The sequence below is a fragment of the Vigna angularis genome, chromosome 11 (genome assembly GCF_016808095.1).
Source record: "Vigna angularis cultivar LongXiaoDou No.4 chromosome 11, ASM1680809v1, whole genome shotgun sequence".
NCBI lineage: Eukaryota > Viridiplantae > Streptophyta > Magnoliopsida > Fabales > Fabaceae > Vigna > Vigna angularis.
This window is the reverse complement of record NC_068980.1, coordinates 10,003,082-10,075,170: the sequence shown is the minus strand read 5'-3', so window position 1 is coordinate 10,075,170 and position 72,089 is coordinate 10,003,082. Positions and strand designations below refer to the sequence as shown.

Genomic DNA, 72,089 nt, shown 5'->3' with positions numbered 1-72,089 from the left:
AGTTGATTGCTTCAGCCTTTTGAACGTCCGTTCTGGAGGGGGCCGGACGTCTATAATATTATAGACGTCCGACCCCCTTCAGAACGGACGTTCAAAAGGCTGACGGGTTCAACTACCCTGTCAGCCTCTTGAACGTCCATTCTGGAGGGGCCGGACGTCTATAATATTGTAGACGTCCGGCCCCTCCAGAACGGACGTTCAAAAGGCTGACGGGGGGAGTTGAAGAGTTGATTGCTTCAGCCTTTTGAACATCCGTTCTGGAGGGGGCCGGACGTCTATAATATTATAGACGTCCGGCCCCCTCCAGAACGGACGTTTAAAAGATGTTTAAAAGAAAGACATATATACCAAAATGCGAACCCGCGTGGAGTTACGCGAACCCGTGAGAGTTCCCTTTGCGCCTCGCATTTTCGGGTTGGTTTTTATCTGTTTTGCACCATTTAATCTTACTTTTATTCCAATTATATTGTTCAGTGATGAAATATCTTTTGGACCGATTAAAAATCGTTCTCGGTGCGTTTTGGTGCAGTTTGTTGCGTGTTCTTCGGCGGAGTTTTTTGGCCTACGTTTTAGGTCGTGCACTCCTCCATTTCCCTCCATTTTCATTTCGAATCTGCTCTTCAAGTTAGTTTCTTCGTTAATAATTTTTTGATAGGGTTTTGTGTATGCATGTTTTTGACGTGTTATTATAATTTTCATTGAGTGACGTCTGGCAGTGCACAAACAGACGTCCAAACCCCGTAACCCTAAATAACCCGTTCAGCCATGTAGACGTCCGTTCCGACCCAAACTGACGTCTATATACACGTCTGATGTGTCGGAACAGACATCTATATAGATGTCTGTTTGTGCCAGAACAGACGTCTATATAGACGTTCGACCTGGCACACTTGGTTAACGTTACCCACAAAGACGTCGGGTGCATGTCGGATGTCAAAAGGCCAAAATAACATACGTCTAAAGCTCTTTCTGCACTAGTGATACGTACAGCAACACACAGCCCATGACAAAGAGAGCGTCGAGCATGACCCACAAGAAAAGAAGAACACGCTGTCCAGCGTTGGAAGAGGTGTGCACACAGAAGGAAGGCTGGAGCAGCTGCCACGCCCACAAGTCCAACAGCACACGGGTTACATCCACATTCCACGGTCCAGAGGATTCCAGGGTCCAGCAAGCAAGAGGGGGTGGCATCCAGCAGCTATGGAGGGTCACGGCCTGATTCTGGAAGCAAAGCAGCTACGGATGCGGGGCTTCACGCGAGAATGGGAAGCAGAGGGGGTGTGTCCAACAAGTAACCCAGCAGAGTAGATTATTGAATTTTTGGAGAAAGGGCTGCCACGGCCTGGTGCACGGGAAGCAGTGGATATCTTCACGCGGACAACAGCAGGCCTTCACACGTTCAACATGCCTTCACGGTCCAGCGTCCTTCAAGCAACAGCAACGGACATCCACGCGGGCTAGTAGAAAAGAACCTTCACACGGAGAAAGGGAGGACATTCATTTTTAGTTTCTAGAGAAGGAAGCAGCTTGGTCACTTCCAGAATGCAGCCGCCACACACTTTGGGAGGAGTTTTTTTTGGAGATTGGAATTTTAAGGAGAGAAGGGTATGCACGGTGACGTGCTGGAACGCTACACGCTGATTCATAGTGTGTGTGAACATGGGTGATTTATTTTGAAGGGAGGTTGACGTCCAGCAAAGGAGGGAGCTCTGGGTTTTATTTTAACTATTGCACGAGTACAGATGTTGTCATTTGGCCTTTTTGAGAATGAAGAGGTGATTAGATGGGAGTAGTTGTATTGCGCACGGTGATTGAGGAATGAAGAATAGAACCGTGATTCATATTGATGGAATGCACAAGCTCGGATTCACTTTTGCTTTTAGGAATCGTGACTCACTTTGCTGGAAGGAGAGGGCACGATGCATTTAATTTGGCTTTGAAAGAATGGCATAGGACGTGACGGCCTAGAGAGCACACACGCTCATTTGAATTTTTTTTAGAAAAGCATTTTCTTTGATTTGTCTTTTATTTTGCTTTAGCTCTAAAAAAGTCTATTTACATTGTGTTGATGCTTGAATCGGTGGTGATTTTGTTTTACAATTCCCAAGCTTTATTCCAATGTGCATTTAATTTGTTAGTTCAACATTGCAATTTAAGAGCATTGATGAGCATTGATGTGTTTTGTCATTTATTTCTTGCATGTTAATTAGTTCATACATCTTGCTCTAGGACCATTCAATTTACTGTTTTTATGTTGTCTGTTCTGTTCGACTTCTTTATCTTCTTGCATTTCCAATTTCCTCACTTGTTTTAGAAACTGTTCGGTCTCAATGTAGAACTGTTCGGTCATCTGTAGGACCGTTCGGTCGTCATGCTTTGTTCATTTATTTCAGTATTTTCAATTATGTTTGGTTGTATTTAATTTCCACTTTTAATTTACTTCATTTTGAATCACAAAAACACTTTCAAAACCCCTCACTACGTGTTTGACCTAAGCCATGAACCACATTTGGTCCTTGAGAGACGACCTAGGAGTCACTTCCTAGCACTATACTGCATTATTTAATGCACATCAAATTTGATGGGCCGCAACAGCCCCATCTAATTTTGGCGCCGTTGCCGGGGACCAACGGTTCGGTTTTAGGTCTTTTGTTGTGTTAGTGTGTGTTTTGTTTTTTCTTGTGTTGTAAGTGTGGTGTTCTGCTTTGTGTGTGCGTTATTGTGTGTGCATGTCGCATGTTTAATTGTGTTGTGTTTTGTTTGTTTCGTAATTTTTAGGATTTCCTTTCTACCTTCCCTTCTTTTTCCATGTTTACCTATTTTGTTTATGTGAATAGTGCTTATTCTGCCAGTGCCTCTGATTATGATTCTCCTTCTGCATTTTACTCTAATTGTAATTCATATTCTGCTGATTTTTATGCTGAGAACAATATGGCTCATCTTCCAACTTTTGAGAGTTCTCTTTGGGAGCCGGTTCCACCTACTGTATGTTCACTGCGTTCTTAACACGCTGCATTGGAGGAGTTACTGAGGCAGATGGCCATGCAGAACATTGAGTTCATGCAAGAGACCAGAGCATCCATTCAAAGCTTGAATGATCATATAGGGCAGATGGCTATTCAGCTTACTCAGGAATAGTCTCAACATTTTGAGGAATTATCATTTCAGACTATTCAGCTTCCAGATGATGTTAGTGCCATCAACATAGGAGATGGGGAGCAGAGTCATGAGTTTACTACTACGTCACCTACTCTCCCACCTTCAGATGTCCCTACTCTTACGCTTGAGGAGATAGATCCTGATAAAGATTTTGAGGACCAGGCAGGTATGAGCAACACCTTTGAGCCAGGTAGACCACTTTCATATTCCACCACTTTACCAATCTTCAGGGAAGTGGAGGTAAACATACCTCAATTTGATTATGTTGATGATTATGCTGTTGAGGGGTATGTTCATGATGATATTGTTGATGAAAATGCTTTTTATTTCCACTCATTGCATGATGAGAAACAACTTTTGCCATCCTATCTGAATACTTCTTATCCATGCACTGAACATGAATCTGAGCCTGTTGTTGATATTGTTTCTAAATTTGAAAGTGATTCATGTTCTGAGAGTATATTTGGGGTTCAGCCTGTTACATTGGGATTGGGTGTTATACCTCTGCATGTCATTTCTTTGGAGCCACATTGCACTAACCATGTTATAGGAGGTACACATGAATTTAACCAACAAACGCCCACGGTGGAAGACAAAGGTGCCAACATACACAACAGTTTGAAGATCAATAGGCACCGGCTGAACCCGCTCATCAACAATCCTTCCTTCTTAGGTATAGTTGTGGAAGACATTTCCCTGCTAGATCAAATCTGGAGGATGAAGAAAATCTTCCTAAAAACTTCCTTGCTGGATCCAATGGTGGAAGACATCTCCCTACAAGTCCAAAATTGGCAACTGTCACCATGATCAGGGGAGTTTTCCTTTTCTCTTCTCCTCCTTTTCCTACTTTTATTGCACTTGTCCATGATTTGTTGATTGTTCTGATTTATGATATTATGCTTATGACACATTGAGGACACTGTGTAGTTTAAGTGTGGTCTATTGGGGGAGATTATGATTTTTCTTTCTTAGTTTTTGTTTTCCGTGTTAAATTTTTCTTTTCTAGGTAGTTTTTGTTTTGTTTTGTGTACAGTTTTACATGTTTCTCTTGATTTCTGGACTTTGTTTGGGTTGTAAATATGTCTTTCACTTCAGTGATACTTGGTTGGAAATCCTTGCTTTTCTTTGCTAGGGAAGATGATTATGATGTTTGAGAGGTTAAATTGATTGTGACACAAATGCCCTGTGTGAGATTTGAGCCACTTTATGTTCTTTCTTGTGTGTGATATGTCTCTTGATTGCTTGCGCATATTCCTTGGCTTGACTCTTGTTGATAGTTCCTGATTGATATGCATGTTTGGAAGTGATAAAGGCAATTTTGTTCTTGAGCCTCTCTAGCCAAATAAGCCTACCTTGTTCTAATCCTTTGATAACCCCTATTGAGCCTATATTTTCCCCATTTCCTTGTTTTGAAGCTCATACACTAGCCCTAAGTGAAAAACCATGATTACCTTAATCTTAGGGAATTTTGGAGCTTTGGAAGTGTTTTGGGAACAAGTGTGGTCTCCTGGGGGTTTCTGATGAATTGGCTGGTTGGTTCCTCTTCTTGTTTTGTGTTCAGAAATATGCTTTATATCTTGTATCTTAGAGTTGTGTGCTAAAGAGAGAAAATAAAAGAGACAGGATGAGGAAAAAAAGTGAGAAAAATGAGAAAAATAAAAAATTTGTGAATAATGGAGTCAAGAAGAGGATTGAGTTAGAGGTTTGGGTGTGATTTATTTATGTTTACACTTGTTCCCCATTCATCCTCTATTTCTTTTGGTTTATAGCTTCTCATCCATATTTATCCTCCCTTGTCCTTGGCCCCATTACATCCATAAAAGACCTTTTGATTTGAACATGCATATGTTTTGAGTGTTGATATTAGAGGCTTGCCAAGTCTGTTGTTGCTTGCTGATGGAAACCCATTTAGGGCAGTCCATTCAAAGGAGTATCAACTTAAGCTAAGGTTAAGAAAGGGAAGTGAAGAAGGACTGTTAAAGACTCTTTCTTAATTTTCTTTCTCTAAGTCTTAGTAGGATTCTCTTTAATATGTTTATATGTGTTTTGTAGGGTCTAATAAAGCTAGGAGATCATGGATCAACTAGCCAAGAAACTTGATAAATCAAGAAGCAAGGAAACATCAAGAATGAAGAAGCAAGCCAAATCTTCACTTAGAGGAATGTTGGAATCTTCACTTGGATCCATAGTAAGCTGATTTAGAAGCCCACATGAGTCACATTCCAACCAGCAGCTTGGTTGAAGTTGAAGAAAGCCTAGTGCTCAGCACATGAGGGTTTGCGCCCAGCGTCAACAAATGCACTAGTTGCCACTCATGTTTTTTCACCAGCATCTTGTTTGATAGGCCATGTAGCCACTCACGTTTTCTTTCCACTTGCACAGCTGGCCCTTGCATCATAGCTAACGTAGCTAAGTGTAGGCGTGAACCAAGAGCTTTGTTTCTCCTTTAAATACCTTGCTCCATTGCTTGTAACCGGACCTTTGATTTGAATGAAGAATTGTTTTCTGTTGATGTTGTCCAGAACTTTCTTCTTATTGAAGGTCACCGAGAGAGAGAGCCTGAGAGTTTCCTCTAGCCTCTCTCCCTAGTTAGGCTTCCATTCCTAGCATTCCTCTACACATTCCGTATCATATTTCAGCACCTAAACCACTTCCTTCATTCCATTTTCTCCATCCCTGATTCATCTATTTTCTTCACTGCATCACTGTTTGATTCAATCCTCCTTTGCCTCAAACTTATCTTCATCACTGAATCATCTACTCTCCTTCAATCCAGTCACCGAACACTGCTTCAAGAGTGGGTTCCAGAGTTTATGCTTCCTCCGGTCATAATCATCATAATTCATCTTCTTCCGCTGCAACAAAATGATGTTCATCCTACTTTCTAGTTCAGATTCCAGAAGTTCCTAGGAGAAGTTCCGTTGATTCCATCTTGCACCAGAATCAGCTGGATCCTTCTTCCATCACTTGTTTTCTTGAGTGCATTGAGTTGAAATTTTTTACCTTAGACACTTGAGAGAAACACTTATAGTGCATATGTGAGGTTCTGTTGCTTTTTATTCACCTCTTGAACTGATTGATTATTTTGCCATGCATGGAAGTGCTTAGATAATTTCATGAGTATATTCTTTCTTTGATTTTTTGTTGGATATTTTCTACTTCCTTTCTTGGTCCAGATTCCTGGAGAACTGTGTAATTTTGTTTCTGTCCTTGTTAGTCTTTGTTTTCTGTGTGCTGAGTTTGTGCCACTTCCCTGATGTCCTTTGAACTATTCCTTGATCTGCGTCTTGATTTTGCCCAGAAGTGCAAAAGACTAAGTGTGGTCTATTTTGATGAGTCAATATTTTCTTGATTTCACTTAATTTATTGTGCTAGATTTAATCAGAGAATTGTACTTGAATGTCCAGTATTTTCACATTTTTACTAATTATGCTTAATTTGACTAGAAATTCTTATTTTAATTAATTTGAATTATCTATGACTAATTATTTGCATTATTAATTGTAGGGAAATTATTGGATAAAATTTAGGGATTAATTTCTTTTGGAGGTACACACAGCAGCACGCTAATTTTATGACCCACAAATTGAAAGATTTTTGGCTTCTTTATTGGCTGCAAGGAGGTGCATCCCATGAGCACAAAAGGAGAGTCTAGCTGGCTGGGAAAAAGAAGCACACGGCCCACAAAGCAAAGGGAGGTGTCACGGCCTTGGTCCAGCTTGCTGCATCTAGTATGCACACGTTGAGGGGATTCATACGTCCAGCAGCACATGGCCCATGACAAAGAGAGCATCCAGCACGACCCACAAGAAAAGGAGAACACGCTGTCCAGCGTTGGAAGAGGTGTGCACACAGAAGGAAGCCTAGAGCAGCTGCCACGTCCACAAGTCCAACAGCACACGGGTTACATCCACATTCCACCGTCCAGAGAATTCCACGGTCCAGCAAGCAAGAGGGTGTGGCATCCAGCAGCTATGGAGTGTCACGGCCTGATTCTGGAAGCAAAGCAGCTACGAATGGGGGGCTTCACACGAGAATGGGAAGCAGAGGGGGTGTGTTCAGTAAGCACCCTAGCAGAGGAGATTATTAAATTTTTGGAGAAAGGGCTGCCACGGCCTGGTGCACGAGAAGCAGCAAGATCTGGATCTTCTAAAAACAATAGCACCCATATATCTTCACGCGGACAACAGCAGGCCTTCACACGTCCAACAGGCCTTCACGGTCCAGCATCCTTCAAGCAACAGCAACGGACATCCATGCGGGCTAGTAGAAAAGGACCTTCACGCAGAGAAAGGGAGGACATTCATTTTTAGTTTCTAGAGAAGGCAGCAGCTTGGTCACTTCCAGAATGCAGCCGCCACACACTTTGGGAGGAGTTTTTTTAGAAGATTGGAATTTTAAGGAGAGAAGGGTGTGCACGGTGACGTGCTGGAACGCTACACGCTGATTCATAGTGTGTGTGAACATGGGTGATTTATTTTGAAGGGAGGTTGGCGTCCAGCAAAGGGGGGAGCTCTCGGTTTTATTTTAACTATTGCACGAGTACAGATGTTGTCATTTGGCCTTTTTGAGAATGAAGAGGTGATTAGATGGGAGTAGTTGTATTGCGAACGGTGATTGAGGAATGAAGAATAGAACCGTGATTCATATTGCTGGAATGCACAAGCTCGGATTCACTTTTGCTTTTAGGAAGCGTGACTCACTTTGTTGGAAGGAGAGGGCACGATGCATTTAGTTTGGCTTTGAAAGAATGGCACAGGACGTGAAGGCCTGGAGAGAGCACACACGCTCATTTGCATTTTTTTAGAAAAGCATTTTCTTTGATTTGTCTTTTATTTTGCTTTAACTCTAAAAAAGTCTCTTTACATTGTGTTGATGCTTCAATCAATGGTGATTTTGTTTTACAATTTTCAGCTTTATTCTAATGTGCATTTAATTTGTTAGTTCAACATTGCAATTTAAGAGCATTAATGAGCATTGATGTGTTTTGTCATTTATTTCTTGCATGTTAATTAGTTCATACATCTTGCTCTAGGACCATTCAATTTACTGTTTTCATGCTGTCTATTCTGTTCGACTTCTTTATCTTCTTGCATTTCCAATTTCCTCACTTGTTTTAGAAACCGTTCGGTCTCAATGTAGAACCGTTCGATCATCTGTAGGACCGTTCGGTCTTCATGCTTTGTTCATTTATTTCAGTATTTTCAATTATGTTTGGTTGTATTTAATTTCCACTTTTAATTTAGTTCATTTTGAATCACAAAAACACTTTCAAAACCCCCCAGTACGTGTTTGACCTAAGCCATGAACCACATTTGGTCCTTGAGAAACGACCTAGGAGTCACTTCCTAGTACTATACTGCATTCTTTAATGCACATCAAATTTGATGGGCCGCGACAGCCCCATCAGCGAAGTGAGGGCCTTAGAAGTTCTATTTGAACTTATACTCTAGGTCGAGCGGCGGAGCGAGGGAACCAGAAGTTCTATTTGAACTTATACTCTAGGCCAAGCAGCGACTGATAAGGTTAAACGTTGGGGGTCCAATCTACCAAGCGGTAAGGGATTGAACCTTCCTGTGCAGGATATTTTCACTCACAAAAATATGCGTTAAATAAAATATTCAACATTTTATTTTTATAATGAGATGGCATTAGAACCTGATAAGGTTGAACATTGGTGGTTCAATTGACCAAGTGGTAAGGGATTGAACCTTCTTAACAAGGTTGAACTTTGGTGGTCCAATTGACCAAGTGGTAAGGGATTGAACCTTCCTAGTGAGGCTGAACGTTGGTGGTCTAATTGACCAAGCGGTAAGGGATTGAACTTTCCTGTGCAGGATATTTTTATTCACAAAATTATGCGTTAAATAAAATATTCAACATTTTATTTTTATAATGAGATGGCATTGAAACCTGATAAGGTTGAACGTTGGTGGTCTAATCTACCAAGCGGTTAGGGATTGAACCTTCTTATACAAAATATTTTTACTCACAAAAATAACATTTTGTTTTTATAATGAGATGCCATTAGAACCTCATAAGGTTGAACATTGGTGATTTAATCGACCAATCGGTAAGGGATTGAACCTTCCTCAAAGTTCTCAAAACAAAAGACATGCCTTTAGAAATTCTTATGAAATTTTGTGCTCTTGTTGCAAAACCTGGTATTGATCTGAAGTAGTGATGTTGAGACTGAGCGCGTGTCTGGTTCCTCGTGGTTTCATGGGAATGTCGCTCGGCCCCATGGTGGGCGCCAAATGTTTCGGTTGAAGTTGTCCGAGGGTCGGTGGTCCTTCCTTATTCTGCTCTCTTTCGATCATCCAATCCTCTCCGAGAACGCAATCCACTCTGATGGGTTGTTAACCTACAGAAGACACTCTGACGCTCAAGTCTATGTTTCATAAAGAGGTCTCTATTTTATTAGAATAGATTCAGGTTATTTTACCTGCACATTAATATATTTATATGGCTTGTGGTAGCCAAGCACATTGATTAACCATTAACACAATATATTTTTAGGCAATCAAACACATCAATATTTGCTAATATAGCCACTAACTGCTCATAAATAAACATTAACTCCTATCAATATATTTCATATAGTACAATATCATTCAACGTTCAATTTTTTCCTTTTCATTTCAACCAACAATCATAAAATAGTCATGTTCAATGTACATTTTATACCATCTCAATTTCAGATCACACATATCTCAATCTCTCATCGACCATAATTTAAACAAAGCATAATCATGCACATCTCATTTCCACATCATTTTTTTGTCCCCATGTAAACCACATTGCATAATCAACATATGCATAAAAATCAACTTAAACAGTCAAAACACGCTCTCAGCCTCGCGTCATTAGTTGCGAATGACTTCACGCACCCAACGAGTAAGTCTAGCTTGCCCAACAAATGGGCTTTGCTAGCCCAGCAAAAAGTTTTCTCCAGATCCAAACATAATCGATATCCAATCTACTTTACCAACTCCTTTAATATTCCAAACTTCCCCAAACATACAAATTTATCAACTATCATTACAAATACCGAAAATAATCATATCCATTAGACTCAGGGCCTAAAATCATGCATAGATTCTACCCAAAACATACAAACTTTCCATTCAACAGAATCACAATAACCCCCAAAAATCAGAATCAATATCAATCTTTATCAAGAAAGCATAGAGTCAACGACGCATATAGATTTTCTTCCACATATTCTAAGAGTATACAATCATTAATCAACGTTTAACAACAAAAAATGAACAATTTCGGGTCATTCATTCAAATATACCATCATCAACGTACATAAACAATTCTTTAAAGGTGGAATACAACAAAACAGAAGCAAAATCTCAGTTTAAATACAGATTTGAAAACATGGTCATCGCCATAAATCAAGAATAGGCAGAAACAAAGAGACTCAAGGTTAGCTCCCTTATGGTTTTCTCCTAGCGTGCTCAACGAAAAACACATCTTGCGGTCTATGGGTTCAGACTCCTTTTCCGCACCAAGCTCAGACCTCCAGACCTCTCTGTTCCAAGGGTTTCAAGTTTCTGACTCCCCTTCAGGTTTGAAACATGCCTTAAAATAGGCTAAGACGCATCAAAAACGTGTCCTTCCAACGAATGGTCTGCTCGCCCAACAAATGGGCTTCATTCGCTCAGCTAATTGGTTCTGCTCGTCCAGCGAGCCAAAAAGTTTCCGACAACTTTTTCTGCTTTCGTCTACTTTCCAAAATGAATTTTACTTTTCTCAGGCTCAATGTAGCTCGCCCAACGAATAGCTAGCTCGCCCAACGAATAGCTAGCTCACCAGCGAGTCAAAAAGCATCTAAGTTGCCAAAATTCTTTCTAAAAGTACGGTTACTCGCTCAACCAATATATTTTGGTCGCCCAGTGAACCAAAACTACACTTATCCTCTTAAACTCAAGAGTCTTACATCTTACGAGTTCCAAACTTATATGGTTTCTCCCACTAATTAAGGTTCACATTCTACAACTTTCTCTTTTTGACTGTGATGAACATTTGCCTAATTCATAATTAGGAATATTTTTAGAGATTAATTGTAAAAGTTACATTTTATTATCAACCAATTAATTAAATTGTAGTACAAATTATTTATAATAAAACTATTTTGTGATTTTCTTATGGAGATAGGAATCCTGTAATTTTCGGTGTGGCTTTGACATTGTTGTTCCGTGGAATTCGGGATTTTCACCTTTGTTTCGTGAAACATTAAGAGGGGATTCAATTATACGGATAGTTAAATGTGATACGAATGACAACTGGCTTGGCTTTGCTTTTTGTGTTGTATTTGAGCGAAACAATGGTGATACGACTGTTAGATCTCCTCCACACTCTTCATTTTCTTCGTCGCATCCACTTTATCTTTCTTTTGAAAGTGAATACATAGAAGAATACTTTGACATGCGACTTAATTTGGAGGCGGATCAAAGGTATGGATCTGAACATATTTGGATAATTTACATCAGTAGAGAACACTGTCATTTTGTGAAAACAGGGCGCATATCACATTTAAAACGCATCCAAGTGTTAAGATCAATGTTTGGGGAATGAGAAGTATATTCAAGCAAGATATATATGATTATAGAATGGCCAGAGAAGAAAAAACTTGGCCATTAAATGATAATCATGTCGACTTTGACTATGTAAAAAAGAGCAACAGTGGCTCAGGACCTAAAATCCTGCTTCCTTACAATTGGTTTGTTACAGAAGAAGAGGAAGTTGAGAATATCTATGCCAAGGCAAAAGAAAATAATCTCTCCAATGCGGGACTTTAAGTTGCTCGTTAGAGATATGAAAATGGAAGCTATCAAACATCTTTTTCGGATCCTTGGTAATGACCTTCTCCAGAGCAATTATTCATAATTAATTATTGATAAAATGATTTCCTTTCTTAAGAGGGATATTTAAATTTATAGTGTATTGATACACATAGTGTTAATTATTTCAGTATCCTTCTGAGTTCTATTCTTGTATTGTCAAGATATATTAATTGTTTTGGTAGGAATTTGTGCAGGATCGAGAGACTAACCTTTCTGACACGTTCTTCTTGATTCCAAACACTTGGATCTCCTTTTTTACGTGCTCTCTCCTTGCCTCCGAACGTCTGGATCGTCTGAATCGTCTAGATCGCTCAGTTGTCTCTGCTCCGCTCAGTTGTACTCCTGCTTTGCTCGGTTGCACTCTTGACCGGAGGGGGAGGTACCTGCAAAAGGCGCTCCAACGCTCAAGTCAGGAGCGTTTTAATGAACTGTTTATCACAGTTGGATATTTGAGTCTCGTAGAGTGTGAGTTGAACGTACCTGGCCTTTGGCCCTGTCATTGTATTTATAAGTGTTTCATTGATCAAATAAAAACAAACTTACCTGGAGATTCAGTTAGTTACTTATAAACGACTTATCAATATCTCTAATGAGATATCTTTGGTTATTTTATCATTTGCTGGACTACTGGCCCAATAATAACTTGAACGTTGATCCAATTAGGGCCCAACATTGTTGATGTTGCGAATGGACCAAACGACCCTAAGTGGATGGACCGAACAATGCTGAGTGTTAACCGTTCGGTCCATACTATATACCATACATATGTCCCCCAAGTCCAAGTTAACCGTTCAACTTTAGCTAAGGTTAACTATAGGACTTATGAGCCTCAGAGAGATCTTTCTCGTTGTATTGAGGAGGTTGTTTTGGTCCGAACGACATATTCTAGGCCGAGTGGCAACTAACAGGAGTTCTTTTTAGAACTTTTTCCCATGTTGAGCGGGGGCACTATAAAACCGGACAGACGATCAAGCGAAGCATGCAGACGAGAGTGAGAGTTCAAGGAGAACGTTCCTCACCGCTCGGTTTGGACCAAGAGTTTTTCGGATAACGTCCCTGGGTTTTGCTTACGAGAGTGACAATTTGTTGAGAACTTTTACCACCGCTCGGTTTGGACCAGGAGTTTTTTAGATAACGTCCTTGGGTTTTGTTTACAAGAGTGACAGTTTGTTGAGAACTTTTATCACCGCTTGGTTTGGACCAGGAGTTTTTCAAATAACGTCCTGGGTTTTGTTTACGAGAGTGATAGTTCGTTGAGAACGTTTATCACCGCTCGGTTTGGACCAAGAGTTTTTCGAATAACGTCCCTGAGCTTTTTTTACGAGAGTGACAGTTCGTTGAGAACTTTTATCACCTCTTAGTTTGGACCAGGAGTTTTTCGGATAATGTCCCTAGGTTTTGTGAAGTGGCCCGAACGGTAAGTTCCCGATTTGCCAAGTAATTCGTGGGAATGATCCTGTCATCTGCACTGTGAGACTGAATGGCCGAATGATTGAATAGTCGAAGTCTTGATGACATAGTTGGCTAAAGTATTTGAGGCCTGGAAGGCCGAGCAGTTGAGACCGAAGGGCCAATACCTGTTAAGTCGAACGGCCGAATAATGTGATGAAGGGAAACTATCTGGCTTTATTCATACCAAAAGTGTAAGTACGTAAGTCTTGTCAAAAGAATTTAATCGAAACAAAACATGACATCCAAATTCAACTAAAGTAAACTTGAGATGAGTCGCATTCCAAGTGTTAGGAAGGAATTTCATTATATCTTCTAGTTTATATGCCCCCGAATTGAGCGGTTAGGGCTATGAGTGTGGTTGCGACTTCACCTGTGTCTTCGTTCCTCATTTCTGTCTGACCGTTCGGGACTTCTCTATGGAGACTTTTTTCTTGACAGACTTCTAACTTGTGCTTTTTGTTGTTTCACATATTTACGGAGATGACCCTCCCGGATAAGCTTCTCGAGGTCATCTTTTAGTGTTACATACTCTTCAGTAGTATGTTCCAAGTTTTGATGATATTGGCAATGCTTTCTTCCATCCGCGTTTCTAGGTGTGATAGCATTTTTTATGGAGAGGAGGTCACCATTCAGAATTTTTGCTCTTGGCGCACAAAGAGGTGTATAGTGAGTAAACTTGGACATTCGGGAAAAATCCTTCGAACAAGGAACCTTATCTTTCTCGTTATTGCCTGCAGAAGCTTCATGTTGTTGTTTCTTCCTTGAGCTCCTCATGTTCTCTATAGAAATAAACTCAGTTACCCTTTCCTGAAGTTCATCCATAGTTTTTGGTAGCCGCACATATAAATTTTCAACAAAATATCCTGGCCTTAAGCATGAAAGCAAGTTGTTGATGATAAAAGTGTTATTAACATCTTTAACTCGCGTGCAGTTTCATTATACCTTTTCATAAAGGCTTTCAAAGTTCCTCGGAATAAAGCTTAGGTATTGCAAAAGGTAATCTACTTATGCAAGTGTGTAAAGTATTTATGACTAGTTAATATTTTTAAATGTGATACAATATCAAATAAAATGTTAGTATATTTATAGAGATTTGATGATTATGTTACCCGGATGCATTGGTATTAACATGGTTCATAAATTCTAATAATTGACAATTGATTGATTAGTAATTTAAGAATTTTACAATTTTATAGATTTATTGTATAATTTTTTGTTTTTACCTCTTTTTCATATTTTAGTAATAAGTTGGGTTCTATTAGAAATTTGTTCTAATTTTGCATTTTAAACAAATTTACTCCCTTTATTATTATCACATATTTAACATTCAGGGTTTGTGATGAACTAAATCAGCTAAGAAAGTTTTGAAACTTCACTTGCAAAATAGTTGGATAAACTTTATTAGTTTAAATGAGTTTTATATATATCTGATTTTAGGTAAACATTGAAAACGTATAGTCTAACTGACTTGTATCTTACTATTTCTATTTTGTTATTTTGTTATTTTCTTAATTTATTTAAAAAAGTACATTGATTACTGATTACATTTAATTTAGTGTATAATTATTTTGTGATAGTTAATTCTTATTTCTATTTTGTTCTTTAAATAATATACTTAATGTAATGTGGGAGTCCTAAAATTTAGGAGTTAAGACTCATGTCATCTTTATATATATCGATTTTATTCTGCATCAGGTTCAATGAGATCCAATGAAAAAAATAATGCGTTATAGTCTAAATTTTATATGATATAACAACACATTCATTTCTTATATATATTGATTTGATTTCGGATACTATTATAAACTGTTTCGGCAGGTTTTAGAACCCTAATCCAAAACATTCAAAGTTGTTTGCTCCGATGTCCAGTTGTGTTGTCTTCTCTCTTCTCCTTGTCCAAGCCGCCGGGGAGGGTGTCTGTAAAAGACACTCCGACGCTCAAGTCAGTGACTTTGCATAATAATCTTGTAATCAAGATTTAGTTATCAGAGCTCTAAGTTTCAGTTGAAGTTAAGTTACCTGTCTCCTTTGCAGACAAATATTTATAAATTATAATGAGCTTACCGTTAGGTCTGACTCATTAACCACCAATGAATGACAATATTAATTGTCAATAAATGACAATTATTTTCATTAACTTCCCGACAGTTATTACTATTGATTACCTTAACGGCTGATTTACCGATCGGTTCATTGACCTGAGAGGTATCATCGGTCGGACGACTCTTCTGCACCCTTACCGTTCGGTCGGCTATGATCCCATAGTAACATAAGCCTCCCAAGCCCTAGCAAAAATTTTGATGTTGCGTTGGGTTTATAAAGTTAAATCGATCGGTAGAGGATTTTTACCTAAGTTTTAATTCATACTAGCATGCGTTCTTTATTGTCCGAGCGGGTTTTGCGCTAAGAGTTCCTTTGATGTGTTCCCAGACCAAGGCGAGAGTTCACGAAAGAGCTTGCTTTGCCGCTTGGTTTAGGTCTTAGGATCTCTCTAAAAGCGTGCCCTAAGACCAAGGTGAGAGTTCACGAAAGAAATCTACCTCACCTGCTCGGTTTAGGTCTTAGGAGCTCTCTAGAAGCGTGCCCTAAGACCAAGGTAAGAGTTCACGAAAGAAATCTGACTCACCTGCTCGGTTTAGGTCTTAGGAGCTCTCTAGAAGCGTGCCCTAAGACCAAGGTGAGAGCTCACAAAGAATCTGCCTCACCGAATTGAAAAATGTTCCCCGCCGATCGGTTGCTCAAAGTTGGCCTAGTAGTTTGCATGCAGAGCCTTGTCATCATAATAACATTAATGTCACATCTGTTTGGACTTTGGCCACGTATGAAGTGCTCGGTAGGAGTTGAAAAACATTCACTGCTAGTCAGTTGCTTAAAGTTTGCCAAGTGCTCGGTATGCTGTATTTTGCACGAGTAGTAAGCTCTTGTTTGCTAAATAGCTTGTATGCAGGGTCGTGTCCTTTGTACTGAAGAATAATAATTCCTTAAATGATCAGAAAACATGTTAAACAATTATACTAACACATTTATGACTTTAATTAATAATAATGTATTTTGTTGTAAGACTGGACGACTGTGCAAGTGAGACCGATCGGTCTTCAAGAAGGTTTGAAGACCAAAATGGGAAGACGACGATGTGTTTACGGGTATGTTGTAAGTACGTTCAATAATTTTAATAAAATCCAACGTCGGCCGCCTGTGATTGGAATTATATGAGAACCACTTCGTAGACTCTCGGATAAAGTTTTTCCTTTGTTCCATTTCCACGGAGCCTGTTTGATTATGCTCCAAAATACTATTTTTATTACTTCAAAGCTGCTTCACAAAAATGTGTTAGCGCAAAATAAAATAAAGGCTTCAATATTATAATTAGTTTGTTGTAAGATTCATTTTCATTTTTTATTTGGAGATTGCAATCTTCCCTGACTCTTGATTGTTGCTTAAATCAAGAAACACTAATCGGTTTTCAGATTTCCAACAATATGCAAGTGGCCCCTTTATTTGATTATCTGATAAATCCAAAGTGCCCAAGTTTGCAGCTGTGACGTTTTCGCATGAGATATTCTCTAAAGAATTTTCCTCCAATGATAGAAACTCCAAAATAGTTGTCTGATGCTTCTCGGTATCTTGCCGTAATTTGGTTATAAGATAATGACCGAAATATGTGCTTGTAATTTGTTATCCGAGACAAGATGAGACTCTTGCAGTTTGAAGCTGGGGAGTTCTTGCTTCTCTCTGTCAATGCATTTTGCTTCACCACTCATTTGAGTTGTTGAATGTCACAGTAATTCCTGAGGCAAGCAAAGAAAGGGAAGAACATGAAATGTTTTTAGAAAATAAGCACTCATTTTTTTTGAAATCAATCTGAGCAAATAAGAGTATTGGCTCAAATCGCGGCTCTCGACGCTGCCCGCGACAGTGTTATCCGAGCACGCGGCGGCGCTGGACTCGCTGGTCCACGAGACCAATGCCTGGGCGCGCGACCCCTTGAGGTCACTACCCACTGCCAACAGCTGCGCCGCAAGCCCCTTCTTCACTGCCGCGAGCTCTTGCACGTTCGCCCGCCTCCGAAGTGGAAGAGCTGGTCGTCATTTGGAAGCTTTAAACATTGCCTCGGCAAGACCTCTGAAAGCACTTTCGTCCCAATATGAAATCCTTGGAAGAAGGAGACGACCTCGGCACCCTTGATACAGCCGTCGCGATCCAAATCGGCGCGTCAAAAATAAGCATCAAATAGGTTGACGTTTAGGCGCTGCAGATGCCGTTGCAAAGTTCAACATCACTGCCATCTGAAGAACAGAATTGACGAATCCCTTGGTTTGCAGATTGATTGCCTCCGCCTCCCATCCAATCGACACACTCACCCAAAAACAAAATTACAGATTGTCCCTATCACGGGTGAACCCTAGGAATGATCCCACCGTGTTGCGGGCGGCAACTCTAACACAGTTGCTAGTCTCGCCCTGCGGGCACTTGAGAAGAAGAGTTTGCAGATCTGCAATATACAGCAAGGAAAACGAGAGTTTCCTTCCCATGACGTTCAGGCGCGGCGTGATTGAAACGCCATCGCTTACAATGGACGATTTCATGAGTTGGTTTTTGCTGAACCGCGCGGCGTTTGAGTCGTGATATAGTGACTACTTCAAGCACTTCACAGCCTATGTTACTCTCTTGGACCGTCTCGTGAACACTTACAGAGATGTTGAGTATTTGTGTGAACTCTGAAGGCTCCCTTGTGACGCCAATTGTGAAGGCTTGGACCTTTATTAAAGTGTCACGGGAATCTGAGGTCTGTACTATGCCTGATGCAAAAGAGGATCTTTTCGGAAATCTTTTTCACCTACTCCAGAATCTCATTCCGCACGATGTTTAATGGTCCATCAATTGTCAGATCAGTAATGTATATAGAATAGAGTTTTTCTGGACAATTTCTTGTATCTTACCCAAAATATAATGCTTGAATCATATCGGGTTACATTGTAATAATATCCTCGTGAAATTTCAATGTCTTATTAACAAACATGTTTAGAAATGGTTTAAAAAAGTCATGAACTTTTATCACGTTGATGGGATTAAGAATTACCCACAACAGGAACAAATATTTTGAAATATTCGAATGAACCATACACAGTGGAAATAAATATTTTTAAATATTTGAATGAACCACACAGTGGAAATATTTCAGCATTGGGGCAACACTACTTTTTCTCTGAACCACTATTTCTCCCCATTTTGATGAGGCTTTTTTATGAAATTATTTATCTAAAGGGGGAGCCTGACGCAACCTTTACAGCTGCAGACATTCATTAATGATAACATCCTTGAATTTTATATCAAGTATTTGAAAAATAAAACTCCCTACCGATTAACAGTATCGGTTTCACTTTTCAATATAAGTTCTAAGAAATGAATATTTTTTAATAAAGTTTAACTGTTCTTTCCTAAATAAAGGAGTAAAAGAAAGAAGCAGGCCAAAATAATGTATCGTGATCTCCACTGGAAGTTGACGTAACAGTTAAAATTATTGACAACATTATCATATATCACATTTTTTAAAGATCTATGTGATTATCATATAACTAGATTAGGTGGTAAAATAATAAAATATTAATGAGAAAGTTTAGAATCTTAGGGATTTCCCACTCATCTTTTACTAAACTTCAACCGATGACACCAATATGATGAGTCTTTCCGAACATACGCTCAAGATCAACGTTCAATATCTGAATATTCCTGGAAGTTCTCAAAATAAAAAACATCAAATTTATTATTCAACTTTTTGCTTTTGGTGCAAAACCTGGTAATGATCCTAAGTAGCGATGTCGAGACTGAGCATGCGTCTGGTTTTATGTGGCTTCATGGGGATGCCGCTCGGCTCCACGGTGGGCGCCAAAATGTTTCGGCAGGATTTAGAATCCTAATCCAAAACATTCAATGTTGTTTGCTCCGATGTCAGTTGTGTTGTCTTCTCTCTTTACCTGTTTCTTTTGCCAGATAAATATTTATAAATTATAATGAGTTTTCCGTTACCAATGAATGACAATATTAATTGTCAATAAATGACAATTATTTTCATAAACTTCCCGACAGTTATTACTATTGATTACCTTAACGGCTGATTTAACCGATCAGTTCATTGACTTGAGAGGTATCATCGGTCGGACGACTCTTCTCCACCCTTACCGTTCGGTCGGCTATGATCCCATAGTAACATGAACAAAGTAGATTTAAAGAACAATACAAATTATATCACATTAATAATAAGTAATTTTTCTGTGTCAAGTGTGTTTTTTTCTTGGATAAAATAACAATTACAAAGTTTGAGATCACCTATTAAACATTTTCAACTTCAAAAATCTACTTTGAGTATTGAGGATTTACTTAAAAATAACTGATTTTTTTTTCAATAAAAAATTGTACATGTGTATATATGTGTGTTCACTTTTTTTTTAACAAGAAAATAATAAAATTATAATTATTAAAATAAATATAATTTTTTTACAATTATAGATAGTTTTATTTATTTAGTAGATGATTTTTCTTTATTTAATTTAGAAAAATAGTTAAATTTAAAAAACTATAAAATTAGAAAAAAAAATAACTTAATTTTAAATAAAAGGTTAACTTGAAGGATAAAAGTGAAAAAAAAAAAGTTTACATAGAAAAGGAGAATCTTCTTTACATATAGATATAGATAAATATATATCCAATTTGAATTTTATCTATTGAAATATAAAATTACTTATCAAATTATCATAACTTATTTTGTTTAGTATTTCCTTTTCATATGACAATAGATTCGATTGTTGTTTCTTGAAAGATTATTTCTTTTGGGAATGAACCCTTAATTCCTTCTTGGAAAGATGTTGGAGGCAAAAGTAAGTTTATGAAAAATAAAAGTTTGTGGTATGGAAATCTCTATAATTTTGTTTGGTTGAATAAATGGCTCATTTCATCCTAATTTATTAATAACTTTGTTAGTAACGTGAATAACGAAATGTTATATATTCTTATTTAGTTTAGGTAGATTGAGAATTTGACAAGAGAATTTGACAAGACAAAGTTAGTGTATTTGATTAAATTAAGTTAATTTGGTTCATAAAAAAAATTGATAATTGAAAATAATTTAGTTTTTAAATTTTTAACATATAAATTACAAAGTATATAAGTTGTTGTTTATAACTTATTTAATATTTTACATTCTTATTATATTTTGATATATTTTCTTATTTATACTTAAGATATGTATGTTAATTTGTTTCTAATAAAATGTTAGTGATTAGTTTCAACATTTAATATATTAAAACGCTGATTTTTGTTTTTATTTATTTTAATATTTTAGTGAAGCTTTAACTTTATTTTATATGTTGTGTTATGATCTAAAGTTTCAACTATAGTATATTATGTGAAGAACAATAATACAGTACAAAGAAAGTTAAGATCTACTCTTGAATCTTTATAAACATTTTTAAATATTATCTTTCTTAAAAGGTTGGAGGTTTCTTCTATATCAACAAAAAGTCCAAATCCAATGATCCATATATAGGTTTTGAAGTCTAAAATCCAATGTAATTAGAATCAACAAATATGTATAGATAATCTACGATTCAAATAGTGAGTAAATGTTAGATGAGCTAAAAATGTAAAATGTAAAATGTAAAATGTAAAATTATTTCTTATAAAAAATATTTCGATAGCATTTTAGCACTTTGAAAATCATAACTTCTTGTTCTTCTAAAATGATGTTTTTAAACAAAAATGGAAGAAATTATTGTTGCCAATAATCTCTGGCAATTGATTTCATTAATATACTTCGTGCATACATTAATAATACTTATTTGTCCTTGGTTAGAAAACATATTTAGTTTATAAAGTACAAATTATCGAAAGTTGTGAATACACATGTTAGAGAGTTGTTAAAGCATAGTTACTTCAACTTTTTTTTCAAGAGATTTATAAAGTTGATGTATACTCATCTTGATAGATGAAAGAAGAAAACATTCATTACAACATATAATCAATGTATTTACGTGAAATTCAATTAAGATAATAAATGAATTTATCCTCAAAAGTATATTATTCAAATTTATCACTATTTTGACGGGAAATTCCATTAAGTATAAGTTTGGATAATATCAAATTTTTTAAATTGAATATATATATATATATATATATATATATATATATATATATATATATATATTTATCTTTGTTCTCATACCTAATTACTTTTGTTTAAAATTACTAAAACATATTTATTTATAGGGTTAAATATGTTTTTCGTCCCTTAAGTATCACCGATTTTTGATTTTAGTTCCTACTCAAAACTTTGATGGCTTTTAGTTCTCATAGTATTGAAACATGTAATATTAGTCCTTAAAAATGGACGGCGTCAACTTTTTTGTTGATCTGGCAAACGGCGAGGCCAACTCTTCTGCCAACTTCCGTCTTAAGTATCTGCCACGTTGCTTGTTTAATTTGTGGAATGAGATTAAGTGATTGGCACGTGTGTGAGTGATTGAAATTAGATTATGAAAGTTGGGTTCTTCTTCGTCATCTCAGTTGGGGCAAAGCTGGATTCTTCGTCATCTTAGTTAGGGGCAAAATTGGGTTCTTCTTCGTCATCTCATTTGAAGGTTGAAGTTCATCTTGTTGAGGAGGTAAGATGATACGAAGAAGAACCCAACTTTGCCGAAGAGAGCTTGGAGTTCGGAGGAATTTTTCTCAGGAATTTTTCTTTGATGTAGATAACAATATGGTATAACGTTTTGAATTTGTTCCCAGGAATTTTTCTTTGATGAGTAGGTCTCAAATCGGTTGGTGTCCTGAACAAATCAATCTCGGGAATATGTTCCCACAACAATCTAGAAGTTTAGAATAATTCTTGTTTTGTGTACCATTTTGTAATATTTGATACTGCAGTTATCTTAGCTGGTTGTGCATTACATTGGGATGGTAGGAATTTTGCCCCTTCAATAGCATATATGCTGTATAGATATTAGTTAACAGTGAAAGGATTCTAGTTGGGCATAACATAGATTTGTTTAATGAGTGAATAAGATCTGATTTGAACCATCACAGGGCCTCCAATTAGTGGACAAAAATGGAGAACCAAAAGGCAAGTGTTATTTTTAAAACACTAATCGTCACATACGAGGAAATTACCACTTGAAAGCTAATTAATATGGTTTTTAAAACACGAATCAGTCTCAATTCTAAACAATCATACACACTTATAGTAATTTGATGGCTGGTGTTATTTTTTTTAAGCACAGAATCTCATAAAAACTACTCAAATCCCTTGTCACTGTATTCATGATTGTGAGTTCCTAGTGTTCATATATACATAATCTTCAACAACCATTAAAGCTAGAAAATTTCCATGTGCTGTATTTTGCCTCTTCTAGTATTACATTGGAGCTAATTATTGGTTAATGGTTATGTAGATGTGGAGGTTCCAGTGGCTTGTGTAATACTAGTGTTTTTGTTTGCCCTTCAACATTATGGCACTCACCGTGTGGGATGTCTCTTTGCACCTGTTGTCTTGACCTGGCTACTTTGTATCAGTGCTATTGGTATTTATAACATCTTCCATTGGAATCCACATGTTTATCAAGCTCTCTCCCCATATTACATGTTCAAATTTCTGAAAAAGACTCAAAGGGGAGAACCCAGCTTGAGATGACGAAGAAGAACCCATCTTTGTTGAGATGATACAGGTTGGAGTTCGTCTTGTTAAGATGACGAAGAAGAACCCAATTTTGCCCCCAACTAAGATGACGAAGAAGAACCCAACTTTGCCCCCAACTGAGATGACGAAGAAGAACCCAACTTTCGTAATCTGATTTCAATTACCCACACACGTGTCAATCATTTAATCTCATTCCACAAATTAAACAAGCAACGTAACAGATATTTAAGACGGAAGCTGGCAGAAGAGCTGACCTCGCTATTTGCCAGATCAACAAAAAGTTGACGCTGTCCATTTTTAAGGACTAATATTACATGTTTCAATACTATGAGGACTAAAAGCCATCAAAGTTTTAAGTAGGAACTAAAACCAAAAATCAGTGATCATTACAAAAAAGTAGGGCATTACCGAAGGCCAGACACTACAAGAAAAAATTGAATTACATACAACCAAAATCCGTATATAAGACCCAAAATCCGTATATAACACTTGATTACATACGACTTACATACGGACAAAAATCCCTATATAAAACTGTCGTAGCTACTTTATATACGGATATATCCATATATAAATTATATACGGATATATCCGTATGTAAATTATATACGGACAAATCCGTATATAAAATCCGTATGTAAATTACATACGGATAAATCCGTATGTAAAATCCGTATATAAAGTACATACGGAGAAATCTGTATATAAAATTTGTATGTAAATTACATACGGATAAATCCGTATATAACTATAATTTTTTTAAAAAAAATTAGATGATCTCACATTTATACCCAATAACTAATAGTTTCATATACTGATAAAAATAAAATAAAACTACAAAGCATAATCCAACATAATCCACATTTCCCAACATAATGTTTGACAGAAGTTGAAGAGAAATAAAAAATTCCGAACATAATCCACATTTCCTAGCTTAATCAAGTCTGAAAAAAAAATGTTTGAGAGAAGTTCAACAGAAATAGAAAATTCCCAGCATAATCCACAGTTCCTAGCTTAATCAAGTCTGAAAAAAAAGAAAAGAAAGGAAAAACAATGTCAGGAAAAAACAAATGAGTGAAAGCTATTAACATTAATTGTATACGTAAAAAGAAGTCTTACTTTTGGCAATTCAAGTCATTGGACATGATTTTGCACTCTTTGCAAAGATTATTGTCTCTTGCTTTATCTAGGTTAGATTGGATTGTTACATCCAGCATTGGGGCAATGGAGGCCTTGAAGGATCAACTCGGGGTGTGCAGGTGGAATTATGCCTTGAGATCACTCCAGCAGCATGCCAAGACCAACATCGGATCATTCACTCAGACCAAGAGCTTGTCCTCTGCAACAAAGTGCCCACTGCCAACAAAACAAGCAACCCAATCATCCTTATTAACACCAAAATATGTTCAGAGTTTGGAATTTCAAAATAAATTGTGAAAGAATGATTGATTGCCGATGATTTTGAAATACACACAAGAGCGGGACATGTAAAATGGACGCAAACCTTGTACTTCAGGTGACCTAGAAAATGGACCCAAGCAATGTAAAATAAAAAATATATGGAAATTGAAGAACAGTCAAACATAATCCCACATTCAAGTTCTCATTTTTCGCTCCCCACAGAATAGAGCAAAATTGAATAAAACAAAAATGTATATGTCTGCAACAACTATAATTGCCAAGAAACCCAAAGACAACACTCATCCATAACACAACACTGTCAATTACAATAGCAAAGACAATATCTTTTTAGCAGCACTACACATTGTTGGGAACATCTAATTGAAAGAATCTAGTATGGTGGTTCTTTTGATCCACAATAACCAAAAATTTGGGATTCCAGTTCTCATCTAAAAACTTGCAAGCCTAATTTAAAAAAGTAATTAACCACAGAATAAACAAATGCATAGTTAAAATATTGTTTGATCAGGCCATCGAATACGCACCTCTATAATTGTTAGCTGTTATAATTCAAATTCTCTTTCTGTTTTGTTAGTTTAGTTAGTTGCTCTGTTTCTGTACATACCATCTGCATGCCTTTATATTCCATGCAGACGTCCCTGTATAACTCTAGTTTTTGCTTGATCTTTCTCTCTGTAAATCCTTCGTGTTTCTTTTCGTTTCTTCCATTAGTGGTATCCAGAGCCAAGGTTCCCTTACCTTGGGCGTGTGGGCTTTTTGTGGGTTCTCTCCTATTCTTTGTTGTGTCTGGTGGTGTCTCTGTTGTTGTTCAAGATTGTTGTTCTTGGCTCGTGAGTATGGCTGCTGATCTTTCATCATCACAACTTCCAATTTTAACAGATAAAAATTGGAACCGCTGGAGCACCCAGATGAGGGTGGTGTTTCGTGTGCAAGGTGTAAGTGGAGTCATTGAGAAGACAGAGGATGATTCTTCCGGCAGAGAAGGACAAGAAAAGGAGTTCAAGCAGAAAGATGATAAAGCGTTGATGCTCATTCATCAATGTGTTGATGACGTCCATTTTGAAAAGATTCAGAACGTGTCTACAGCTAAAGAAGCATGGGGCATCTTGATGCGATGTTATTCGGGAGGAGAAAAAGTTAAGAAGGTGCGACTCCAAGCACTCAGAAGACAGTACGAGCATCTGGAATTGGAGGAAGGTGAACGAATAAATGAGTTTTTCAGTCAAGTCATAACGATCAAAAATCAAATGAAAGCCTGTGGTGAAGAGATTACAGACACGATGGTCATCGAGAAAATCATGTGGTCGTTACCGGAAATGTTTGACCACATAGTTGTTGCCATTGAGGAATCAAGGGATATTTCTAAACTCAAGATTGAGGAACTTCAAAGTTCTTTAGAAGCCTATGAAATGAGGAAGCTTGAAAGGAAATCTAAACGTGATGATCAAGCTCTGAAAGTCAGATACGTAAAAGGAGAAGAGAAAAGGAAGATCAAGAAATGGGAAGGAAAACCAAGAAAAGGGAAGTGGAAGAAAGAAGGAAATAATGCTGATAATGAAGAATCGGATGAGAAATCCGATACTAGTACATCTGATTCAAAAGACAAGAAAGGTTACAAGAAAAGCTGGAAAAAGAAGAAAGATAAAAGGAATATAGAATGCTTTAATTGTCATAAGTATGGTCACTTTGCGTCTGAGTGTTTTCCAGAGAAATCCAAAGAGAAGAAGAGCAAGGAGAAAGAAGCGCATGTTGCTAAAGAAGACTCGGACACAGAGACAACGCTAACTCTGATGGTGTTAACAGCAACAAAATGTACAAATCATTTAAATAAGACCTGGTATCTCGACTCTGGATGTTCAAATCATATGACATGCAACAAGGAGTGGCTCGTCAATCTTAAACAGACCAAGAAGAGCAAAATTAAATTCGCTGATGATAGCACATTAAAGGTTGAAGGTGCAGGAGATGTGGTGATTAATAGAAGGAATGGTTCTCAGGTAGTTATCTCAAATGTGTTGTATGTTCCTGATATGAAATGCAACCTCCTTAGCATTGGGCAATTGGTTGAGAAAGGTTTTACCGTGTTTATGGGAAATCAAAATAAGGTTGAACTATACGACAGCAAGAATAGATTAGTCTTGATTAGCAAGATCTCTCAGAATAGAACATTTCAAGTATGTTTCGATGGAACCGAGAATATACAATGTCTATCAGCTGTTAAGAACGAGGAAAGTTGGAAGTGGCACTTACGATATGGACATTTAAATTTCTGAGATTTAAAAAGGCTCGAAGAAAAGGATATGGTAACAGGTATGCCACATATTTCCATACCAGATGATAATTGTAAATCTTGTTTGGCAGGCAAGCAACCCAGAAAAGCTTTTCAATCTGAAAAAGAGATGAGATCAAAAGGATGCCTTGATATCATACATGCGGACATTTGTGGTCCTTTAGATACACCATCCCTTGGTGGAAATAGGTATTTTATCGTGTTCGTGGATGAATTCAGCAGAATGTGTTGGGTTTATATGATCAAATTGAAAGGAGAAGCTCTTGATGTGTTCAAGAGGTATATTGCTGGTGTGGAAAGAGAAAGTGGAAAGACGTTGAAGGTTCTTAGAACTGATGGTGGAGGTGAGTTTACCTCTCATGCGTTTGAAGATTTCTGCCAAAAGAAAGGTATAAGTCATGAAGTTACTGCTCCATATACCCCACAACATAATGCTCTGGTAGAAAGGAGAAACTGCACTATCCTGAATACTGCAAGATGTTTGATGAAAGAAAAGAACGTGCCACGTGATTTCTGGGCAGAGGCAGTTGCTACAGCTGTATATCTCTTAAACAGATGTCCTACAAAGCGTATCAAAGGAAAGGTGCCTCTTGAAGTATGGACAGGTAACACACCTTCTGTAAAGCATTTAAAAATCTTTGGTTCCCTTGCGTTTGTTCATGTTGCAGATCAGAAACGTACCAAACTTGAAGACAAGAGTGAACCTATGGTGTTCATGGGATATCATTCCACTGGAGCATACAAGCTCTACAATCCAAGGAAGCAAAAAATGGTCATCAGCAGGGATGTGCTTGTGTTAGAAAAGGAAACCTGGGACTGGAGCAGCATGCATAAGAATCCTAAAAGAATCGTGATACGAGAAACTCTCGAAAATCTTGAAGAAGAAGAAGGAACAAAGGTTGTACCTGAAACTGAGGATGAACCTGCAGAGAACATCAGTGTTGAAGTTGGTAATCAACGACCAAGAAGGCAGATTGTGAGATCCTCAAGACTTTCCGATTATGAGACGTACTCAGATTCTGCTATTGATGAGGAAGGGAGTCTAATCCACATAGCTCTAATGGCAGAGGCAGAGCCTGTGAGTGTTGATGATGCACTTAAACAACCTGTCTGGAAGAATGCTATGATGGAAGAACTTAACTCCATTGAAAGGAACAACACGTGGCGCTTAGTTGATCTCCCACCTGGAAAATGTAGCATTGGTGTCAAATGGATATTCAAGAGAAAACTAAATCCAGATGGCTCGGTGTCAAAGTATAAGGCACGTCTCGTTGCCAGGGGATTTTTGCAGAAAAAGGGCATTGATTTTGACGAGGTCTTCGCACCAGTGGCGAGATTGGAAACCATTCGTATGGTGGTGGCAATTGCTTGTGCTCGAAGATGGCAGATCTATCAGCTTGATGTCAAGTCTGCTTTTCTTCATGGAGTATTGGAAGAAGAGGTTTACGTACAACAACCTCCAGGTTTTAAGATTAAGAATGATGAGAGAAAGGTCTATAGGTTGCAGAAAGCCTTGTATGGTCTACGCCAAGCACCCAGAGCTTGGAATAAGAGGATTGACTCTTCTCTAATAAATCAAGGATTTGAAAAATGCAAGGTTGAACACAGTGTCTACGTGAAAGAAACATCAAAAGGTAATATGTTAATTGTTTGTTTATACGTAGATGACTTACTTGTAACAGGATCAAGGCTGGAGGATGTAGATAAATTCAAGATGAACATGAAAAGAGACTTCGATATGACAGATTTGGGAGAACTCTATTATTTCCTCGGAATGGAGTTCACACGGTCTGAAAGAGGTATTGTTATGCACCAACAGAAGTATGCAAATGAAATACTTGAGAGATTTCAAATGCACCAGTGCAATGCAGCTCAAAGTCCTTTAGAGGCAAATATAAAACTTGGGAATAACGATGCTGAAGAATATGCAGATGCCACAAAATACAAACAGGTTGTTGGGTCATTAAGATTTTTGTGTAACAGTAGACCTGATTTAATGTTTAGTGTAGGCTTGATAAGCAGGTTCATGTGCCAACCATGGAAAAGTCATATGGACTCTACCAAGCGTATTCTCAGATGTGTCAAAGGCACCACTGGCTATGGAATATTGTTTCCTTTTGGAAACCAGGAAAGCTGTTTGAAGGTCACAGGTTTTTGCGATTCTGACTATGGTGGTGACACTGTTGAGAGGAGAAGTACTTTCGGGTTCATATTCTTCATTAATGGAGCACCCATCTCATGGTCATCCAAGAAGCAAACTGTCGTTGCTCTGTCCAGCTGCGAAGCCGAGTATGTCGCAGGTTGCTATGCTGCATGCCAAGGAGTATGGATTGAAGAATTATTATCTGAGCTGAGAATTGTTCTGGAAGAACCTGTGGAGCTGAGAATAGACAATACTTCAGCCATAAACCTTGCCAGGAATCCTGTCAGCCATGGGAGGAGCAAACATATTGAAGTGAAATTTCACTTCTTACGTGATGTTGTTAACAAGGAAAGGATCAAGTTGACATACTGCAAGACTTTAGAACAATTGGCAGATTTATGTACCAAGCCTTTAGCCATTGATAAGTTCGTGAATATGCGATCAAAAATTGGAATGATGTCCTTCGAGAATTTGAATTAAGGGAAAGTGTTAGCTGTTATAATTCAAATTCTCTTTCTGTTTTGTTAGTTTAGTTAGTTGCTCTGTTTCTGTACATACCATCTGCATGCCTTTATATTCCATGCAGACGTCCCTGTATAACTCTAGTTTTTGCTTGATCTTTCTCTCTGTAAATCCTTCGTGTTTCTTTTCGTTTCTTCCATTAATAATTTGATGGAGCTCGATGTTTAAAACTTGATTGAACTGGGACTCAATGACTCCATTCCTAAATAGAGAAAAAAAATATAGAAAGTACTAAAAGAATAAAATATACAACATTTTTACAAATATTCACAAAATAATAAAAATAACAACTACAAAAATAAAGGTTTGCAGAGTATACCCCATCAACGTAATTTCATAGCATAATTCTAAAATTAATCATTCAATTAAAAAAGGGAAATAATTTAATGAAGCCATACATAGACCTAGAACAAAAAATTTAATAAAACATCAAAACAATAAAAATTAGTACAAACGCAATTTAAAATTTGGGAAAATGTTAACCTGAATATGATTATATTCTGAGGCTTTTTATTCCCAGAACTTGTATAGAAGTCAAGAAGTAATTCCCTGCAAATATAAAATAAAATAATAAATAATGTATAGCTCCATATAGCATATACCTTGTTAAAAGCATAATTCCAATAGCTGTCATAACTGGAATTGACTTCATAATATAATGCAAGAAATACTTTAATAGCTACGGATGAACTTAGAAAAGTAACCACAAGTGTATTAAAGACAATAAAAAACTGTATACATATATAGCTGCAATGGCTATAAAAGAACTATATATATTACGTCTATCAATAAACCAAATTTTAATAAAATAGATGTCATCAATAGACAAATTCACGAATTACAAACAAATATACGTTTACCTAATTATGCCTTCATCCACCCCATCGGAGACTTTCTTAAACAAATTGTCAATCATTTCAACCCTCGGAGACTGGGTTCGGACACATGCTCTATACTTTGATATTAGAGGCCACTCCATAGAGCTAACCACCTAAACATCAACATATTACTTGTGCAATGTTAAATAATTATTGGTTTGAAATAAATACGCATCATAACAACACACACGATTCCTGAACAATTACCGCTGCAATTAAAGGAATATCGGTTCACTACAAAAAAAAAGGGCATTACCGAAGGCCAAAATCCCTCGGAAACAGCCAAAAACCGTCGAAAAAAGACATTTACAGACGGTCTACCGACGGCCATCGATCCGTCGGTAAATCCCTTGTCGCTAAAATTACCGACGGCTTTTGCCCTTCGGTAATTACCGAGGGCCAGAAGCCTTCGGTAATTACCGAGGGCCAGAAGCCTTCGGTATTTTGTGTTGAATAGAAAAAAAAATTTGAAGAAGTGTGCCAGCATGTAGAAGCACACGGCTCTTGTACTCAAATGTGTGAAATTGAAGAATATACAATGGATTGGGCTGCACACGTGAAAGTGGGAGAGAAGTCTTTCAACTATTTATTAAATTTTAAGAAGCAACTTTGGAACATTGCATCTCACGGCCTTAAGGCAGCCAACACAAAATGGAATCTATTTCTCTTTTAGCAAGTGAAAGACAAGGGGCCACCATATGGTGAAGCACGTTAATGCCAAGCAAATTGCTTGAGAAGAAATAATGTTAAATAATTAAAGATTGCACTTGGGAAACACCATGTCCCACACGTCCTCTCAATGGTAATGAAGTGGAGTTTTTCAACTTGGAGCATCTTGATAGAAAGATGCCGAGAATACACAGACATTCTGAAATGGTGGGGCACAATGTCTCACAAGACTCATTCACATTTTCTTTCAATTTGAGAAGATAGCACCAACACGTGCCAACAAGGAGCTGCATGCTGAAGTTTGCTGTCACGGCTCTGCAAATGCAAGGAAAGGAAGCTTTCATTTTGAAGAGGGAACAACAGCAGCGTAGCCTGCACAATCCAGCCATCAAGAAGAAGAAGGTCTTCAAACTGTTGCTACCATGATGTGGAAGAGGAGAAAACGAAGTAGCCACCTTGAGATAGCAGCAGTGTGCGAATGGTGAAGCAGCAGCCACCGGAAGAGCTGGAAAAAGTGAAGCAAACTGCACTGTCCAGTAGGGAAAGCACACAATGATTGATGTAGGAGAATTGGTGCAGAGTTACGTTCCAGCTAGTAGAAAATTCACGGCTGGTTAGAGAAGAAAGTGGAGAAACCGTGAGGTGAGATGAGCAAAAGGAGAATCCAGCAACCAACGTCCCAGCAAGGAGAATTGTTTGGAGATTTTTGGTCCACCAGCCTGCACAAAACAGCAGCCACATCCTGCGGCTCACGGTCCAGTACACATGAAGAATGAGGTTGGAGAAAAAGAGCCAGCAAGTACAGCAGAGTGAAGAAGAACCGGGAGTGTGAAGGGAGAAGAGTTGATTCATTGTTTGGGAATGAAGAAGGGAGTTCACGGCTGGAAAGAATTCACATAATCCATTAGCTTGGATGGAAGGTCTCACGGCCAGGCTCCAAGATGGTCCAGCAGCTCAACACTCACCACATCATTCAGAGGAAAACAGAAGAGAGAAGCCATACACTCAAATGGAAATTATTTGTTTATTTGGCATGGGAATACACGTAGGAAATGAGGGCAACTTTCCCTTATTTTCATAAAAGTGGAGACTCTTTTCATTATGGAATGCGCAGGGAGAATGAAGAAATTCTGAACATGAATTCACTATGGAAGCAAGATATTTGAAGCCTTTAACTGCTTGTTGATGGCATTGATCCTACAGTTTTAGAATGGGTAACAAAATACTCTGCCCATTTTATTTTATTTCTCACCGTTGTTAAACTTTTTCTTCCCAAACTATTTATCACTAAACCATACAAGAAGTATCAACTACTTTTTGCAGTAATATTGTCAAAACGCAAATACACTACTGGATATTTAACTACAACTATACAATACAACAACATAATTTGATGCAATTGATCTAAGCAATAACTTACCTCCACAACAGCGACAACCTTAGGTATTGCAGCACCTCCGACAGCTATCTCGCGAAGCCCTTCTCACCGACAGCCCCTGGATTATCCTCCTCGCCAACTCCAACCTCTGCTTAAAACCGCGCCACAACCCACTGACCCGACACGATGTACCTCCTCACGCTTCCAAAGGATCGTCGTCAACAAATCCTAAGACAACCACCGTCCACAACCGAAGGCGTCACGTCAATGCCTCTGTCCTTCTACTATAGACGCTTTTCGACAATGGAGAGGAGCTCCAGAATCACCAATGGCGATGGCGGAAACCTAATGGACCTTGCTTTCGTAGGGATTACGGTTGGGGGACAAGGGAGAGGGGAGAGGGAACTCAGAAAAGGGGACCTTGCTTTCGTAGGGATTTTCAGAAAATGGAAGAGGGAAATCCCAAATTCTAATTTCATTAAGTCAATGCCTATACCGATGGGCGAAAGCCTTCGATAAATTTGTTGCCCAATATCGAAGGGCTAAAGCCTTCGGTAAACACCAGCCCAATATCGAAAGGCAAAATCCTTCGATACGTGCTAATTATCGACGGTCCAGAAGGCCTTCGGTAATAGTCCTTCGGTAAAGAGTGTGTTTATGGTAGTGGTTTGCCCTGGGGAGCCATGAGACACGTCCATGCCAATAATGATGGTAGGAGCTTTGGAAACAACTGGGATAGAAGGAGCATGTTCAGCTCCTAAAATAGAATTCAAGCCACCAAGCTGCACAATGAACAAAAATCAGTGATATATAACAAACGAAATACAAGATGTTGAGCATAAATACAGTGCAAAATACCATACCTTGGCATTGATCTTCAATAAAACATTGGTCAAATACTGATCATTGACCCTTTGGGACACTATACACTGTGTAACAACCCCAAAATCAGCTAGATTCCTCTTTTTCCACGGACCTTCGAGATTCAATTAATTCTAATCAATAATGAAACTTGAACAATTACATTTAAGGATGAATCATATACGTTACCATATAGTTCATAATTCCTCTCAGGAAGAAGACAAAAAAGAAATTCTAGAACCCCTGGAAGTTCGTATTGCAATAATTGAAGCATTTTCTCCACCCTAACTAGAGGCGAGAATAGTGTATTGTGAAAATCTTCTTCAAAGACGTCAAAAGGTTGTTCAATGGCCTGTCAAAAACAAATAAAAACTGTAGTCAGCATGTTTATTATGCTTCCAAGTGATTGATTTTGCGGCCACTTGACGGAAGAGCCTCCGACGAGATGACCAAAAGAGCGACGCGAACTCGACTCGAACTCCTTCGAAGCTTCCTTGATGAGCAAACGCAGCGAAATAATGAGACGAACTCGAGATTGAGAGCGAAACGGAGAATGATTGGAAGAAAATGTTAAAAAACCCTAAACGAATTAATAGAAGCTAGAACGATTGGGGGAAAACTCCAAAATGGAGGAAGTACCCTAATCTGGACCGAAGGAACCCTAAAAATGGGGAGAAACTTAAAATGAACCGATTAATCGGTTCAAACACAAGATTGATCGGTACAAAAGTGTTTAAACGGCGGAAATGGATGTTTAATCAGTGGAAATCGAAGAACAAACGGCAGAAAGGGTTTTAATCAGTAGAAAAATGGTTTTAATCGGTTAAAAATGAAGGAAAAGTGAAGAGGAGGATGAAACCCTAAGATTCGGAAGTGGTTTTGTATGTGAAAGTGAAAATAGAGAAGGAGAGTGGAGAGTTAAAGTTAGGGTTGCAGAGAGATCTGAGAGTGTAGAGTCAGGGCTTGAGAGAGATTTGAGAGAACACACCTTTGAGTGTTTTACCAAACCAGCTTCGAATTAATGAAATATAATTTCAATTTTTTTTAAAATAATTAATTTCCAGTAAGACAATACTTGTTTTTACTTACGTACGGATTATAGCACTAACATACGGATGTTATCCAAGAAAACTCTCCCGCCACCACGCACGAAAAGTACATACGGATTTTATATATGGATATATCCGTATATAAAATCCGTATATAAAATCTGTATATAACTCCTTTTGTAGGATCCGTATATAATATTTGTATGTAATATTCATGTTATATACGAATCAAAATCCGTATATAATTATCGGTGGATAATAACCCTTTTTTCTTGTAGTGAGAAGCCCTCGGTAAAAGCCACAGGCCGTCGATAATGGGTGTTTACCGAAGGCTTATCGACGGCCAAAAATCCTTCGGTAAATCCCTTGTCGCTAACAATTACCGAGGGCTTTCGCCCTTCGGTAATTACCGAGGGCTTTCGCCCTTCGGTAATTACCGAGGGCCAAAAGCCTTCGGTAATTACCGAGGGTCAAAAGCCTTCGGTAATGACCAAACGAGGGTATTTACCGAAGGGCAGAAGCCTTCGGTAATGACTAACAGTGGGCATTTACCGAAGGGCAAAAGCCTTCGGTAAATTGCAGAGCAGGTTTCAGAGAAATGGCATTTCCTGTGCAACCCAGACCTGCATATCAAATTTCAATTACAAGTTCGGAGCTCTAGTACCAACTTGAAAGAAGATTGTTATTCAAATTGATTAATTTTAAACAGTACAACGGTCTCTATAAATAGAGAACTTAACCCTACAGTAATAATTACAAAGAGATCTCTATAATCTTCTAAAAACCTATAACAACTTCTAGTACCTTCCAGTAAAACATTTAATATTCTACCAACTTCCATTTAATATTCTACCAATTACCAATGGCCTCCTAATATCTGCAGATGAAAGACCTAGTTTCCTTCTCAAGGCTTGCTTATTCTCTACTTTCCCGTGCAGATCAGTTGCATTGTACTGGACTGGAAGAAATTCATCAGTGGCAGGATTCCATGCATCAGTATCAATACAATTAAGAATGCCAATGAACTTTCTAGAGTGGGAAGAGAGTGTTGAATGGAGACTATGTCCTTCCTGCATTTTTATTGGAACAACTTTTTTAAGACTGAAAAATTAGGAAGAGCACTAGTTTGAGAAAACAATCCCACCCTGATCATGAAAGGAAAATCTCTATTACCTATATTTATTGAAGATATATAATATGATCAGTAATATTTTATGACCTTACCTTGACAGAATTAACTCTATCCCGTGCTGAGTTGTCCTGCATTTTATCTGATTGGTTTAGATTCTGGCTAACAAGACCACATGAGTCTAACTCTGAAGCTGCTGCAGTCCCCTGATACTCAAAGTTGTGGCACACTACAAAAAAAATGGTATTTAAGGGAGGTTATTTTGCGGAGGTTATAAAAACCCTCCGCAAATTAATATGATTTAATTTGGTTCTATTGAATTGTGAAAGGCCTAATGATAGCGGAGGTTTTAAGTTCTTTTTAAAGAGGTTCATAACTAACCAAATTATAATACATTTTTCTTTTTATTTTTTTTCGTTTTTCAGTCTTTTTCTTCCAAAATTTTATCTTACTTTATTTTTTCTCCAAATTCCTAAACCTAAACTTAACTTCATCAAACACTTCCTTTTTCTCATGTATCATCTACACTCTTTGAGCCGTCTTCCCGTCACAGCCATTCTCGACCAGAAAAAGCGTAATGACGACCCACTGTAAAGTGCTGAGAAGGTGATCTTGTAGAGGAGCTTGATGTCGCCTATCATGAAGGTGGTGAGGAGTTCGGGGTCGACGTTGGACTAGACGAGGGAGTCGTAGACTTGGGAGACGCATATACAGTCAAAGGGGTTTTCAGTTCTATGTTTTCCATTTTTGATTCAAAACTCAAATCTTAAAACTCTTCCCCAAACCTCTCTTTTAGGTTTAGGTTTCATGTTTCAGAGGCTTTACCTTTCACTAGTATCCTCAAATTCGTGAAATCATAAAACCCTAATCGAAGATGAGACAGTTCTCAAACGCCTCTGCACTTATCGCGGCCACAACGGTATCGTTTGGTGTTGCAACGCCTTTCCATATTGATTTCACTTCCAATTCAACTTTTCAAAAATGTCTCTCACACTGATTGTTAATGGTGCAGGATATTCTGGTTAACTCATAACAGGGAGTGGGGATTATTGCTGCCTTGTATGTGTTTGATGAAATTCCTAGGTTAAGTGCAATACATTTTTGTTGCCCACCATCGTTCTTCTAATAAGAAAGGCGTTTTTATAGTGTAATTAGTGCTTTGTATGCAAATTTTGAACAATACTACACCATATTTTGGAAGTAGTGGTTGATGGGTCAGTAAGGGATGTATGGATCCCTCTTAAAAGAGTGCGTTCTGGAGAATTAAGACTTCGAATATCAATTAGAGTGGATGACCAAGAAGGACCGAAGGTGTGCTTATTCACTTTGAAATTAGTGATTCTTTCAACCATTTAGTCATTTTACTCACAACTTTTTTTCACTACTTGGATATTCATGCTAACAATTTTCAATGTACAGGGTTCGGGTTTTGGCTCAAGCAATGGTTGGATTGAACTTGTCCTGGGAAGGGATTGTTATTGTCTATCTCAAAGGCATAAGTGATCCATATGTGAGGGTACACTACGAAAACTTTAAGAAACAGACAAAGTTTGGAATACTCACAGGTTACTCTAGCTGCCTATATTGAACTTTTGTGCACTTTACTTAGTGCTGGAGTCCAGGCTAATGCAAAAGTAAGATTTATTTTTATGTTTAAAGTTGTAACAATGTTGAGTTTTTGCATCTTCTGTTGTATGAGTGGGAAAATAAGGCATATGAGTAAGGAAGAGTGTTTATTCATTGTAAAATGAGTTAAAAATAAAACAATGAAAATATCATCAAGATATAAAAGGTATGCATAGGAAATATTATTTATTTTTTCATAGAGGTTCCTCAAGTGGATCCCTTAGTAGAGGTTAGTGTTAAAACATCTCTCATGTTCCAGTTTACATTCTCTTGTTTATTTATTTATTTTTATCTTGATCATGGTATTAATTTTTAAACTTATCCACATAGGTATGCTTATCAGTCAAAATATGTTAAACTTTTTTCCGTTTCTTATGAATTTTGTGTATCATTTGTTTGCAGAGATACGGTCCAGTTATATCCACCATTCCTCAGCAGCTATCCAGATTTTAGTTTAAAATGATCACTAATTGAACGTAAATTTGAAGCTCACATGCTGATAAATCAAGGTGATAAAGAAGTGCCTTTTGTTCATGTCTGTTGCTTCTGCCCTCCTCAGGTTGCCAGTATTGATGTGGAAAGGGGCATTGGTTTTCGTTGCAAGTTTTTCTGGTGAAAGGCATTGAAGGGCAAAAAGTATGCATTTGAAATTCAAATATTGGTAGTTCATTTTCTTCTTTATAGTTTCCTTCACCTATTAAAGTCCAAGGGTCTGTTGTGATTTATTTTATTTTAATATTTTTCTTTTATCATTTCAGGAAGTTGTTGATACAAATGAGTTGGAGTTTTCTTTGAGTACAAGAGGATTATCTCATGCTAGGGGGTTTATGATGTGTTTTTAGGATATAATTATATTTAGTCTATTATGTATTTTTGACAATGTTAGAGTTTTTGGTCAATCTTGTAACTTTATTTAAATATTATGTATTTTTTTTGTATTTACATTGTAATTATTAATGAATGTATGTTATTTTAAATCATCAATGAAATTAATTTTGAATTATTTTTCAGTATTTTACAATTTTATATATTTTATTGATTTTTTTATTATTTCAGCAAGCTAGTGAATTGAATAGCATATAAAAAATATAGGTATTTTTTGTAATTAAATAGTTGAAAATAAAGGAGGTTAAAAACCCTCACAAAATAATAGTTAATAATAGAGGAGGTTTTTACCCTCCGCAGAAAAACCTCCGCAAATTGAATCCGATACCAGGGGTCGCAAAAAACCCCCGCAGATAGTTTGTGGCGACTCAAACTGCGGTGGTTTGAAAAACTCCCGGAATTTATTTTGCGGAGGGTGAAAACCTCCGCAAATCGAAAAAAAAACCTCCTCTAAATAACATTTTTTTTGTAGTGGCATGTAAAGCATATCCTAGCTGAATTTAATCCTTTATGTACAAATATCTCCCAGTACAGAGGAGCCTAGCAAAGAAACAGATATGCCATACTATTAGTAACTGAAAGAGCAAAAATATGCTAGAAAGAACTATACAGCTCATACAATAAATGTTGTCTGCCAATCATGGCAATGAATGATATTTGGCTTCTTGCCAGCTTGCAGAAGAAACACAAGAGCAGCACGGCTAAAAAATGAAAATCGTCTGAAATCATCATGCTCGCCATAAAAGTTTCCTCTCCAAAAGAACTTAGAAGGATGTTGGGGCTCAATAAAATAAACAGGAAGACCTGCACAGTCAAAGTGAAGTTACTGAACCAGTAAAAGACAATCAATTAAAATGAAAATATCTAATAAAATACCTACAACACTGCCAACCCAGATTTTACTTTTGTATAATTGGTGATCAAAGTATGATTCTATCTCCACGCTCAAAGCCTGAATGAATAATCACATTATTTCAAGTAGTGCAGGATACCAACTACCAAGACTATCAACACATTCAATTATTTTCTTAATGAAATGGCATACCCGTAAGTTGCAGACACGATCATATTGCTTACAATCATATTTGGGAAGCACAATTTCAACAAGGTGTCCTTTCTTTTGCAGTGCAGGTCTACACAAATCATACATATGACTTACCAACACATGACAGTATATGACAATAGTTCACTTATAAAGCAAATTAACTACATAATATAAAATTAAATAAATAGCAAGTCAGTAGTTTACAGTGAATAAGCAATACACACCATATCAACATCAATGGTCGCTACACTATTCCTGCTAACACTATTCCAGTAACAAAAATGCTTGTTTGCACGGACTGAACAACAAATCCATACATGTTATTCTAATTCTATCAAAAACTGAATTCATTATGTTACACACCAGTTTCAATAGTGTTAACACACATGCTAATCATAAAATCCAAACTGTTACACACCAGTTACAGTGCCACAAAAACAAAAAATGCTTCAGAATCATGAAACAAATGCTACAATATCAATTAAGAATCAAGTCTCTCAAACAACAAGTGGATCACAAAATTAAAGCATTGATACATCGATTACTATTTTAATTTCAACTGAAGAAGGGATCTTCACTCAATGAAGGAAAGACTATACGTACTGCTTGAGTATCAAAATAGAGCACGCTCGTTTTGAAGGCCAAACTGCAAGTGGCCAAAGACCTAGCCGACGCGGAGATTCCGACGATGCCGAGAACAAGGCCGCGACAGCGGCACATCCCACGGCAGAGAGGCTGGACGAAGCCGAGCCAGCCGGAGGCGGAGAGCGCGTGGCGGGAGGAGGTGCGTGCGGCGGAGGAGGCCGAGGAAGAGCCCCATGACGGTGTCTGCGATCTCCTCGGTGCGCGAGGTGTCGACGTGGACGAGGCGAAGGCCGAGGTCAGCGGCAAGGGCGGAGTCGACAGCGCGGTCGGCAGAGTCGACGGTGCGGTCGGCGGAGCCGGATGATGAGGTGGTAGGAACGGAGGCGGCTCTGGGTGGCGCGGGAGGTAGGCGAGGGAGTGCGGGAGAGTTTAAAGGAAGACAAAATTTGGGAGAATGGGAAAGAAAAATCTCAAATTCTAATTTCATAAGTCGAACCTTACACCGACGGCCACATTCTTTCGGTAAAATCACTATACCAATACCGAAGGTTAAAGTCCTTCGGTAAAATCAACTTTATCGAAGGCCAAAAGACCGTCGGAAATATACCTTCGGTAATTAATCATTTTCTTATAGTGGATACTTAAGGGACGAAAAACATATTTAACCCTTTATTTATAAGTAATCTAAAAATATATATGAACTTTTCTTTACCTCTTTAGTATACATTTGATTATTTTTTTTTCTGTAATTAATTAACTTTTATTCACTTGTTATTTAATACTCTTATTTTATATTTATATAATTATAATTTATTTATTGATATTTGACCATAGATGGAAAAAAATGTATATTATTTTATTTAATATTTAATAATATAAATATAGAGGCTTAGAGGTTTCTCTAATAAATACTAATTTTCTGAAAAAACAAATAATTTTATAATGATATCCTTTTTTTTTCTTTTGTTTATTATTTAACTTTTTGGTTTGTTTTAAAAAAGAGAAAATTTAGTCGGCATTGACTTTTCTGAATCCAATTCTGGCTAGTTTTGAATTTTGAGGAGTAAAGACTATATAAGAATAATTAGCTCCATGAATGATAAATCTATAAAATAGTTGATGATTTTCTAACAGCTACCTAATGTAGAAATTCAAAATTAGATCTCAAAGTTACATAATTTGTATATTTTTCCATAAAAAGATTGTCCAATAGATAACGATCCAAACTTTCACATTGCATCTCCTTTAATTCTCTATTTTATATCTCCTTCCGATGGATTAAAGTAGAAAAACAAGCGTATACTTACAAGGAGGGAAAACTTTATTTATAATTCAGTGATTTATATAAATATTGTTTCGGTGTAGATGTTTTCCGGTGTGTTCTTGTTGCTCTAGTTGTCTGGGACGCTTGCTCTTCTCCAATTGTTGTTGTTCATACTCGCCAAAGGAGGGGGAGGTACCTGCAAAGATACTCCGACGCTCAAGTCAGATGTGAATTATGGAGCCTCAGCTCTCTAGAGAGTGATTATGATACTGCTCTGAAATATTATTTAGGGTCTCTAGAACATAAAAAGAACGTCCCTGGACCTTTGCCCTGTTACTGTATTTATAAGCAAAATAAAAATAACCACCTTACCTAAAAATGTGGTTAGTTACTTGACTGTTTAAAATATCTAAGATATTTTATGTAATAAATATAATATCTAAGATATTTTATGTAATAAATATCTTACTACATAACATGCCCCCCAAGTCCGAGTTAACCGTTCCGTTTTACGGACGTGTTAACTATATGACTTATGAGTTTGAGGGAGGCTGTATTCGCTGTATTAGAGAGCGTGTTTCAGGTTGTTGCTCATCTGTGGTCTGAACGTTTCAAACCAAGAATGACCGAGCGGTAGAGGCTGTATAGCCGAAGGTCATAGAAGCTGAATGCTTGAGGTCACGGACGGTAGAGGTCGAGTGGCATGTGAGGCCGAATGATTGAAGCCAAGCGGACGAACGTCATGGAGGCCGAATGGACAACATTAACGGCGTCGAACGGCCGGATACTTGAGCGCTCGTGGCCATGGATTGACGAGCGGTTGAAGCCAAGGGGACAACTACCTTTGAGGTCGAACGGCCGAATGTTTGAACGCTCGTGGCTATGTATGGTCGAGCGGTTCAAATCAACGTGCGAATACCTTTGAGGCCGAACCACCGACTGTCTGAATGCTCGTACACATGGATCGACGAGCGGTTGAAATCAAAGGTTGAACACCTTTGAGGCCGAACGGCCGACTGCTTGAACGCTCGTACACAGGGATTGTCGAGCGGTTAAAACCAAAAGGAGGCCGAACGGCCGACTGCTTGAACGCTCGTACACAGAGATTGTCGAGCGGTTGAAAGCAGAGGTCGAAAACCTTTGAGGCCGAACGACCGACTGCTTGAACGCTCGTACACAGGGATTGTCGAGCGGTTGAAACCAAAAGGAGGCCGAGCGGCCGACTGCTTGAACGCTCGTACACAGAGATTATCGAGCGGTTGAAACCAAGCTCGTACACAGGGATTGTCGAGCGGTTGAAACCAAAAGGAGGCCGAACGGCCGACTGCTTGAACGCTCGTACACAGAGATTGTCGAGCGGTTGAAACCAAAAGGAGGCCGAACGGCCGATTGCTTGAACGCTCGTACACAGGGATTGTCGAGCGGTTGATGTTCTGGGTGTTCTAGGGCGAACAACGACCAGAGGAAGTGTATCCCTTAGAACGCTCGTGGACATGGATTGTCGAGCGGTTGATGTTCTGGGTGTTCTAGGGCGAACAACGACCAGAGGGAGTGTATCCCTTAGAACGCTCGTGGACAAGGTTTGTCGAGCGGTTGATGTTTTGGGTGTTCTAGGGCGAACAACGACCAGAGGGAGTGTATCCCTTAGAACGCTCGTGGACATGGATTGTCGAGCGGTTGATGTTCTGGGTGTTCTAGGGCGAAAACCGACCAGAGGGAGTGTATCCCTTAGAACGCTCGTGGACAAGGTTTGTCGAGCGGTTGATGTTCTGGGTGTTCTAGGGCGAACAACGACCAGAGGGAGTGTATCCCTTAGAACGCTCGTGGACATGGTTTGTCGAGCGGTTGATGTTCTGGGTGTTCTAGGGCGAACAACGACCAGAGGGAATGTATCCCTTTTTTCAATGCTCCTGGGTGTTCTAGGGCGAACATCTACCAGGTCTAGGAGTGTTTTCCCGGTTTTGAGTGCTTCAGCATGGACGAATCTCTGGTGTCCGCCTATGCATGTAAGATGTGCTTATCTACGCTGTAGAATTTAAAGAAAAAAGAGTAGCGAGATAAACCAAGGCATTTACAAGGTTTGGAAAATTTAACATAAAAAACATATTATGTTGTAAGGCCGATCGGTTTAGATAGTAGAACGCTCGGTTTCTGGTTGACTGTCTACTGTGACCTGTATAAGATATATATAAAATATATAGGTGAGATCGTTCGGTCGAGTTGTAAACTTGGCGGCCGAACTTTAGTTAGCCCAAATGCTGGACGCTCGAGGCCGAGCGTCAAAGAGATCAAATGGCCGAACGTCAGTGAGGCCGAGGTGCCGAACGTCAGGAGGCTGAACAAGAGTATGGTCGAATGCTGGAGCGCTCGTGTCGATGTATGGTCGAGCGGTAGAGGCCGAGCGACATGTGAGGTTGAACGTGAGGATTGTGCTCGACACATAGGTTGTCGAGCGGCCGAGTGGCACGTGAGGCCTAGCGCTAGAGACCGAACGTTAATGAGGAGCGCAATGCCGAACGCTCTAGGCCGAACGACCGCGAGAACGAATGCTCGAACGTGTGAGACGCAATTGGCCGAACGATCGAGGCAAAAGGTTGGAGGCCAAGCGGCCGACTGCTGGACGCTTGATGCTGAAAATTGCCGAACGGCGGTGAGAACGAATGCTGGAACGTTTGAGATCAAGGAGACTGAATGCTAGACGCTGCCGAACGTTAGGGAGACGGGTGGCCGACCGGTCGAGGCCCAGGATGGCCGAACGTTGGGGACCGAACGGACGAACGGTTGAGGCCGAGTTGCCGAACGTCAGGGAGGCTCAATAACCGAGCATCAGTTTGGTCGAATGGGCGAACGCTTGTGAATCTGAATGACCGAATGCTGGAGTGTTTGAGGCCATGGATGACCGAGCGCTAGAGGCCGAACGTCAATATGAAAGGCCGAACGGTCCATGCCAAGTTGCCGAACGTCGATGAGACGGATGGTCGAACGGTCGAGGCCAAGGATGGCCGAACGTTATTGAGACTGGTGGCCGAATGGTTGAGGCCACGGATGGCCGAACGTTGGGGATCGAATGGACGAACGGTTGAGGTCGAGTTGCCGAACGTCAGGGAGGCTCAATAACCGAGCATCAGTTTGGTCGAATGCTGGACGTTGGTGGAACCAAGTGTCCGCATGCTGGAGTATTTGAGGATGAAGAACCAACAATGGAGTGCGGCTCGTTCTTGAGTGTCGACCAGGAAATGGTCGAACGGCAAGGAGAAGGTCGACCTGGAAATTGTCGAACGACAATAAGGAAGGTTTTGCCGATCGGTCTCGATACACATTCGGTCTTGTCGGTCGGCCTAGATGGTCGACCAGGAGGGTGGCGCGTCTTTGATGGCATGGGGGCTTGAGTCTGCGATTCTGTTTGGCGATCTTTCATGTGACTGGAATCGAGCTCCTGGCAGACTCGTCAGTCAGACTCGGCTGTGACATTGCGACGACACTGGCGCGATGGCGGATGCCCCCCAAGGTTTTGGTGACAAAGAGGCGGAGGTTGTCGTCTGGGCGGCTCCGGCCTTGTCAGTGGTGTGCGCGATCTTTGGGTTGCGATTTGGGAATTTAGGGTTTTTGGTTTGCAGGATTGTGCGATCGTGGAGACGATGATGAGGATGAATTAATGGTTCCCCTGTGACAGCGGTGTTTGGTGGCGCGACGGAGGCTGATGGACGGACCTGATTTGGAGGCGGTCTCTGCGCTGGGTTTGACCCGCAAAGAGGCACGATTTCGCAAAGGTGTTTATAGTGGCATTAATGGCTCACGGGGGAGAATCCTTGCGATGATGCGGCAACTTCATCTTGATGGAGTAGCTTTATCCAAAAAAATGATTCGTGGAGGCCGAGGCTCCTCTTGTGGCTTCTTTAGGATTGCACTCGGCTCCACGGTGGGCACCAAAATGTTTCGGTGTAGATGTTTTCCGGTGTGTTCTTGTTGCTCCTGGTTGTCTGGGACGCTTGCTCTTCTCCAATTGTTGTTGTTCATACTCGCCAAAGGAGGGGGAGGTACCTGCAAAGATACTCCGACGCTCAAGTTAGATGTGAATTATGGAGCCTCAGCTCTCTAGAGAGTGATTATGATACTGCTCTGAAATATTATTTAGAGTCTCTAGAACATAAAAAGAACGTCCCTAGACCTTTACCCTGTTACTGTATTTATAAGCAAAATAAAAATAACCACCTTACCTAAAAATGTGGTTAGTTACTTAACTGTTTAAAATATCTAAGATATTTTATGTAATAAATATAATATTTAAGATATTTTATATAATAAATATCTTACTACATAACAAATATCAACTCTATTACTTTATTCGATCCATCAAATAACCGTCCTCATCACTACAAATTAACAAGGTAGAAATGACACATAACCCTACAAATTATGTTATTGTAAATATCTCCAAGAGTGTACTATTGGGACCAAATCATCCGGCTGGGGAAAATTTTCAGCTACTCCATAGAAATTTCGCTGGACTTTTCAGCTATACTATTGGGACCAAAGAAGAATCTCTCATGTTCAATGGAAGCAATAGCTTCTGCGCAGGTGAGTTACTGTTCCTTTTCAGCTTCTAAATCATTTCAATAAATAAAATCTACAATTTTTTTTAAGAGTTGTTCTTCCCCTGTGTGTGTTATGAATTTCACGGAACCAACAGTACTTCTTCAACCAGAAGAAGTAGATGATGGAAACTAAACCAGGGCTTAAGCGGTTTTGGGACCGCTTCGGTGGTCGATCATCGGGATCCACTTCTTCCTCTTCGTACGACTCCTCGGACAGCATCCAAAACCAAAACTACGTATACGATGTGTTTATCAGTTTCGGAGGTCCTGACACCCGCAACTCTTTCGTTGATCATCTCTGCTCTCATCTCCTCCGAAAGGGCATTTTCGTCTTCAAGGATGACCACAATCTACAGAAAGGAGAATCCATTTCCCCACAGCTTCTAGAAGCAATTCAACTTTCACGCCTTTCTATCATTGTCTTTTCCAAAAATTACGCTTCTTCCACTTGGTGTTTAGACGAAATGACCGCTATAGCTTCTTGCAAACAACAATCAAGCCAAATTGTTTTCCCCATTTTCTATGATGTAGATCCATCTCATGTAAGACATCAAAATGGGGTATACGAGAATGACTTCGTTTCACACAGATGCAAATTTCAAAAAGATCGGGATAAGGTTCCTGGATGGGAGAGGGCTATGACGGATTTGGCCAATTCAGCTGGTTGGGATGTGAGGGACAAGTAAGTATCAATTACAGTCATTTGCTTTTTTGTCTTATATTCATAATGTAAGGTCTCGAAAATTTAAAACCTCTACCTGTCAAATCACGTCATTAATGCTCTAAAACCCTGTCCAGAATTTGTATTAAGAAACGCACCCATACCCTCTCGTTCTGAGCACCATTTAATGCACCCTCGCCACACGTGCAGTGCCATTAAAACGCACTCACACTCATTCTGCATGCAACTGCCAAGTGTCACTCTGGAACATTCGAAAACGTTAGTGAAATCCAAGTGGCAGCAGGTGAATGGACGTTCGTCCTACGTGGGGGAGAGAAATTAATTTTCTGAAAAACACTTTCCCACTTCTCTACATGCTTCGTCTTCTTCCCCAAACTCTTGATTTCCAAATTCTCTGCCTTCTCTCTAGAACCTCCATCTTCTCTCTACCATAACTTACCTTCTTCTTCTCCGATCCAATTTCAGAGACCGTAGAAGCGATCCAGACGTCATAAGCTTTCCATCAAACCGAACAAGTTCAAGTTTTGAATTCTGGTAAGTTCGTCCCTTAGCTGTTCATTATTAGGGTTCATGCAAAACCAAATCTGGTTACATGCATTCTCTTTATTTGAATCAAGTTTTGATTCTGGAATTTGTTTTAGTTCGCAAGAAGTTGAGTGGTCTGAGGATAGAAGTGATAGTTGGGCGAATCCGGGATTTCGCGTTAGGACGTTCGTTCACTACTGATCCAGGTAAGGGAAGCTTATTAAGTTTAATTCATGTGTATGTGTTGTGCTGTATGAAGTATGTGAAATTATGAAGTATGAAATCTGTATGATTAATCTTTGATGTATGATCTGGATGATGAGATGATAGATGAAATTTATGAAATGTGCTATGATATGAGTAGTTAAATGCATGAAGGTTTATACTGAAAAATGAGTTTACTGTAAGTGAAATTTGAAATATGAAATGCTATGAAAATGAACGTTCGTTATCGAACGGTCTTTGACCGTTCGGTATTTGGTACTTCCCTTGAAAACAAAATTCTTTCATTTGGAAAGAATACTGAGTTACGACGAACGCCCGCTTATATTAGTCTTACGTTTGAGCGTTCGGCCAAACGTAGTTGCTCTGAATGTTATGCGAGAAAGTGAGAAGCTTAGAAAAATACAACCTTATATACTTAGTCATTCCTAAATAATTCTCTTCACTATGATTACCTTATAAATTTCTGTTTCTATTAATATTCCGCATCAGCGATGGGTCTCGACCCAAAACGTTCGTTATGAGTGGCGCTCGGTCTTATACCGAACGCTCGTCCTTACACTTGCTTACCAAATGTATGAAAATAGCGTTCGTCCAAACAGTTAAATAAATATCTATTACCGCGTTCGGTCATTGACTGGCGGTTAACATCTTTTATAAATTCGTATCCGTTATCAACATCGAAAAGCCTTGCGATGTCTTTATTCATTTGGATTCGATCTAAAGTCCTTGAATTTAAATTATTCTAAGTATCATTTGAATCGTTCTAGAATCAGTTTATTTAACTGATTCAAGTGGTCATGACGTCCGTCCTTGGAAAGACGTTCGTTTTCTTTCTTTCAGAAACGAGTATTTCTCTGTATCATGATAACGTTCGTCCTCATTATGAAGAGGATTGAACGCTCGTCATTTTATGAAAGTGGAACTAAGAATGAAAATGTGATTTAGAGGAAATTGTATAATGTGCGAACAGTATAAGAGATGAAACTATGATTATGGAATTTGAATGAGCGTTCCAAGGAGGAACGTCTGTATGATTGGAATATGAGAAGTTGTGTAGTATGACCATGGTAAAGCTGCTGATGGTAGTTCATCCTGATGTTCCGTGAGTGCTCGTCCTCAAGTAGAGGGGAGTAGGTCATGTGTGGGAACGACAGGAGATCCTAGTCCTAATGAGTACTTTGGACTGATAGGGCTAACCTTGGGTGACAGCTGTTGAGTGTTTCCAGTTATCACATCACCCGGGTGCACGAACGCCTGTAGATACATGGATTCATACAGTCCGGACGGTCTGTCTTATGGGAGTTTGAATCGAGTATATGTGTTGTGATATTCTATGAATGATAATATGCTATTTGTATGAATGACTTGTGAATTAAATTCAATAAGCTTACCCTATGTTATTTCCTTGTGTTGTCGTTCGTCCATGTACGTCCGTCTTGTCTATGCAATGATCATCCGTGTGGATGTGAGCAGACGGAGAGGCGTTGCTTGAAGAAACACTGGAAGAAGAAAATTTGGAGGACGCCAATCTGGTCGTAGTAGAGGTTAAAGCCGAGCCCTAGAGCGCTCGTTATGTTGTAGCTTTTAGTTTTTCTGTTAGCTTTTTGGACGTTCGGTTAAAGTTTGTAAAACCGTTCGTCTTTAAACTTTGAAATACTGCTGTATGGTATTTTATCTCTGTACTTAAGCACGTTCGGTTTTGGAATTTTTTTTAGTGTAAGACTGCATGTTTTAACTATTAATTGTAATTAATTCTAAATTATGGTGATTACTGTATTTTGGGATGTTACACATAACATCACAACTTAAGTAATGGTTGAGTGCTCTATTTTTTCCTTCTCTTGCAGGCCAGAGTTTGAACAGATTCAAAACATTGTTCAAGCAGTAATTAAAAAATTAAGTTTTCATGGTTTGTGAATGACCTTATTGGGATACAACCACGCGTACAAGCATTAGAAGACAAATTAAGATTAAGCTCAAACAGTGATGATGTTCAAGTTTTAGGAATTTGGGGAATGAATGGGATAGGAAAGACAACTCAAGCAGCTGTCCTATTTGACAAAATTTCTCATAGGTTTGATGCTTATTGTTTCATTGAGGATGTGAGCAAACTTTATAGAGACGGTGGCAATACTGCTGTTCAAAAGCAAATTATTCATCAAACTTTTGGTCAAAAAGGTCTAGATATGTGTAGTCCCTTTCAAATATCTGGGATTGTAAGAACTAGGATACACGACATAAGGGTTCTCATAGTTCTTGACAATGTCGATGAATTAGAGCAATTGGAAAATTTGGCCATAGAACCATGCTTTTGAAGGGAAGTAGAATGGTTATTACCACCACAGATATGCATATTCTGAAAGTCTATGAGGGTGGCGTGATACACAAGGTTCCATTATTGAATGATAATGATGCTCGTGAATTGTTCTGTAGGAAAGCCTTCAAAAGTGAAGAGCAAAGCAGTAGTTGTGAGGCGTTGATTCCTGAGGTACTCAAGTATGCCCAATGTCTTCCATTGGCAATTAGAGTGTTGGGTTCTTTCTTGTGTACTCGAGATGCGGTTGAATGGAGAGATGTATTGAATAGATTGCAAAGTAGTCTCGATAAAAAAATTATGATTACATTTCAAATAAGTGTTGATGGACTAAACCATGAGGAGAAACAAATATTTTTACACATTGCATGTTTCTTTAAAGGGGAGAGGGTGGATTATGTTAAGCGAATTCTAGACTGTTGTGAGTTATACCCTCACATTGGAATTTCAAGACTCGTTGAGAAATCACTCATCACTATTAGCAATGAAGAAATTCATATGCATGAATTGTTGCAAGAATTGGGAAAGAAAATGGTTTGGGACCAATCTCCACAAGAACCAAGATTCTGGAGTAGAATATGGCTTCATAAAGACTTCTTGCAAGTCTTGACAGCAGAAACGGTAATAAGTTATTTTTCAAACTTAATGAATTATGTGAAATGTTTTCTGAATCATGCGAAATCTGCTACATAGTGAACAATAATAAAATTATCATAGAATCATTTTATTATTGTTAGTATTTATACTTTTCTTTCTAAAGCACAATTATTTCAAATTAAAACTTCACTAGTTTCTTGTTTTTTATAAAAGTGTTTCGTATTCCAATGACCAAAATGATTCAATTAAATGTTTTTTTTGTTAAGCCATAATTTTCGTGAAATGTTCATTCTGTGTTCCAGGGAACAGAAAAGGTGAAAGCAATAGTTTTAAATAAAGAAGAAGAAATGTCGGAATGTAGTATTGGTGGATTGTCAAGAATGAAGGAGCTTACATTGCTTATATTATATCACACAAAAGTTTCAGGAAGCTTGGAGTTTCTTTCAGACAGACTGCGATATCTATTGTGGCATGATTATCCTTTTGATTCTCTGCCTCCATATTTTACGGTCTCTAATCTCGTGGAGTTGAATATGCCTAACAGTCACATCATAAGTTTATGGCACGGTAACAAGGTAATATATTCACATTCTTTCCATTTTCGTCTGGGTTTGAATATCACCAAAAGATAGAATTTCCTTTTTAGTTCTATAAAAGTTTAAAAGCTATTACGATCTCTTAACATTATATATTAATTTCAAAATAATATCTCTTAAATATCTTAGTCTTCAAAATATAAGTAATAGGTTCAGTTTTCTAAAAGATTGATTTTTAAACTATCACTATTTTAAAGCATAAGTGACTTGGTTGAGCTACTGATCTCATATGTTGCTATCTCTAAAAAATAACAATCAACACAAGACAGAAGAAAAAGATAACTAATGTTTTTAAAAGAAAAGTAGGAAAGAAATAAATAATATTATAAAAGGTCTACGAATAATTTTGAAAAGTCAAACATGTAATAAATTCGTAATTTAAACAAAATAGCCTTTTTATATTCATATGAATACCAAGAAATATTGTACAATTTTAAATGTGTATGATTAAACTTTATACAAAATTTATTTTCTTAGATACCTACGTAGTCTTCCATGAGACAAGTGTATTAAATAGACTTATGAAACTCTGCATCTCCCATGATCAAATGACTCAAACCAAACAAGTATGATTCTCTATCATGTCATACCACCTGTTTTATGGAGTCTCTTTCGACTCACACCACCTAGATATCACACACTATGTAAGTGAGATACTAGTTAAGTCAGGATAGTCTCACTTTTGGAATCCCTTTTGAATACGTTTTAACATTCTAAACAATAAAATTTTCTCTTGAACAAGGTTATCAAACTCGGTTAACTTAGACGAGTTTACGTTTTCAGACTTGGCTCCAGAGATAACTTGGAAGTAAACTCGATTTTGGAGTAAACTCGGTGGAGTCTTTTAGAATCACGATATGTAACGATTTTGCGAGTTTGAAATAGGAAGAAGAATAAGTACACAACATAACTTAGCTTCTTAATTTTAGGACAGGAAGTTTCCTAAAATATCTTTTCTGTTTCCTATCCACCCTTCTACTCGATCAGGGATGAAATTACCATTAAACCTTGGATAGTTATGTTTCATGAAAAGAGACAAACTCAACTGCTCTTGAGGTTGAGTAGTTGAAGGTCCAACAACATTCTCAATTGTTGAAAGACTTGCAACATTCACCCTAGCTACCCTTGTAGCTTCCCACTGTCTTATATTTTCTTGATGAACTGAGTCATAGTCATGCTCTCTTGTTGCATGGCATTAGCCATCATTGTCATGGCCCTGAATCAAGTCAAGATTAGTTGAGGTGGCGGAGGAGGTCTACAAGACATTATGATATAATCATACGAGAAAGGATTAACATCCACTTCATAACATTTTTTACAATTATTACTTAGTTTCTCATGCATACTAGAAATACGTAACACCCATATCGTACATAATTCCTACACTAAGCAATGTAAACCAGCTGCAAAATTATCAGTTACAAGATTTATCTTCTAATTACTCTCGAGCTTGAAATTTTAGAATTAAGACAAAAAATTATATTTGACTTAAGCATAAGTATTCACCTTCACAACTATATCAAAATTCTTTCTCTCTTACTACTTAAATTTCCATCCATCTCTCTAACAACACTCTTCCTTCCTATTTCAGTTCACTCAAGATTCAAATTGCTCTGATACCAAATTGTAACATGTACTCAACTACTTTAAGTCATTGTTTAATAACATCAATACTCAAAAAGTCATACATATCTATATAGAATGAGTTTAAAGGCTATTATAATCCCTTAACAATGTATTTCAAAATGACAATTCTTAAACATCTCAAAATATGAGAAATAGGTTTGAAACAGTTTTCCAAAAGAAAGATAAAAATTTCACCTTCTAAATTATAACTAACCTAATCCATAAGTGACTGGCTCCAACTTTCGAGCTACTGACCACATCTCTTCCTACCTATGTTCACGTATTAATATTCAATTATCAGATAAAAAAAACAACAAACACAAGGACAAAACACAAGGGTAAGCTAATGCATTTAAAAGAAGAGTAGAAAAGAAATAAGTCATATTGTCAAAGGTATGGAAATAATTTTAAAATCAAACATGTAATAAAGTAGTAATTTAAAAAAAAAAAGCTTTCATATACTAATATAAAGAGCAACAAATATTGCACAATTTAAAATGTGTACGATTAAATTTTATATGAAATTTATTTTGTTAGATACCTACATAGGCTTCTGAAAGACAAGTGTACTGAATGAACTCGTGAAACTCTACACGTGTCATGCTTACTCCCAAGTCCTCAAATAATTTTCCAGCTCTTAATGCCAAATGATTCAAACTAAGCCATGACAAGGTTAATTCCACTACTTCCATAAGTATGATCCTCTTTTATATCATACTGTAAAACCTCCTTCGACTCACACCACCTAGATATCACACCCTATGTGAGTGAGATAATAGTTAAGTCAGAATATTTTCACTCCTGAAATCCTCTTTCAATACACTTTGACATCCTAAAGAGTAATATTTTCCCTTGAAAATAGTCATTTAGAACCAAACTTATCATTTCTAAGCTAAACAAAATATAAACAATTTAAAGAGAATATCATACTCAACTTATTAACTCTATTGTTTACAAGAACATCCACCTCTTAAATTTACTCTTTTCAACAATTTCAACATCACATTTATATCACAATTCATCATAATCAACACAAAAACCCAAATGAGCTTAACATGTGAGTCTTTTTATCAGCTTAATGTCTCTCATCTATTAGAAGAAATTCATACAGTTATCCCGTCCACCACGAATCATTTTCTTCAAGATATGTTAGCCCAATTTTTTTTTTCAAACTTTCAATCGCACCAACATCATCACCACTATGTAATAACACAAATTGAGTACTCATCAAAGAAATTCCTAATCATCATTAATGCATAAGAATAGAACAGACAAACTATAATTCATTAGCAATCAAATATATACCATCTCCAAACACAACACAAAGCACAAAAACTCACAATTTCACTAAATCAAACTTCACCAAATCATTCACAGGTTCTGCCGTTATCAATTCCCATTTCAAAGTAATTTTAAATGATCAACTTCCCTTACCTTAAGGGTTCCTATCACAACTTTCCCACTTATGATGGTCCTATTTTCACAACCCAAGAACTAAATCAAAGGTCAAATCATGGTTTAAGAATCATAACTAGATGAACATACCCCATGCATCCAAAGGAAATTACATGCACCAGAAAAATCAGATTTATGGAGGAGCATAATTGGAACTTATTAGAATAAATGAAATTGATCTAGATCATTGGTAGGACTTTTCACATTAAATACTTCTATGGTTTTAGATCTTAAAAAGGACAGAGAAGGAGATCAAATTTAGTAAGAGAGAAGGGAAAGAAATGGAGAAACATAACTTATGAGAGTTGGGAACGGAGGAGGTTTTGTAAATAACCTCTGATTTTGAAAAAAACCGTCTCTTAAAACCTTTAACTTTTATAATATATGCATAATAAAATAAAACAGAGTATCTTTATAAATATATATATATATATATATATATATATATATATATATATCAAATTTTATTCAATTTAGAGTTTATATTTAGCTTCTCACAGAATATAAATTAATTACTTAAAATAATTTAGCGTTTAAAACTTCAGTTTTTTTTTTCATAATTACAAGTGAAAACATGGCAAAATTTCTTAATAAACTATTTCCTAATCTATAAATTTCAAGTTAATAAACTAATTTATTAAATTAAATATATTTAGTAAACTAACTAATAAATATTTCATAAAAGTAAAATGACTTTAAAAAATACAATTACATAAGCTTTATTATATATATATATATATATATATATATATATATATATATATATATATATAATGTGTACTTCTAAGGAAAATCTATTATTATATAATTTTAATTATAAATTTTTAAATATTTGAATTCTGATTTAAACTTTTTGTGGTTATTGTTTTTATTTTTTCAAAAGTTTTATATGTTTTTTAATCTGAAGAAATTATTTAAAATAAATATTAATTAAATTTATTTATTTTAAAATTTAATTTAATTTAATTTTTTATATTGAATTCTTTTTTATAATTTGTATTAGGTGTATATTTATAACATCCAAAAAATATAGCTTTAAAACTATAGCTTTAGAACAGTTACAGATAAAATAAAGTTAATTTACAGTTATTCTTAAATAACCATAAATTTAAAACCATGAAAAATCCTATTAATCTAGATACAAAATATAAGAACAAACTAAACGGTCATACAAGCAATGTATTAAACCGAACAGTCTACTCTAATGGAAACCATCCTCTCCTGCCAGTGCCGGCTCCATAATACCTTCTACACACTCTGCTCACACACCCACAGGGTGATCATTGCAATGACAAAGACGACCGAACGGACCACATGACAAGACAGGAAAATAAGGGTAAGCTAGTGTAATTTAATTAACTATGTAAACATACAATTCATACAAACATATAATACAATCATACATCTACAGAAATCAAACAAGCATGTTTTGACCGACCACTTTTACTCTGACTGTCTGGACGATATGAATTATGTAGCTACGACGTTCTTGCACTCATGGAAAGGTAGTCTGGAAACCCATCAGATTACCATAGCTGGAAACCCAAGCCGCCACACGAGGTTAGCCCTTAATCCCTCACTGTAGCTGGAAACCCAAGCTTACACGAGTTTAGTCCGATAGTTGGAACTCCAAGCTATACGCAACCAGGCCTCCTGCTATTCTCACCACATGCGCCACCATTCTCTACTTGAGACTCGGTGAACATTAGAATGTCAGGATGAACGCCAACTTAGTTTGACCATGTTCATACTTTCACCACAATTTAAACCACCACTGAGACATTCCTCCTTGGAATTCTCTTTCATATCCCATTATAAATATCATACTTCATTAACAACATATTTCCTCATCCATAACACATTTAAATAACCTCAAATCGAACAGTAAAACAAACATCACTCTTGAGCACAACGGAATGGAAAAGATAACCTTAGCCTATGAACAAGACCGAATGGCCGAACATTCTCAATATGTGAATATGACCGAACGGTCATGTAAAGAGTAAAACTCAATCATGAGCCGAACGTCTTTGAAGCTAAACGTCAGAACAACCTAATTCTGAAACTAAAACCGAACACTTGAATCTTAGACCAAACCCTTATGATTTAGAACGAATACTAATACCTTAGACCGATCACTATTGGCTTAAGCCGAACATTATTGGCTTAGGCCGAACACTTAAAGCTTAGACTGAACACCAATACAAACCGAGTATCATTGAGACTGAGCGCTAACACTAGTATAACTGCTAGTACAAGACCGAGCGCTAATAAGGAACCATAAACCACACTAAGACCGATCGCTAGATTCAGTAGAATACTAGTACAAGACCGATCGGTCATTAACTGAAACCCCACAGAAGATGAACTCAGTTAAGACCTAACACAATACAAACTTAGTATCACTAAGAACGAACACTAATATTAAACTGAGTACGACTAGGAGACCGACCCCCACCTAATACCGAACGCAAGTTTCCCTATTTCACCATCACTCTTCCTCACCATTCATTCACTCAACCATTGAACCAAAATTCTGCAGAAACCCAAGCCTTATGAACATAGCATATAACAGTCCACACCCAAAATCACCGAACATCAAACAATTAAATTTTTACACACGCAGAATCATCAGCAACATATTCATACATCAAACTAAACAATTAAATTAACTAGCTTCCCTTACCTCTTGACTGGACCGAACATCTCTACCACTTCAAAATTTGCTCTTAACACCAGAAAATCTCAAGAACTGACTCTAAACTTGATTTTGATTGTGGAAAAGAAGATCTGGACTCCCAAAATTTCTCAGATGTGGCTGGTTGAAGAAAAGATAAAATGAGATGAATGATTTCTAGAGAGGAGGAGAAAAGAGAACATAGTTTTGAAGAGTGATAAGGGTTTTTCTCAGATAATGAAACCAACTTTGAATTCAAGTTTATATATCAACATTATTTTATTATTAAATGTTCGGTCCCATTATCTGTTGCCATTTGTTCACTCCCAAGGCTGCCTCCTCTTAGTCTTTACATGAGACACCTATTCCCTCTATAAACTATATTTTCCTGGGCTCTTACAATATTAGTATCATTTAATAAAATATTTATTACGGTTAATTTTCTTTTATTTTTACTAGTATATAAATAAAAAATTCAACAAATAAAATTAGTGCAAATAATTAATTATCTTCATAGAAATGAAATAGGTAATAATAAATAAAAATAAATTAAGAATACTAAAAAATATATTAAAATATAAGAAATAATAATAAAAGAAAATTAAGTAAATTAATCGTTACAAATTAGAAGTTAATTGAGGTTATAGCTTATAAGCTTAAATCTTCTAAAGTAAACTATTTGGAAATACTTAAATTCTTTTATTTATAAATTAATTTATTATACTAATTATGAAAATGGAATATATTGAATCACTTGGTTGATACACCTTTTCCTTAATCCTATATTTATAGGATTAAGTGAATGGAACACACCTCACACACACTCATATATAGCACATACACACTCACAACTCACATACACTTGAACACAACTCATACACACATAACTCATACACAATAACCAATAATTCTAACACTCCCCCTCAAGCTGGAGCATACAGATTGTATGAACCAAGCTTGGAATAATTGAACTTGGTTTTGAACTGGATTATTTGTCTTCAAGAGTGTGAGGCAAACAGAGATGGGTTATCACATGTCAATGAACTAACAGCAACTTGTGAAACTTCAACTTCAAAAGTGGATGAAGGAGAGCAGCGGTGGACAATGACAAACTGCAAGGACTGAATCCCCATCAATGATGGATGAGTGACGGGATCTGCAGTGGCTGAAAGCTATAAAACTGTAGGGACTACACTGAATCCCCATCAATGATGGATGGGTGATGGGATCAACAGTAGTAAAGGCTACAAAACTGCAGGGACTACACCCATGCTAAACTGCCATACTTGGTTTGCAGGATGGGTGTTGGGATCAACAGTAGTAGCTGAAAGTTACAAAACTGCAGGGACTACACCCATGGTGGACTGACATTTCCTTTCCAGTGTTGTCTTGGAACGATACTCCCCCTCACGACAAACGACGGAAATGATGACGCCGCCGATGACAAATCGTGAAGGTGGAAGATCTTAATGGTCTCTTTTATTCATCAAACAAGCGTCGGACGCTTATCGGAGAGAAGTCGTGTGTGACAAGATGAGAACGAGGCAACGACTAGGGATGGGTCGCACTCCTCGAGACGCACAAAACCCCTAACTTCGCCAGAAAAAATGTGACAATGGCGGAGACGAACGTCGTACAAATGTGGCGCACATGGCGGCGCCAGGATGAGAACTAGCCCTCTCGCTCAAGGAGGCGATCCAGATCACTAGTTGTCAGACTAAACTGTGGCAACAGATGGCAACGGAGGACAATAGACGGTGGTTGGCAGCGGACGGTGGTCGGCAGCGGATAGTGGCAGACAATGACAAACGACGTCAGGAACAGAAGTTGATGGTGACAAACTTGTACAACTCCTCACAGTGGCAAAACAGTGCTAGATGGACAACGACAAATGGCACCAGACAATGAAACGACGTCAAACAGCGGCAAACGACGCCTGGACAGCGGCAAACGGTGCCTGGATAGCGGCAAACGGTGCCTAGATCATCAAATTTTGAGTCGATCTTGCTCAAGATCACATTCTCAAACCTAGACTTTTCATCTCTAGCCAAATCTTTCTCCGTAACACCCATTGCTAGAATGTCCCCTTTCCATTCCGTCACATCAACATCATTAACAGTGAAACAAATCTAGGGGGTTTCGATATTAGAAGGATGAGTGAGACCGAGAGTGGCATGTGCGAGATGTAATGATAGGGGTAGCAGATAAAGAGAAATTACTTCCAGTAGAAGAAGCCATTTTAAACTTAGAGAAGAAAAGGGACTTAGGGTTCCCAAGCTAACAAAACGGAGAAACAGGAACCAAAACACACTCAAGAAGTTCTGGTGAGACGATCTGCAGTGACGCGGTGAAACTCTGACACCGGGAAGGCGGCACGTGCAGAACACGCAGCTGAGACTGGTCGAAAAGAAGCGGCGCGTGACAGCTGGTGCGGAGGCTTCGGAGGACGGGACCACTAGGGTTGGGTTGCACTTCTCAAGGCGCACCTAACCTTTGACTTCGCCGGAGAAAACGACGTTCGGCGGCGGCGGCGACAGCAGACTGGCCGGAAAGAAGCGCTGCGTGGCAGCTGGTGCAGAGGCTTCAAAGGACGGGACCACCAGGGTTGGGCTGCGCTTCTCAAGGCGCACCTAACCCTTGACTTCGTCGGAGAAAGCGACGTTGGACGGCGACGACGACGAACAGCGGAGCGAATGGCGGAACTGACAATGAGATGTTGCCGTCGACGATAGATGAAGAAGACAAAGAGTTGGCTCTTGAAACCAGCGTGGTTCGCCGTCGCTCGAAGAGACGGTCCAGATCCGCAGGTTACCGGCTAAAACTGCGGCGGCGGGTAGCGGCGATGGTCGACGGCAGAGGAGACTGGCTGCACTGGTGCGACTGTGGCACAGATTTAAGAAGAGAAAGGGCTGCCCCTTGAAATTTTAGGGGCTGCTGGCCGCCGACAGACAGCAGAGACCCCGGAAGAAGATCAGAGAACCTGCTCTGATACCATGTGAAAATGGAATATATTGAATCACTTGGTTGATACACCTTCTCCTTAATCCTATATTTATAGGATTAAGTGAATGGAACACACCTCACACACACTCAGATACAGCACATACACACTTACAGCTCACATACACTTGAACACAACTCTCATACACACATAACTCATACAGAATAACCAATAATTCTAACACTAATAATTAATTTATGTTAGGAATAGAAGGGAAACCAAGGGTTTGCACCGAGCGTCACAGCCGAACGGTATGAGTGTTGTATGCGACTGGAGAACGAACGTCCCTAGCCGAACACTCCGAACACACAGTATTGCAACGTAGATGACCGAACGACCCAGCAAGAACACGAACAACACCGATCGGTTTAAGACCTTTACACCGAACAATCAAGGAAATGAATAGAGAAAGAAAGAGTAAAACTCAAACGCACATAAAATGTATTATTCACACTGATCTCAAAAGGATGCTTTACAAGAAGAGAGGTTCAGTATTTATAAAATGAAAAGCAACTGGACAGTTAATCAATAACTGTCCTGACCAACTAACTAACAAACTCGGCTTAATTCCAACACTCCCCTCTAAGCCGAGCACTTAGGGGAGGCAACCATTCTTTCCAGCCTATCACGTGCATCACGTTGAGACAACCGAACGGTTTTGACCGATCGATGTGTGACTGAACGGTGTGATCTTGCCAGTCACGTGACGAAGGCGGACGCCAACTTGTGTGAGCTGTGCAACCAAGGCCGAACGGTTCGAAAGAGCGACTGAGTGACATGACCGACCGGTTTGAGTGTGGTTGCCATTTTGACGCTCTTGTGTGACGCCACGCTCGGTTGAATGAATGTTGAGGTCGGGTGTGGCTGAATGACTTGATCGAACGGTGTTCGTAAATGTCTTGGTTCTCCCATGACTCCGAGACTGAAAGACGTGACCGAACGGTGTTCTCCATGTTTCGGTTCACCAGTGACACCAACTCCCCATGCTTCTTTGGTAGCATTCACTTCAACGTTTTCCTCCTTCCACATGGACTTCTTCAAGGCCTCGGTTTGACCGATCGGTTCTGCGCATGCAAACATATCTTCATCCTCTGTTTGTCCGATCGAGTTTGTGCATGCAAGCATAGCTACATGCACCAAACCTTCCTCATCACCAGTCCGTGTATCAGTAATGATCTCTCTAGATTCTTCACTCATTGCAGACTTCACTAGGTTGATATGAAATGTTTTATCCTTCGAGATCTTGCACCTCAAGATCAGGTTCTTCTTTTTGTCAAACACTTCAACCTTATTGAAATCTCCCATTACTATCGTAAAATCTTTTTGAATTAACTGGCCAATACTTAGAAGATTGTACCTTATCGCAGGCACAAACAGTACACCAGTTAGAATGATACGCGAGCCATTCTTCCTTTTGATAACCACATCACCAACTCCATCTACCTTCGAGGTGCTCTCATCAGCAAATTTCACCATGCTCCTCTTGGTCTCAGCAAAATTTACTAACCAACCTCTGTTGCAGGTCATATGATTCGAACATCCCAAATCCAAATACCACAATTTGTCTTGAGAGTGTGAACTTACTTCAGATGTAGTTGTCATCAATATGACTGGTTCTTCTGAACCAGACTCCACTTGAGCTGCATAGGCCTCCTTTCCTTGACCCTTTTTCTGCTCTTTCTTTTCGGCATAACACTCACTAGCGTAATGCCCATACCTATGACAATTAAAACACTCAATATTCCTTTTGTCTTTCTTCTGGAAATTCTTCTCAGATTTTCCTTCATCCTCTGTTGAAGATTCATTCTGATCATCTTTGTTCCTATCTTTTCTCCACTTCCCTTTACCATTTTTCCCTTTCCAATTCTTGAATGTCTTCTTCTCTACATGCTGAGCCTTCAAAGCCTGCTCCTCGCGTTTGATGGGATTTCTTTCACGCATCCTCATTTCATACGCCTCCAAAGAGCTTTGCAGTTCCTCTATTTTGAGTTTTCCAAGGTCTCTCGACTCCTTTATTGCCACCACAATATGATCAAATGTCGAGGGCAGTGACCGCATGATTTTCTCAATCACCATGAGATCAGTAACAGTGTCACCACAATTTTTCATCTGGTTAACAATTGAGAGTATTTTACTGAAAAACTCACTCACCTTATCACCATCCTCCATCAGTAGGCGCTCGTACTGTCTCCTCAACGACTGAAGCTTTACTTTCTTCACTTTTTCCCCTCCGGCATGACAGTCCACCAAGATGTTCCATGCTTCTCTTGCTGAAGCCGCATTTTGTATCTTTTCAAAATGCTTATCGTCCACACACTGATGGATAATCAACAAGGCTCTATCATTTTTCCTCTTAAACTCCTCTTTCTCAGTGCCGTGAAAATCAGACGCAGAAACTGCTCTCTCCATTACGCTGTTGACATCTTGAACACAAAACAAGATGTGCATCTGTGTGCTCCATCTGCTCCAGCTCTTGTCTGTGAGAACAGGTAGATTAACAGACATATCTCTGCTGGCCATTCTTTACACCCTCGATCTTTCACCAAGAAACACAGTCTTGATCTTCTTTATGCCTCAATCACCTTTCTGATAAGCTTCTGCCAAGCCCTAGATGAATACGAAGCTCCCAATCACGAACCTGAAGCTCTGGACACCACTGTTAGGAATAGAAGGAAAACCAAGGGTTTGCACTGAGCGTCACAGTCGAACGGTATGAGTGCGTATGCGACTGGAGAACGAACGTCCCTAGCCGAACACTACGAACTCACAGTACTGCAACTTAGATGACCGAACGACCCAACAAGAACACGAACAGCATCGATCGGTTTAAGACCTTTACACTGAACGATCAAGGAGATCAACAGAGAAAGAAAGAGTAAAACTCAAACGCACAGAAAATGTATTATTCACACTGATCTCAAAAGAATGCTTTACAAGAACGGAGGTTCAGTATTTATAAAATAAAAAGCAACTGCACAGTTAATCAATAACTATCCTGACCAACTAACTAACAAACTCGGCTTAATTCCAACATTTACTAATTTCATTAAACACAATCGAAATGGGTACACTAGTACAAAAGAGGGATTTGAAAGCGCCCCATACGCCTCGGTTTAGCCATACACGAAGCATATACAAACGTGGTGGCAAAACCGTAAATAACGCTCCACTATATGCCTCGGTTGTCCAATACCCGAAGCCAAAAGAACCATACGAACTCGGTTCTACGCACAACCGAGGCATATACCCGTGTCTTAGACCTGCCACCTGACCTGCCAAAACCTGCCACGCCCTACTAACTCGGCTGAAATCAGAACCGAAGCGTAAAGCGGAACTTCCAACTCGGTTTTGAAAGAACCGAGGCAGATCTACCTGCTTCATTCCTGCCACCCATCCTGTCACCCACCTGCCAGACAAGGTTACTAACTCGGTTGTCGTGTAAATCGAAGCAGTTATGGGGTACTAACTCGGTTCTGATGTGAACCGAGGCAGTAAGCATGCTCAGACCCTGCAAATGCCTCTGCCATCCTCTGACGTAGCAGACGTTTCGCCTTCTCTTTAGGCAGCGGGTAAATATAAACCGAGGTGGTAAGGCTTTTATGCCTCGGTTAAGTGGCGAAACGAGGCAGTAAGTGCTTTAAACCTCGGTTATTCAACGAACCGAGGCAGTAAGGTGTTTAAATTTCTTCCGCGAAACGAACCGCCTTCGCTCTTCTTCACTGCTACAGAGAAAACAAAACCCAGAAACGAAAACAGTGCCGCGTTCGCTTCTTCGTCCTCGCTTCCTCTGCTGGTGACCCTTCATCGTCGTCGTTCTTCCTCTCCACGTGTGACCACCGTTCATCGGAAGGTGTCCTCTCGTGTGTGCGTTGGTTTCGTCCGCTTTGCTTCCATCTCCGTCGCGGCTATTGGTGGTGTTGTGTCTGCCGCTGTTCTCCGTCGCCGGTGCCGGTGCTTCTATTTCAATTCCGGATTTCATTCTCGCTGCCACGCTCCGAGGTAATTCATCCTAAAATTTTCTCCATCTTCATGGCTTGCGTATTTTGTGGTATTGATATAGAATTGATTTTCCTGCAATTAGTTATAATTAGGATTTGATTAGTAAATTAAACTATATAAAAAATGTATTGTTGAAATCAGGATATATATTTTTCTGGATAATTAGGATTTGATGTAGTTTCAAGAATAAGGATATATATTTTTGAAATCTTATGATATGCTTGAATACGTTGTTTGTTAATGTGAATTAGCCTTAGTTTCCCGTTTAAGATTCAATACCAAAATTATTTACTATCTCCATATTTTTTTAACAAACATACTTTTTAGAAATGAAAATAGAGGAGATGGTAATAATAATTTACATGTATTGAATCTTGAATTGTCCGGTTGGACAGTTTAAGAAGAGTAATAACTTTTTCATAGTTTATTATGACATATCAATTTTAATATACATGTCTTAAATTTCACGAAAATTTGTCGTTGTGTTTTGTATTGATCTTCGGGTGCATATTTGATTGTGATTTATAATCACTTTCATTTCGTGTAACCTGAAGACCAATGCGAAATGCTGGCAAAATTTCGTGAAGATTAAGATATGTTGTTTAAAATTGATATGTTTAATAAACTAAAAAAAGTGAATCTTCTTGAATGGGATAGGGTCACACCTTGAATACAAACACGATCAAAGTGATCATTCTAGATTATTGAAATTGTGTAAACAATTTCAGTAAACATGCGTACGAATAGAGGGTGAATTAATTTACCACGCATTAGCACTGAGTACGAGAGAGGGGTAGAAGACTTTATAGAGTTTGCGCAACGTAATGCGAGTATAAGTGGTGATGATGAAGTCAAGTTCAAATGTCCTTGTGTGAACTGTTTGAATGGGAGAAAGTTGAACGCAACTGATATTAGGGAACATCTTATCTGTGATGGTTTCATACGAAGTTATACAACATGGATATGGCACGGCGAATTAACAGACTTTCCAACTGTCTCTCCAACTGAAAATGTTTATGATTCCACAATGGATATGGAAGATCAAGCAGAAGAAGAAAACTTAGAGGACATGATCCGCGATATTGGCGCAGAAGCTTTTGCCCAAGCGCATGTGTATGAAACGATGTCCACTGATGCGGAGACTCCTTTGTATGCGGGTTCAACTAAGTTCACACGGTTGTCAGCGGTATTAAGGCTGATGAATTTAAAGGCGAGCAATGGATGGAGTGATAAGAGTTTTACAGAATTGTTGTTGTTGTTGAATGAAATGCTGCCAGATGGAAATACGTTACCCAATCGTAATTATGATGCCAAAAAAATTCTTTGCCCGATGGGTATGGAATATAAACGGATACATGCATGTCCAAATGATTGCATATTATATAGGAATGAGAATGAAGTTTTGATAAAGTGTCCAAAATGTGGGTTATCACGATACAAGTCAAAAAACGGTGAAGAAGGTGGCATCACAGAGAATAATGGTTCTGCTTTGAAAGTAGTTTGGTACCTTCCACTAGTTGCCAGACTTAAGCGTTTGTTTGCGAATCCAAAAGACGCTAAAAACCTAAGATGGCATGCAGATGAGAGAACAACTGATGGGATGCTTCGTCATCCGGCTGATTCAAAGCAATGGAAAATTATTGATCAAGAATTCCCCCAATTTGGTGAAGAATGTAGAAATCTTAGGTTTGGCTTAGCTACTGATGGAATGAATCCATTTGGTAATTTAAGTACCAATCACAGTTGTTGGCCCGTTATACTGATAATTTACAACTTATCTCCTGGATTGTGCATGAAAAGAAAGTACATGATGTTGTCAATGTTGATATCTGGTCCAAAGCAGCCTGGAAATAACATCGATGTTTATCTAAGGCCACTAGTTGAAGACTTGAAGTTGTTGTGGGTTGATGGGGTTGAAATATTTGATGCCCTTGCTTCAGAAACTTTCATGATGCATGCCATGTTATTTTGCACCATTAATGACTTCCCAGCTTATGGTAATTTGTCGGGGTACAGTGTGAAGGGTCATAAAGCATGTCCTATATGTGAAGAAAACACTGCAGCTCAACAATTAAAACACGAAAGGAAGACAGTGTATATGCGTCATCGGCGATTTTTACAATCTAATCATCCATATCGAAGGTTAAAGAAAGCATTCAATGGAGAGCAAGAGAAAGACAATGCACCCATTCCACTTACTGGACTTGAAGTTGCTGAGAAAGTTAATAAAGTACATCATATATTTGGTAAAACATCGAAGAAGTCTTCTGTAGCAACCCCTTGAAAGAAGAAATCAATATTCTTTGATCTTCATTATTGGTCAAAGTTAGATGTTAGACATTGCATAGATGTCATGCATGTTGAGAAAAATGTTTGTGATAGCTTGATTGTTACACTACTAAACATCCAGGGAAAAACAAAAGATGGAGTGAATGCGCGTTTGGATTTGGTTGACATGAAGATCCGAGAAGAGTTGGCACCAAGAGAGATTGGTAAACATACTTATTTGCCCCCTGCATGTTACACAATGTCCAAACAAGAGAAGATAAGTTTTTGTCTTTGTTTAAAGAGTATCAAGGTACCACAAGGATACTCTTCAAATATCAAGAGCTTAGTGTCAATGCAGGACTTAAAGCTTGTTGGACTAAAGTCTCACGATTGTCACGTCTTAATGCAACAGTTGTTACCGGTAGCAATTCGTGGAATTTTGCCCAAAAAAGTTAGGCTGACCATAACTCGATTGTGCTCATTTTTCTCGTCAATTTGTAGTAAAGTCATCGATCTTACAAAGTTAGATGAACTTCAAAGCGAAATTATCATCATCTTGTGTCAACTAGAAATGTTTTTCCCTCCATCCTTTTTTGACATCATGGTGCATTTACTTGTTCATTTGGTCAGAGAAATAAAGTTGTGTGGACCAGTATACTTAAGATGGATGTACCCTATTGAGCGTTATATGAAGATTTTGAAAGGGTACGTCAAAAATCACTATCGTCCAGAAGGTTCGATGATTGAAAGATATATTGCTGAAGAAAGTATTGAGTTTTGCTCTGAGTATATGACTAAAGCAAATCCAATAGGAGTCCCCCGGACATCATGGTTGAGTAGATATTCTACAAGTAAAAGCATCCGAGGTGTGAATGTGGTGACGAAAAGTCGTGAAGAATTGATGCAAGCACATCTATACATATTAAACAACACAGATGAAGTGATCCCATTTTTGGAAGCTCACAAAGCCGTTGTAAGGGACAAGTATCCACGACAATCAGAGAAATGGCAGTTGATGGAGCATAACAAAACATTCTTGTCCTAGTTCAAATCTGAAGTTTCGAAAGAATCACGGTCCTCTGAGATTTTGTTCTAGTTAGCAAATGGCTTGAAGTTTGATGTTGTATGTTGTACAGGATACGAAATTAATAATTGCACATTCTATACGAAAACTTTGGATGATAAAAACACAGTACAAAATAGTGGTGTCAGTCTATAAGCTGAGTCGCTACAGTTTTCCACATCCAAAGATCAAAATCCTATAGTTGGTTCCATGAGATACTATGGTAGAATTGAAGAAATATTTGAAGTTGATTACACTAAGTTTTCTGTTGCACTCTTCAAATGTAAGTGGGTAGATAATAAGAGTGGTGTCAAAATAGATGAATCTGGTATGACACTTGTTGATTTTCGAAAGGTTGGTTATAGAGACGAACCGTTCATCATGGCATATCAAGCAAGTCAGGTTTTTTATGTCAAAGATCCTGCATCTAACCATTGGTATGTTGCTCTCCAAGGACAAAGGCAAATTGAAGATAAAGAAGAGAATCTAAGTAATATTCATATCGCTGACAACCATCCATTTAAAACGACAATAAATTTGGATGACGACCCTCTAATCGATGATATACAAGCAATACGAGAAGATCACAATGAGGGAATATATATATGACCAATCCATATGATTATGTATGAATTTCATGTTTGTGTAAATATTTATGGCTTTTGTTAAATAATATATGTTATGTTATAAGTGTTTTTATTTATATTTCATCTTATTTATTGTGATAGATATATGGCTGAGTCACCTCATTCGTCAGGCGATGAAGTCCCCACCACTTCTAGACGGACGAGAGGAGCAACGAGGTTACGACAACTAATACTTAGAAGAAATGCAGGTGAGAGGACACCTGTCATTATTGACGTGGTCACTGGAGTTGCATCTGGCCCAAATGCATATGTATTTAGGTCTTACCTTGGGGTATTAGCACGTGATCGTATCTCTATACTTACTCCATCCTTTGACCATGTTTCTGAGGCTGATCGGAATCTCATCTGGCAAGATCTATTGGTAAGTTAAGCAATATTGCTCCAAATTTTATATTCATTATATTGATAAATCTGTATTGTGATAAAGTTATTACTTTCATGGTTGCAGATAACATTTGATATGCCAAACGTCGAGAGCTTAAGGAATAGGTGTATATCTGCAATTGCAGAAAGATTTCGAGGGTTTAAGACAAAATTGACGTCTAGATATATATTTGGAACAAAAAGTGATGAAAATCCATGTTCCAAATATTCAGCAATTGATGAAGAAACATGGCGTCAGTTTGTAGAGCTTCGTTCATCTGAGGCGTGGCAGGTAAGTGTAGTAAAATCATTCAATTCATCCTTCATAATTCTCTACCATGACAATCGTTTAATTTTGTAACAGGAAAAAAGGTCAAAAGCACAGGGAATAAGCGCTCAGAATAAAAATCCACACCTACTGTCTCGTGGTGGATATAGGAAGCTTGAAGAGAAAATAATGAAGCAGAAGTCAGATAGTAGACTTCCACTTTCTGAGGGTGGTGACCCTCTTCCTCCTCCTTCACCACCATCTCGGCACGACAAGTGGAAGTTAGCCCGTATGAGACCATCGGGCTCCTACACTTCCGAGTCTGTCAGAGAAATATCTGAACGAATTGTAAGATGTCATTTCTTATTATATTACATTAATTTTGTTATATATCTTACATAGCTATTTCAAATGATGTTGAACTTTTGTTATGTGACAGGACTCATTGGTTGAGCAGAGCTCCCAAGGTCAATTCACACAAGAAGGTCGTCAAGATATTCTTACCACAACTATTGGACGACCTGAGCATCCAGGACGGGTGCGTGCTGCTGGGACTGGCATAGGCATACGATAGTTTTTTGGGTCTTCCTCGCGTCCATATTCATATGAAAAGATGAAGGAGGAAATAAGAAAAGAGATGACGCAGGAGATCACAAAGAAGGTTCAAGCAGAGTTATATGATGAAGTTGCTGAAATGGTTGCGCGCCAGTTCCAGCAGCATTATGAGGATTATGGCAATCGTCCTCCACCATCTCCTGTAGCGGAACATGTTGTGCCCCCTACAGGTAAGGTTATTTATTTTTGGTTACTAATTTACTTTTTGCATAAACTAACATTTAATTTGACAGGTAGGAGCGGTAAAGGAAGTTGCTCAGCTGCCGGTGCCCCAGGGGACGACATGGATGACACTCGTCCATGTGAGTTATATATTCTCTCTGATACTGGGACCATGCTAGTGGCTCGTGGTACAGTTTATGAGACAGCCACTGTAGTGCATAGTGTATAGCTTGCAGAAGATGAGGTCAAGGTCACGGTAGATGAAGTTGTCATAGCGGATGTCGTTCTTCCTGTGCCTACTGATGAAGCATTTAGGTCCTTTGTGGAAGAAGCATTTAGGTCCTTTGTCGCCTGGCCTAGACATTTGGTTGGTCATGTATCTAATCCCCCGGTAAACACTCGTACTATATTCTTCTCAATTTTAATATTTACTTCTAATTGACGTTATAACAACCATTTTTGCATTTAACAGCAGATAGGTCAAGAGGGAAGTCCTAGACCGAAGAAGACTCATTTATCTGATGATGACCCTCTTGGTGCGTTAGACGAGCTTGCTAAACTCATTTTAGATGTGCCGATGAATGTACATTGGGATTCTACTACATTTGGAAGAGAAGCTCAGATCCCATTGTACTTGCATCATCAAGATGTTAGGGAGCTTGCGTCGGGGAGAGACGAAATTAATATTACACTCATTCAATTGTGGATGATGTAAGTTTATGAAAACTTTTATATATAATTATATTTTATCAACTTACTTATATCATATTATTTCTTCATTTTAGGTATTTGTTTGATGTTAGTAACAAGAAGGGGTTCAATGATGTATATGGGTTCATTGACCCCTCTATGACTCATGAAAGAAATAAATTTGATGATATCCAGACATACATCACCAGCTGCTTTGCAATGGGGAAGGAGATATATTTTCTCCCTTATATACATGGGTAAGTGAAGTTTGTTAACTTTAACACATTCATTTATTAATTTTGGTATATCATTCATAAGGTATTACCAATTTCAGGTGTCATTGGCAGCTACTTGTGATCTCCATACCGGAGAACACGGCTGTCTGGTTTTGTTCATTACATAAGTCTCCTCCCAACCCTCTTAGACATGTAGTAGATTGGTAAGAATCTCAATGTGTGGTCCTTTTTTTTTATATAAATGTATGCTAAAGGAATTTTTTTTAATAGTTCCCTTGCAACACATATGATGTTATCTGGGAGATCTACTGCTACAGCTAAAAAGCTTGCATGGGTTTCCCTTAAGGTTTGGTATTTTTAGTCCATACTTTGTTACATTTGGTTCCATTCAAATGATGTTACTTAACATTTTATAATTATGATGTTGTATATTGTAGTGTAATAGACAAATGGGGTCATATGAATGTGGTTACTACGTTATGTATTGGATGATGACCATCATTCGTGCACATTACACCAGTGGATGGGAAACGGTAATATTTAGGTTTGAATTTTATGTTCTCTATATTTGGATTTCATATACACTAGTTGAACTCATTGTGCTTTATGCAGAGATTTAATAGGACTGCTCCAATTCTAGAGAAATCACTCCAACTTGTGAGGAAAACACTTGCTAAATATGTAATTCATTTATATAATAGTATGTAGTAGATATTAGGATATACTAAGTTCTAAGTTTATGTTTATAAGTTGTTTTATGCTTTTCTACATTACCATAAATTCAACATGTACATTGCATTGATTTATGCTTAAAACTTGATTTATGATTACATTGGATTGATTTATGATTCCATTCAATATATTTATGTTTTAATATAAATTTCATTTAAAATATACGTTTCTGCAACATTCTGGACTGTTCTGGTTAACTGAAAATATGCAGGTATGTTTTTGTGGTTGGGAATATTGCAGAAACAGACACCATTTTAAAAAAAACGTACTTATATGCCTCGGTTCTGGTCAAAACCGATGTCGAAAGACCACTTACGGCCTCGGTTACGGTCAAACCCGAAGCAGAATGTGTGTCGCGGAGGACAAAAAAAAATACATCTACTGCCTCGGTTGTAGCACGAACCGAGGCAGTAGAGTGGGACTTTATGCCTCGGTTGTCGAGAACCGAGGCAGAATGTGCTACGATAAAAATAAATTAAAAAACCTAAAAGTTTAATGCTTCGGTTAGACTTGAACCGAGGCAGTAGGGTTGGACTTTATGCCTCGGTTGACAACCGAGACCAAAAGTGTTAGACTTTTTACCTCGCCTGAATATGCCTCGGTTCAAAAACCGCTGCCTATAGACAAAAATAACCGTTGTCGTTTCCCCTTATTGTACTAGTGGTAGCATCTTTTTCTTTAATTAGAATAATTTTTGCTTTCCATTTTGAAGGAAGTGGTAGATGTTATATAAAACACATTTAATTTTCTTTATTCTCATAATTTTCTATGAACTTCATGTTAGTAGTATTGTGACTGTTAATGATTTTGAAATTAAAATTGGAATAAACATTTACTTAAAAGCATGTCACTTTAAATATTATTTTGATTACCTTCTCTACAGTAGAATTATTATAATTGTTGATCACTATAAAAGTTTTATAAAAGAAAGCAAATATGATTACAGCCTATCCTTTTGGATTGGAGGACATTATAATGTTTTCTTTTTCACCTAATGAACTAAAATGAGTTTTGTTTTTCATCTTCAATTCTGAAAAATTGAATGAGAAAAAAATAAGACTGAAGATTTAAGATTAAATGTTACTAGGTGATTATTTATTCTTTCTCACAGAGCTGTCCCAACTTGAAAAGGATTGATTTAAGCAACTCGAAGTATTTGACTGAGACTCCGGATTTTTCCAGAATCATAAAACTTGAAAGGCTAGATCTTTCTGGATGCACAAGTTTATCTTATGTCCATTCATCAATTGGACTTCTTAAGAGCTTGCTTTCTTGAATTTACGAAATTGTTGGAATCTAGTTTTCATTGACTTTGGCTGTGTAGGCAACATGAGTTTTCTGAGAGTTCTACATTTCTCGTGCTGTTCTAAACTTGAAAGCACCCCAGATTTTACAAGGGCAACACATCTTGAGTACCTTGACATGGATTCATGTATAAGTTTATCCACTATTCATCAATCTATTGGAATCCTTTCAAGTCTAACTTTCTTGAGTTTGAAACACTGCACAAACATTGTCAGGATACCAAATGATATTAATTCCTTGGTATCTCTTCAAACTCTATATTTATCTCGTTGTTTGAAACTTACAGATCTGCTACCAAGAAAAGCTTCTTCGTCCCATTTGAAATCCTTGATTTTTCTGGACCTAAGTTATTGCAATCTAAAAGAAGTACCTGATGCTATTGGAGACTTAAGATGTTTAGAAAGACTCAATCTACAGGGAAACGATTTTGTTTCAATACCTAATTCCTTCCGTCAGCTTCATTGTCTAGCATATTTAAAATTGTCTCATTGTCATAACCTTAGATATTTGCCTGACCTTCCAACCGAAGGAGATACATCAGGAGGGAA

The 72,089-nt window shown here is 38.2% G+C and overlaps 1 protein-coding gene, 1 long non-coding RNA gene and 1 pseudogene across 5 annotated transcripts; all 3 read left to right on the top strand.

Moving 5' to 3' along the window:
• Positions 1-35,860: 35,860 nt before the first annotated feature.
• LOC128194823 (uncharacterized) lies at positions 35,861-38,124 on the top strand. Of its 2 annotated transcripts, none has more exons than XR_008246231.1 (5): positions 35,861-36,414; positions 36,508-36,806; positions 36,915-37,129; positions 37,524-37,782; positions 37,880-38,124. It is a non-coding gene; the product is annotated as an uncharacterized LOC128194823 (long non-coding RNA). The 2 variants fall into 2 exon arrangements; XR_008246230.1 differs by having other exon boundaries at positions 35,863-36,414; positions 37,524-37,757.
• Positions 38,125-45,323: 7,199 nt separating this feature from the next.
• On the top strand, positions 45,324-71,579 carry LOC108332846 (disease resistance protein RPV1-like; annotated as a pseudogene).
• Positions 56,943-70,240, top strand: LOC108332271 (uncharacterized). 3 transcript variants are annotated; one of them, XM_052871043.1, is made up of 8 exons: positions 68,388-68,586; positions 68,650-68,969; positions 69,054-69,289; positions 69,364-69,525; positions 69,603-69,707; positions 69,775-69,850; positions 69,942-70,037; positions 70,117-70,240. In XM_052871043.1, the coding sequence occupies exons 3-8, from the start codon at positions 69,156-69,158 to the stop codon at positions 70,210-70,212; spliced, it is 669 nt and encodes a 222-aa protein (XP_052727003.1). In that variant the 5' UTR covers positions 68,388-68,586; positions 68,650-68,969; positions 69,054-69,155; the 3' UTR covers positions 70,213-70,240. The 3 variants fall into 3 exon arrangements, with proteins under 3 accessions (XP_052727001.1, XP_052727003.1, XP_052727002.1); XM_052871042.1 differs by having other exon boundaries at positions 69,051-69,289; XM_052871041.1 differs by lacking the exons at positions 69,364-69,525; positions 69,603-69,707; positions 69,775-69,850; positions 69,942-70,037; positions 70,117-70,240 and adding exons at positions 56,943-63,192; positions 67,252-67,531; positions 67,619-67,825; positions 67,898-68,149 and having other exon boundaries at positions 68,241-68,586; positions 69,051-69,146.
• Positions 71,580-72,089: the final 510 nt, after the last annotated feature.

Excerpts from the sequence above, each read along its gene's own strand:
- LOC108332271 (XM_052871041.1), top strand. The coding sequence starts at position 67,256 with ATGGCTGAGTCACCTCATTCGTCAGGCGATGAAGTCCCCACCACTTCT. Across the intron at positions 67,826-67,897 it reads GTTCATCTGAGGCGTGGCAG|GAAAAAAGGTCAAAAGCACA; the intron begins GTAAGTGTAGTA and ends ATTTTGTAACAG. Across the intron at positions 68,150-68,240 it reads GAGAAATATCTGAACGAATT|GACTCATTGGTTGAGCAGAG; the intron begins GTAAGATGTCAT and ends GTTATGTGACAG.